The following is a 72,089-nucleotide window of genomic DNA, read 5'->3' on the forward strand; positions in this document are numbered from 1 at the left end:
GTCTCTTCCTTTCCTATTGCTGACATTGGCACCCCAGAATCCATTTTGAAAACAAAATCAGAGTCCAGTCACTCAGAGACTTGTTTTCTTGTGATTTGCTAAGGTACCGGGGATCTGGAGTCTGGTGATCTGACCAAATGCCTCCTCCTTCGAGGGCAGGAAAAGGGTTTTCTGAATGTAGCCTGGTCTTTAGTTCTTTCACATGTGTAGATAGCATGCCGAATGTGTCAATGTCCTTTCTATCGTTTGATCTGGCCCCAGCTTGGCCCCTCTTCTCTAACAGAGCTGCTCTCTGGTCCCAGGCAGATGCATCTCTAATGGCACCTTATTGCCCTGCCCGTTAGCAGTCTGACAAATCTCCTGGGATCTGGAGGGTAAAATGGCAGGACAGTTATAAACTCTGGGTGTTTGAAAGTAGGGGAAAGTGTTGGGCCCCAGAATGCAGGAGAGGGGGGCCTTGGGTGCTTGCCAGATGGATCCAAAGCAGCTCAGAAGATACTGAGTCATCAGCATCTTTCTCCCAGGGCCAGTTCTGGTGTTCACATACAGTCTCTACGATGGCTGGGATGAGGAACACAGGGAGGAAAGGGCAAACAATACTGTAGCTAAGGGAAACTGGAGTTCTGGAGCTAGCCCTGCATCTCTGTTTAAAATCGGGTTGTCCTAGGATTGAGTTACAGTGGAGGAGAAAGACTTAATTTGCACTGACAAATGGCAATTAATGGAGAGGGTGATTACAAGTGAGAGAAGCTACAGAAATGTCAGCATTGGTTCACAAAATTCCTTCATTGCACTTTCCTCTCCCCGTTCTCCCCCTTCTTTTCTTCCCTCCCCGCTTCTGCTCTTTTCCCTTCCTCTCTATTGCCCTCCTCCTGCTTGTTCCATCCACCCCCACCCAAAGGTACTGCTGTGATTTCTCATGATCTATGGTCAAATACCATTAATCCTGACCAGCTCACAAGGGTCCAGCTAAGCCATCCTATGAACCAATCCTGTGAGCAGACAGACCAGGGGAAGCAGCAGGCAGATGCCCCCCCATTCCCTCAGGGTAATGGCAGCTAAACCAATCAACCAGAGTGGCTGCCCCTAAAATAATCACAATAAATCACAGAGGGGCAGAAAACTCCCCAGCAAACGGTACTCAGGATATTTTCCATGACCCTCTGCTTGAATGCCTATGGCACACCAGCCACGAGGGCCAGGACTAACTCTGCTCTCAAGATGCGGCTCCCAGATTCTGCCTGGCCTGTCTCAGTTTCAGAGGGAGGTCATTTATTCCAATGGGATGTGACAGGTGCCATCTTCAGGCACCTGGCAAATCCCCCAAGTGCCATGCTGGTCTGAAGAGAACAAGCCCTGGGGTGGGCATATGACTTTTCAAGAACCCAGGAACCCAAGGTGGGATGGCAGTGTGATGTAATGGACCAAGCCCTGGACCAAGATGTCGGACATCTGGCTTTTAGTCCCTTTTCGGCCACTAACTTGCTAGGTGATGCTGGGTAAGTCACTTTCCCTTTCTGGATTTCACTGCCTCTCCACCCCCTGTGATGTGATGAAGCTGGACTAGATTATCTCTAATGACACTTTCAGCCTTGGTAAGCAAATTTTGAAATTAAAAAAAATCATTTGTCTTCAGAAAATGTCCAGCTGTATTTAGAATTTGTTTGAGAACTCTTCTAGGGCTCCAATTTAGCTGTTTTGTCACCAAACCCTTCATTCTAAACGACTTAGTACATGCAGCCTTTCCCCAGCACCTGACCTCCAGCTACAACACTATGACCACTCATAGATCTAGTCCTGCTGAGCTAGTTCTGGCTTGGCGCTGAGCCTGATGGAGGCCTCAGGTGGAGCCCTGTGGGAAGGGGATGCACCACTGATCCCCAGATTTTAGCGTATGTAGCTGGGGTGGAGGCCTAGGGGGAGATTCCCCTTAATTTTGTATTTTCAGACTTTTAACATACAGTGAAGTTGAAAGAATACCACAATAAATGCTACTATACACTCTTGTAAATAATTGGCCACAACTGTGCGCTTTCCTTCTCTCTTTCTCTTTCATTCATTTCATGATCTCTCTCTCTCTCTCTCTTGCATTCATACACCGTTACTCTCTTTCTCTCTCACTCTTCTCATTCCAAAATATGTTGCAGATATCATGACGCTTCATCCCTGAATACTTCAGAATGCATCTAAGAATAAGGACATTCTTAGCTGGGGTGATTCTCAGGTTTTCTAAGGGCTTTAGAATTCTCAGCAAGGGGAAAGTCTACAGTCCCTGGAGTCCAAAGGGGGTCAGGAGACATATAATGTCTAAAGACAAGATTTTAGTCTGGATATGGGCAGTATGACAGGGAGCTGAGCACAAGAGAAGGAGGCACAAACTGTGGTTCAAGTACAGATCACAAACAAAACCCCAAAAAGCCAGTGATTTGGGGCAAGTAGCTTCCCTTCCATAAACTTCAGTTGTTTCATCTATAAAACGAGGTTGTGCTAATCTCTGTCCTACCAACCTCCCAAAGCTGTATGAGAGTCAGGTGCAAACTAGATATGAGAGCACATGGGGAGCTGCTATGCTCACACATATACGGATAAGTGATATGCAGAGGTGACCTTCAGAGCTAGTAAAGCTCAAGAGCTTTCATAACACAAAAGTGGATGGTCTCCCTGATCAGCCCCCAGACTCTTGTTACTGAAAGCCACAGAATTTTCACCCAGAATAGAAATTTCAGTGGCTTGGAGCTTTTGTAATTTTTCAAAGGCATAAGAACACACCTCAATACTTTCTAGTTCTTTTCTTCAAATAACTATGTTTTCTCTTATTGATTGTGGAACAAAACTAAAATATCACCCTCCACTTTTTCTTCTTTCTGACATTTTTTTCTGTGTCTCCTTAATTCCTACTATTCCTCCCACCCCACCCTGTCGAGACTCCCAGAGTTGGAAAATTCTCTCATCTTGCCTACTCCTAGCTCAAAGAGCAAAATGCTTTACAAAATTAAGTGAGCATTTGGGATTTTTCACTTGATTTTATCTTTTCATTCAACCAGAGGGGTGTGTGTGTGGGAGATGCGCTTGTCAACTAAAAGCAATTTCTCTGCCTCCTTGGGGACTGAAGCGTAACTGTAGCTCTGTCTTTCTGGTGTCAGGATGAAACTTGCATTTTCCTGAGTGGTGTCAGCACACTGACAGACAGCTCCTGGGATCCAGCGAGGAGTACTGGAAAAGAATGGGCAGGGGAGAGATATGGAGGCTGGTCTCAGCTCATGTCTCCTCCCCTGGGTGACTTTGGGCTAGCCGCTTACTTCACCTCACTCTTCTAACTTTAAAAAAGCCGGAATAATTCTTTTTTATTTCTGCTTCACAAAGGTGCTAGGACTTTGCCAGGCTTTGGTGATATGAAAATGTTTGGAAGTAATGGAGCTACAGAAGAACAAAAAAGTGCTATGGAAGCAGTGTATCCTAAGAAGGCTATTTAGTAGCTGGAAAGGAACTTCAGGTTTTCTTTGTACAACCCCATTTGAGAAATAAGGGAACCCTTCTGAGGTTCAAAGAGGTCTCACAAAGGTCCCCCATAATTTCAATGATATGTTCTCCATAAGCCCAGCTAAATGTTTCCCAAAAAGAAAACCAGGGAGGTGGAGTCTTGAGGTCCTGGAGCTTGGAGTTCCCTTTAGAGAGCACGTATGGTCCCTGTGCACTCCATGTGGACCTTCTGATAAGACTTCTCAAAAGGAGATGTTGGGAGGCTGGATTAGTACCTGAAAATTCCCTATGTGCATCAGCCAGTGGAGTACCTTGTTATCTCACTGCTGAAAATGCAGAGACTTTCATAACAACCTGCAGAGGGAGGTGAGCAGAATGACTGAGCTTCCCATTTCATAGAGGAGGAGCCTGAGGTTCTGGCTGGGAAGCAGACATATCACCCAGCCAGTCACTCAGCGAGTCCAGCCTCACCCTTGATATTTTAACTGCTCTTTTCATCGGATTCCAGCTTTCTGTTGCCAATGCAAGGAACCCATCAAGTAGGGAATTCAAATGAATTAATCTAACTAGGAAATACTGTGAAGACATATACACGAGAATTCTTAGAAAGTCCAGATGGATGACCTGTATGGAGTATGCTCATTTTGAATACACCTAGACCCTATCAGGAGTCAAGTTTTAAGGTTTTTTCAATTTTCCATGTTATGTAGAGTGGGGTTGAAGTGATCAGTTTCCTCAGATAACTGCCTCAGTGTTCCCTGTAGTTGGGGTGCAGTGGGAAGAGGTAGTTGATGAGGATTTGCAGACAAACACTTCTTTCCTCTATATTAGAGTTTCTCTAACTTCAGTGGGCATAAGAGCCCCCCTGAAAAGCCTGTTAAAAATGCTATTTTCTGGTATCTATGACCAGAAATTTTTGTTCGGTAGGACTAGAGTGAGAGTAGGGAATCTGGATTGTTACTGGATATTTCAACTAATTTTGATGCATGTGGCTCAATGTATCATATTTTGGGAAACTGATCCATGACAAGATTTAACAGCCTCTGATTCTTAGAGCCCCATTAAATTAACAACCCTTGACCTGGGTGCCAAGCACTTTGGGGCTTTAGTAAAAAAGGTAGGAAACAAGATGGACTCTACCTAACAAATTCAAATATTGTTACCTGGTTGTTTGTCACATTAACCTGAAATTTAAAAAAAGGTAGAAAAATTTAAAGCCTACCTTTTCAAGGTCAACAAGCCCCCAGATTGACTTGATTGTTATGGCTTAAGACCTCTAGGCAGACAATGACCCAAGTTAGGAGCAGGATGCTTGGTTCTTAATTGAAATTACAATGGAAGTCCCTTAAGATGCAGTAAGCTGTCTAGTTCTAGGATTTGGACTGTCTGAGTGAGGATAAAGATGCCCAATGTGCCCTTTGTGAGTACACACCTTGGGATGAGGCTAGCAGGTTCCTGGCTTCTTGATCAGAGCACTAAATACCACCTGCATTCTTGGAAAGGAGTAGCTATAACTGGTTATGAGCCCCTGCATAAGAAAGGAGTTCTCAAAGACCAATTTTCTGACCTTTTTCTGAGTCACCAAAGCCAGATCAAGTGCCCTGTGTCACTAGCACAACCCCAACTTAAAGGCCATACTCATTCCCCTATACAGCCTAGTCTTATTTGGCAGAGGCATGGTTATAGATTTTTTTCTATAAGTAGTATTTTCTAACTCCAGAAAATAATATATGTTTATTAAAGAAAATTAAAACATGTTAAAATATGAAAATAATAAAACAGGGCGGCGCCTGTGGCTCAGTGAGTAGGGCACCGGCCCCATATGCCGAGGGTGGCGGGTTCGGACCCAGCCCCGGCCAAACCGCAACAGAAAAATAGCCGGGCGTTGTGGCGGGCGCCTGTAGTCCCAGCTACTTGGGAGGCTGAGGCAAGAGAATCGCCTACGCCCAAGAGTTAGAGGTTGCTGTGAGCCGTGTGACGCCACGGCACTCTACCCGAGGGCGGTACAGTGAGACTCTGTCTCTACAAAAAAAAAAAAGAAAATAATAAAACAGTTAAAATTACCCACATTTGCATTGCCATGGTAAATCGTGATTAAGATTCCAGTGAGTTTCGTTTTAGCCTTTTTTTCAATATATAGGGTTATTATTTATTTGTACCATTTATATTAATGTGCACACATTTTTCATTCTGCCTTTTTTTGTTTAAAAGTATCATAAGTGCATTTTCAGATTATCATATAAGCTTCCAAATTATACACTTAAAAATAATTGTATAATAATTCATTGAGTGAATCAACATTATTTGCATAGCTCAATATCTGGCACCTAGAGGACATTTGATAAATATTTGTTGAATGAATTAGTGGATTGATGGATGAACATATTCTCCTATTATGTGACATTTGGTTAAGGATAAAGATTTTCAAAGGGAATTTAATACTGAGTAATTAAGTAGCAGAATATGTAAGTCAAAGAAAAAGTAGAGGAGGAACTGCTAACTTGGTTCTAAATAACTTTTCTTTAGAATTCTGATCTGTATTATTTCCCCTTTTCTTTTTTTTCCCAAAAGAGTAGGCTCTTTGGTCTGCCTGCAGCTTCATAACTATTAATATCCCCATTTTACAGATGAGGAAATCAAGCCTAAAAGAGATTAAATAATCCTCCCCAAGATTACACAGGCAGTACACAGCAGAATTTGGCTTCCAATCTAGGTTTGAATGTCCTCAGCTTTGTTAATTTACACATCAAATCTCTTGAGAAAAAGGCAACAAAGAAGGATGGCTGTCATGAGGCTGCCATCAAGGATGGCTGTCATGTTTGTCCTTCAGGTAGAACTACTCTGGAAGCAGAGAAACTTTAGTTACTGAGGACCTTGGGATGGAACCAGGTAGCCTTTGTGATATGATGGAGGAAAAAAAAAAAAAAAAAAAAAAACAGCCACAGCTCATTCAGTGGGGAAAAAAGGAACTCACTGAGGCTATTTCAAAAGTTGGTGCTTTATAAGCTCCTGGGAAGAGGTAAAGCTGAGAATTCAATATCCATAGACTGAAACTGGACGTTTCTAGATGTCAGGCTTGGATGACTAAGTATTTGAAAAGCAGAAATTGGTAAAAGAGCAGGTCTGGTGAATGTTTGTTGTCTTTGATTGCTTTTAGAAAACAGAGGAAATTGGAAATGATTTAGAAATTGGTGCAAAGGCAGAAAGTACCATGTTTCCCAGAAAGGAAGGAAAATGAGTGGAAGGCCTTTAAACTCTCACTACAGCTCTGCTTTACTAAGAATTGCATGGCAAAGTACAGGCTATTTTTCCATTTTATGCACCCCTTTTGCAGCATTAATGCTAATATCAATGGTTAGCAAAGCAAATGTAATAACTGCTCTCCCCAAAGGACTCGTGATTGCCAACAATGTAGCTGTTGGAAGAGAATTTTCCATATTTCTTTCTACCTCCTCACTAGCATTTTGATCGAAAGAGTCCAATTCTCCCAGTGGAGAAAAACAAGGCATGGAGTCACATCTGTATAGCTACCAAAGGAGAAATGGGAGAGAGATTAATCTGGGCCCCTGGGCTTGAAGAGAAAGGGTGATGTTGTTTTATAAGCCCTTACTGCTAATATGGTCCATCACTGGTGGCTGCTTCTACCCAAGGATTTGGAAGGGAACAAGGCCCAAAACACTGTACCTGTTGTGGCACGTGCCTCCATATGTATTTAAAATTAAAAAAATGCAAAGCCATAAAAGAAGTGTAAGAAAATCCAACACAGTACCACCTCCCATTGAAAATACCAAATATCAAATTCTTTCCAAAAATAAATGTTGATTGCCCTGCTATGTCAGTGCCAGAGCAAAAGTATAGGCAAATGGAATCTGTAAGACAGGAGCAATGGGAGGGCACCCCATATTTCTTCGTACTTGACACGGCATTATTTTATCTCAGTTGGTGATCAACCAGCCCAAAACAAGATCCCTAGGAAGGAAAGCATCTCCCTTCTTCTTAAGGGATTCCTAGGGCAGGGGCAGTAAAATTACTCTCAGGTTCTGAGTTTGGGGGAGGTGTGCAAAAATCACTTTTCCTACTCACATTCTTGGTCCTCTAGGATGGAGCAGTCAGTGACTTAAAATCAGACTTGGAGCTACGCAGGGCTGAGGTGATGCCTCCCCTTCAGGTTCAAGGATCTCAGAGAAGACCCCACTTCCGGCTTAGTTTGAGCCTCCTCAGGGCTGAAATAATATCTCAGCTAACACCCTACAATTTTCTAGTGCTGAGATGTACTCTTGCTCTCAGATCTGAGACTCCCCAGGACAGGCGCGCCACCTCGCCTTCCAACTTCTAGGGACAGGCCTGCTTTTATGTGCCCGATTGATTAAGGGCGCCTGGGAGAGGACAGGGACCTTCCCTTCCTCTCAGATTCGGGGCTCACCAGGGCCGAGATGGCATCTCCCCTCATACTCTAGGCTCCCTGGGGTAGGGACGGGGTCCTGCCTTCAGAATCAGTTTCCCGGGACGGGAGCTGTGTCTTGGCCTCTCTCCGCGTGGGGTAAGGGGCTGCGGGGCAAGCGGCCTCTCCTCCAGCGGGAGGGGGGACTCCCCCGAGGCCCTGCCCCCTTCGTGACATGCTCGAGGTGTCCGGTGACCAAGACACTCTTAACTGGGTGCAGGGTGCGGCTCAGGGCGTGGTCACCGGGGGCTACTTAGGGCGGCCTGGGAGGGGGACGACACGGAGGTTAGTGGCGAGCTGCAGGGCACTGAGCGCGGGTCATGGCGTGGATCCTGGACTGCCTTTTCGCGTCGGCCTTTGAGCCCCGCCCCCGCCATGGTGAGTGGGGCCCACCGAGTCGGGGGGCTGGGGTGCTCGCCTGGGGGGCGGCAGGTGGCTGCAGCCCTGGTTGGGCGCCCTGAGCTTGGCTCGCTGCCCCCTCGCCTCCTTTCCCGCTGGCTTTTAGCTAATTGTTCCTGGCTCAAGGGAATGCCCCGTCGAGGCCCCGCATAAATCACCAGCTTTGCCGGGAATGGTGAGCAATCGCGCTAATGGCTCCGCGGGACGCAGGGCTAGCGCGGGGGCGGAGTCCCTGGCTCAGCCGCCCTCTGGGACAGCCAAATCCTTGAGGCCAGACACGCAGGAGCGGCATCCTGCAACCCAAGGGCCCTAAAAGCCTAAGGATGAACGTACCTGGCAGGACAGTCAGGTCCTTGGGACCCCGAAGAGAGAGGTGGGGGATTCCTCATGCTTTGAAACTTGTCTCCCTGTCCCAATCTCAACCACAGGTTAACTGCCCAGGCTCTGTAGAGTCGTCGAACTGAACCCTTTCATTTAAGAGATGGTGACATTGAAGCCCAGAGATGGGAAAGGCCTACCCAAGGTCACCCAGAAAGTTGGCAGCATATCTGGGTCTGCTTAGGCTCTGCCAACTGCCCACGACCCCAACGGTCCTTTGGCATAGGCTTGGAGTCTTTAGTCTGGGTCTTTCCTTGGTTCTTGAGATCAGTACTTGATTCCCCCATTCCTGCAGAATTGTGGACATAGGTGTTCAGCGATCACAACATGGGTCACATTTCACCGCTTTCTTGGAACTGCTTATACAAAGTACATTTTAGAAACCGATTATTTTTTCTCAAAATTTCAGGAGACTCTTATTTTCTGAGATTCCTCAGGACTCCCACCCATACTGTCCTTCACTCCCCCTTGATAAGTCCCACCCCTTCCAGCCTTCCACCTGCCCCCACAGCCACCTGTTTTTCCATAGTCTCCACCTCCAAAATCTATATTAGTGAGAGTGCGTCATTGGTCACTAGCCATAGACCAAACCTGGGGTTGTCTCCTCTTTCCTCTGCCCCCTCACAGGCAGGGGAGGGGAGGAAGAGAAAGGAGGGGCCCCAGTAACTTAATTCAGCAGAGACCTGTTTTTAGTCCTTGCCAGCCCCAATGCCCTGCTGAGAACCATCCTAGGAGTGTGACCTCCTGCTAAGAAACTACACATGCTTAGCCAGTTCAAGTACAGTCCTTAGCCAACCACAAAGTCTTTGAGAAGGAAAGAGATCTGTATACACAGAGAGAGTTTAATTTTCTCTTTTGTATATTTTTAAAGTTTATGTGATCCTGGTGAGTCAAAACAAATTAGGGAGATTTATTAGATACCTTATAAGGCCTCACTGCTCTAACACCCTACATTTGAAAAAAGGGAGGGGGAACCATTTTATTCCTGCCTGAACTAGAAGGTTGTCATGTGCCTCCAATGATATTAAGGATATGAAGCTCCTTTATGAATAATTGTATGGGAGGCTGTCTGTGTTACACTAGGAAGCTCACTCCCCATCTATAAATAGTAATGTCAATTAGAATTAGAAGGCTTTTCCTTAAACTGAACCCTAATCTATGTTCCGGGGCTTCCAGCTACTGGCCCTGGTGCTGACCTTCTTGATCCTTCTAACTAGGGCACAATGTCAGCCCTCCCCATTCCACCATCCTCCACTTAAACCTGTTCTTATCCAGGCCAGTCCTCTGGTTAACATGCGACATGGTTGCAAAGCCCCTGCCCACGTCTAGCCGCTCTCCTTTGAACATGCTCCAAGTTATAAATGCCCAGTGACCTGGCCAAAAGAAGAGTTCCAGCTGTGCCCCTATAAATATCATCCTGGATGTCTGACCTTCCCTCTTTTGGAAGCCCACACCGTACCCAAGGTACATACTACATAGTCATAAACACATCCATACAGACGCATTAGCACACTCATGCCTGCCTAAATACCAAACCATGAACACACACACACTTTACATGCATTACATTTTTTTCCACACACAACACAGTATGTTCACATTGTATATGTGTGTACCACTCACAAATCCCATGCACAGGCCTCACCGTTCACACAAAGACTTTATTTACGTTGAAATTACTTTCAAATAAAGCTATTCTTTTTTTTTGTTGTTGTTGTTGTTAAAAAAAAAAGGCAAACCAAAGTTCGTTTCAGAATGTCCATTCTATATTTAGTTGGTGTTTGAACTTGAGTGCAAAACCTTATATTCACTGTGGCATTTCCAGTCTGGTGAGACCTGTCTCCCAACATAACCCTGCAGTACACCCTTGCCCACACCAGCTCTATTACTCATACAATAACAGCTAATTTACGTAAAGTACTTCCCAGATGCTGGGCCCTTAGGCTCAGTTCTGTACATTTATGATCTTCCTTAAGTCAACCAACAACACTTTGTAATAAATAATTAAACTTTGGGTATAATTTTTTGACAGGTAAGAGCCCACTTCAATGTACTCCCCCTGAGAAACACTGTATAATGTAAAGGGTGAATTTGTGGGTAACCTTCGATATTCTGTGCATCTATAATTGTCCTTGGTGCCTCTCTTCAAATTTCTTTCAGAAATCCTTAGGGGTCAGAGGTGGGTGGGTGGGGGGTAGCTAGACACTGACTAGGCAAAATGGAGGTGGTATTCTAATTGTTCTTTCACCCTCGTTCCCCTTGCCCAAGAGATAGGATGTCAGAGCAACTTTTGAGAAAGACAGTAGATAGTGGGCAACCATATAAAGGCATTTAAGAGAGGCATCATTGAGGTCTGGAGGAATGGGGGCTCAGAAAGGCCTACTTTCCCAGGGAAAGAGCACGATTGACTCACTTGAAATTCTCTCCCCAGTTCGCTCTTGGCATTGGATTTGGCGTCAAACAATAGGACTTCTGTAAAGCAGCTAAAACTAAAGTTGAAGGGACCCTGGGGCCCACTTTACATACAAATTTGATCTTTTCTTGGAGATGGGACCCAATCGATTTGCTGAGGCCAGGCCTGGTTGTGCTGCAGCAGAATCGTTTTCCAGAGCTGGGGAGAGATTGCCAATGAGACATCTTATTACCCTGGTCAGAGCGTCAGACAAACAACTTCATTCACCAATGGCAGGACTTCCCAAAGATCCTTTGTGAATTACTTGTTTTCACCTCAAAAGATATTTCTCCCTAGCAAAATAATGTGATGTTCCAGAGCTTAGTTTCCCAGGTTAGTCCACATTTTACCACCATGAGGATGAAATGCAGAATCTGTGTGATGAAAGCTGTCAGAAAATAATAATCTTGCAAATGTACCACCAGCAGTAGAGCAGACACTCATCAAGCTTAAATATTAAATGACTGAAAGCATATTGAGATTGATAGAGCAGGACACCAGGTTCCTGAGGGTGATGGTGGCAATGGTAAAAGCAGCATCATTCTTTTTTTTCACACCTACTAAGTGGAATGGTTAAATAAGCTCATGACATATGAGCATACATATGTGTACAACCATAAAAATGGTGCTTATGAAGAGTATGAAGAATATGGAAAATGGTATGATTTTAACTGCAATAGGATTTTTTTTAAAGAAACTAGCAGACAATTCAGCAATGAGATAAAGTTCAAGATCCTATTAAAATGGTGAGATAATAGTTATTTCCCTCTGTTTTCTAAAGTCTGTATGAAACTTGTTCTTAAATATTCTACAATTTGAAAAGGTTTAAAAAAAGGAAATTGAGGACCTAGGATATGCAAATAACCTATACAATGATGTAGATTCCCGCTCAACATAGTTTAATCCAAGTACTTTTTTCTTCAAATTTTAGTTTAAATGTTATGACTAGATCAGGTCAGCCAAACACGATCTTCCCAATGATTGTGAAATGTCCACTAATGCTGGGTGGGAAGAGACACAACTGGTTTCAATCCCAGGGCTGCTCTTATAGTGTTATTGTGAGAAAGTTACTTGACTTCTCTTAAAATGATATATTTTATGCTTATATATTTTGGTTTATAAATAATAATAATTGTTGTTGTATATGTTATATTAAATGTCTTCTGTGGCTCAGGTATCAAAAGATGTGTTTTATTTTTTATTCAAATGTTTGCTATTTGCAAATACCAATCACCCAACATGAAGTATATCATTTACCCATAACAATTCTCTGGGGTAAGTATTGTTATCTCTATTTTAAAGACAAAAGCTCAGAGAAGTTTAGTAACTTGCTTACTGTCACACAGTGGCTAATCAAGGATTGCAATTCCTTTGAGTCTGACTTTAAGGCTTGAGTGAGATTAAAAGATAAACACTTGCAAAGCCCCTGGCACTATGCTGACATACAGCAGACGTTTACTACTTGGTCAGTATGATGTTGTGAGTGATCCCTTGCCCCAGGCCCAAATTCTGGTCTTTGATCTATTTGATTACCTATAGATGCCTTTCTGTGAAAAGGTGCACATTTCAACAGGAAGATGCAATGCAAACACCACCTGTGTCCTCAGAGCTGGGGCTCTGAGTCATTAGGGAACGATTTCTGTTTCCTTCTGGCAGTTATCATTTGTTCTCACATGTATCAGAAGAAGTAGGTAGATGGCACATTTGATGAGTCTTGGCAGCTACTGTCACATCTCAGATACACTTTTTCAGAAACCATGCAGCTTCCTCAGGATGGGCACCCAATAAACATGCAGCAGCCAGTAGGTGCCTGCTTACCCCATTTTCCCCAAAATAAGACATCCTCCGAAAATAAGACCTACTTACAGGAAAGATAAGACGTCCCCTAAAAATAAGACCTAGCACATCTTTGGGAGTACACCTTAAAATAAGACACTCTTATTTTCAGGGAAACAGGGTATTAAGGAAACTTAAGTGGTATGGAGTTATCCTGACCCTCTGCTTTACCTTTTCTCATATGATTCGGCAGACCCTTAATTGTTACTCTTCCCATTTTCCTTCTCAAAGTGGGGGCTCCAGGAGCTACTCAGAAGCAGACAGGGGTAGGAGCTGGAGAAGTTTTTCTAAATTCTTAAATCCTCAGTGGGACTCACTATAGATTATTTTGCAGGGAGGAATCTAGGGTCGGCGAGAGTAGCATGCAGGAGGAACAGAAGGGGTGAAGGAGAGGGAGGAGTTGAAGGCACCTTCCAAAGACTGAAAACATCTGAAGGCCAGCTTCTCAAGAGCTTTTTCTGCCATGAATCTCAATACTCCTCTACTCTGTAGTCTCTTTATCCCTCCCTGGGATTATATCCACCACCCCACCCCCAGCTTCTTAACCATCCCTTACCACTCCCTGCTTAAATGCAGCTTTAGCTTGTAGTAACTGGCTTTTGTCTCTAGAGGGAGGCAACAGCATCAGGGAGAAAGGGGCTCAGATTGGGGTCTTCTTCCTTTTACCAGTTTTAGCAAAGGGTAGATTTAATTTTTCTTTAACTGGGACAACCAAATAAGAACTAATCGAAGATGTATTTTAGATGCTGCATAACATAGCTCAGAGAATCACCATCTCTCTCCCTATGGTGCTATCTAGGTGCTGCTAGAAATGCGGTGGCCTTCAGAACTTAATTTCTAGAGTAGAGGTGAAGGGAAACAACCCAAAAGTTATAGGGCAGTCTTACCTAGGAAATAGTCATTTTCTCATTTTCTTGAGCACAAAGGCACATATTTAGGAGACAGAGTTGGGGCTGGGTTTGCAGTTGAGGTAGAGGGAAGTCTGGACACAGCAGACAGTTTGAAACTTTCCCATGTGGAGTATTACATCTGAAACCTTGGTCTCATTAGCACTGTGAGAAGAAAATGCAGAGTGGGAATTGGACTTAAGGGCCAGTTTTTTCAGGGCTGCATTAGGCTGATCAAAACACCATCCTAAAAGAAGAGGGACTATTTCAAGAGTGTCAGACAAACCAGAAATGAGGGAAATTGGTAGCTTAGTCAATCTGCTCCACTCCCTGGACACCCTGGTTGAGACATTGGGCTACATGTAAAGGAAACAAAAAACAACAACAAAAACATGGAAGGGAATTAACTAACCTCTTTTTATACATTTACTATATATGTTAGGCACTTGGTTGACATTTTCCATGGTTTACCTCCTTCAGTTATCTAAGCAATTTTACAGATGAGGAAACAGAGGCTCAGAGAGGTGAAATAACCTTCCCAAGGTCACACAGTAAGTAAGTGATCAAGCTGGGATACCAAGTCAAACCTATCTCACTCCAAAGCCTATGCTCTTTCTCTGCCCCTGTGGAAAAGATGAAAGACTTGGTCTTCAAGGGTTTTACTTTCATGGCAAAACCAAGATCTCTGTCAATAAAATTCATATTTTGGTTCCTTGCCCCCTACAGATTCTTATTTTCAGGGTGGAAACAAGAAATTTTCTCTTTATATTGGACAGTAATGGAAGTTATTAAAGTATTTTACACCTTTACAATTCCTCATATTATCTTCATGTTATGGGGACACATTCCCTGAACTCCAGACAGAGAGAGACTTAAGGTGGTGATTTTAAGCTCCAAGGAAGAAAGTGTGTGTGTGTGTGTGTGTGTGTGTGTGTGTGTGTGTGTGTGTTCATCCCATAGTGATGGTGTTGATAGGGGTCTGGTATCCCTTCCTATTCCATCATTTATATAGATGGCGAAGGGTAGCAGAGTAAGGTGGGCTTTCTATTATGTTAATTGCCTCTGGCCCAGGACTGCATCTTTGGAGCCATAGCCTGGAGCTTTTGGCTTCTTCAGAGTTAAACCTTTCCCTCATTTTTGCATGCAGGACATTGAGCTGGAGTGAACCAGACAGTGTTCATGAATCCAAGTGGAAATTATGCAACATAATTTAGACAGGAAGTCTAGAGGTGTGTGTGTATGAGTGTGTGCTGTGGGTGAGAGGTAAGGAGAGAACCTTCCAGGAAGAGAGGGCTCACAAGAGTGGCTGTGAGGAAGGAGAAGTGAAGCTAGTGTATTCAAAGGAGAGTGAGAAGATATGGGACCAGCCCCACAGCAGAAGAAAAGCTGAGTGCCTGAACCCAGATGCTGGGAGAAACTAAAGTTTGCATGAGCTCAATGTGTAGACTTAAGTGTGATAAAAACCAAGGGGCTTCAACTGGTTTGTGCCCTGCATGACTTACACTGGCCTCTCTAGCTCCTGCCATTGCCCCCTCAAAAAAGACTTTCTGACTACATAATACTTTAGGCAATGCTTTTCCTGCCCACCCAGGATGAGGTGCTGACCCAGGCCCAGCTGGGGGGAAGCTTTATAGATGTTCCAACTGCTTTTCATCCACACACCAGGCTCGTTTGTGCCAGCTGAAAGGGCACAATAATAACAGTGGCAATTTAAATTGTGCTTCTCGCTTCCCCCCCTTGAAAAGTGGCATAGTGACTCACTGCTGTTGAATTATCCCTCTCTATGCACCCCACTGACCTCTTTGCAGCAGTCTAGGCTGGTTCCCTGGAGCTGAGCTGGGAGCCAGTGCTTCCAGAGGCCCTTTAGCTGAGATTGGGCTGACACCATGCCTCCCATAAATGTGTTCCCCAAAATGCAATGTATTGTTTTAATTTGGATTTCTCAGATGAGGCTGCTTGGAAGGCATTAGAGCAGCATGAGCCCCATTAAACAAGCACAGTGCCCTCCCCTCACTCGTGAATAATATGAAATAGGGCCCACTCAGTAGTCTTTTCTGAGGGGGTGCTCTGTATGTTTTTGTACATAAAGTTTGATATGGAGGTGACTGGTGTGCTTGAAATTCACCAAATACCAACTTCTGGGAGTGATGCTATAAAGATGGATTTAGTGGGAGCTATGAAATCATACCCTTACTCCATGCTGATCCCATCCCCCTGCAAACCAGATTCCCCTGACCCTATGGCTACAAAATGCTCATTTTCAGCTCTTTCCTTCAGCACCAGCATAAGGAGAGCTCCCAGAACCGGAGCTGGTGAGGCGCTCATGTGCCTAGAGTAATTAAAGTCTTTGAGGCAGTCAGAAAAGCGGGTAATTGGGTGGAGAAGGTATCAGCTGTCCGGGAGACAAAGAAAGTAATTATGCTGCATGCTCTTGGTGCTGTCAGTAAACTCAAAAGAAAGCTTTGTCAAGAAACGATACTGTTTTATAAAGACTTCAACATCCAGCAGAAATTAGGGGATTCAGGATCAGCCTCTTTCTTAGTGAGGCTACCTGGTATAGAAGAAAGGTTAAGGGAGCATGGCAGACCTGAGTTAAAATACCAACTCCGAATCCTACACTCTGTGTGACCTTCGGGAAATTACTTAACTACTCTGAGCCTGATGTGAGAAGTGTAAAATAGCAATATTCACAGTTCTATCTACCCCACAAGATAATTGTGAGGAGTTAATGCGTGTTATAGCACTTAGCACAGTGCCTGGTACACAGTAAGTACTTGATAAATGATAACATTATTATGATTAGAATTATTGTTTGCACTATATACCAGGCATTCTCTACAGCACCTCAGAGTTTAAAAGGAAAGACAAATAATTGCAGTTATTTATGATCACGTCATTAGAAGTATGAAGAATGTAATTGTGGTGGCTTAAAGAGGGAGCCCTTAGTTGGGAGGGAAAGGTACAGAAAAGCAGAGAAAGTTTTGCGATTCTTAAGTTAGGTCTTAAAAAAATAAGTAGGAGTTTGTTACAAGGCTCAAGGGGAAAGGGCTTCCAGGCAATTGAATCTGCCCACACAAAGACAAAAAGGTGTGAAACAGCAGGCCCTGAGCAAATAGCTGGGCTCAGCTGGGCACCAACTGGTAATCTCCTGTAGGGTGTCAAGTCAGGCAACAAGAATCTTTGCAATTTACTCCCACCAGCCCCTACACCGCGCCCTAGGCGCCCTACCTGGCCAATCATGTGCGGTGCCCTCCTCTTCTTTCCTCTAAGCAGCCAGGTAAGTTCACACCCTGCCCCAGCAGGTCTTGGAGGCACAGAGATGGACAGGCAGACAGACCCCCATTGGGGAAGTCAGGTCAGCGGGCACCACTGCCGCTGTCTGTCCCTACTTCCTTGTTCCAGTCCTGACCCAATGTCCCTTCCTCCCAAATCCCCAACCACACACGTTCACCTGGGTTCTTTTAGACACCCCTGTACTCACACACAACACCCGTACACTCACGCGGCGATCCTCCTTCAAGATACACGCTGTCTCTAGCCCTCCATCCAAGCACATCGCTGGCCATATGCGTCCACACCACACACATGAACACTTTACACCAAAAGACACACTGAACCCTCACATGCATAAACCTTTGAACACACACACCTTACTTATAGACACACCTTGCTAAAGAATGCACACATTACACATCTCAACAAACACCACCTGTAAATCTACCTTCACACCCTGCATCTAAGGATAAACACACACCAGACACACATATGCACCTCCAGCTTTAACGAGAGCTACACATACACCCACTGCCCATTCACCACATATATACACTCATCATAGACCGACCACAAACCCGGCAAAAACAGCAAACACACCCACATCCAGACCTCACCCACATAGTCACACTATAATTCGGCAGAAACATCCAACCTACAAGCATGCACACACAAACACATGTTCCATGTCAGAGTACAAACCAAATACACACCACACCAAGCACTCGGGCTAAAACATGACCCGTGCACACACACCCCCACACCCAGCCACACACTGATCGCATACAAAACGTGCCGCACTCTTTCTCTCGCGCGCGCGCACACACGCTTACATTCATACATACATACACACGGCCCGCCCCCCGCCTTGCCTCTGGGCGGAAGAGAGGGGGGCGAGAAGAGGAGGGGGAATCAGGCAGGGGGGATGGGCGGACGAGGCAGGGCGTGCACAGATGCTCTCTTTCCTTTGACCTGGGGTGTTGCCCTCATGTTCCCCATTCCCAGTCAAGGGGAGGGAATGAGTTGGGTCTAGGCAGAATCCAGTTGGAACCCGGGAAAACCTGAAGCTCCGCGAGTTAGCAGGCGGGCGCGAGGGCTCTGCGGGGACCCTGATTCAGCTGGCGGTCTACTGACCCGGCTGGAGGCTCCTCCTCCCTGCACCTTCCCTCGGGCCCCTTCACCCCGCCACTGACTTGACCTCTGACCCCTCCCTCCCAGCCATTTGCTAGTTGCTCCTGTACGGGAGGGAGAGCGGGCGACTGTTAGGTATGGAAGGCTTTATTGGTTCAAGAAGTAAGGAGTTGAAAACAGCAGACAAGCTTTTTGCGAAACCTGTTCTAATCTAGCTTGAAGATATCTTTTAACGGAGAGCTCACTATTTTGCAAAGCAATACATTTTCTACATAAAAGAAACTGACCCCTGTCTGGACACACAGTAGGGGGCTATAAATGATCTTCCCTCCCGCGATGTCACCAAATCTGGCGAGGTTATCTGCAGCCTGGCACTGGCCCAGGACATCTCCTGAGCAGTTGGTGAGCATTTTTCTTAGCGCAAAAACCCTCCGGAGAATAGTGGCCCCGGACTGGGCGCCACCAGCAGCAGGTGGCGTTATAGTCGCTAATGGCATTTTGCACTTTGGGCGGCAGAGTCCCGCGGGAAATTCTGACCAGGCTACAGGTTGCCGGTGGCCAGATGACCTTCTGTTTCCTGTTCTCCCCTTGCCTCCTTTCTGGAGGATCTGAAGGGAAAGTGAGGCGAAGGCAAAGGAGCCCTACCCTCTTCCACTACTTCCTGGCATTGCTTAAAGTGCTGCACAAAACACACAAACTTCGGAGTTGTTCTAGGTTCGAATCCCTGCTCTGCCACTTGGTCACTGTTTACCTTGGCAAAACGCTGGCTTAGGCTGTGAGGTAGTTGTGAGTTTTAGGGGAGGTAACATGTGAGGCATTTGTCACAGTTAAGATACTGACGATGTCCATTCTTTCCCCCTTTCCTCCACACTTATGAAAACGATTAAGATATAGAAGTTTGGGGTAAGGGGAATCAGAGGCTTGTAGGGGGTCATGGCTGCCAGCTGATGCCCCCTAAACCAAGCCAGAAAGGCAGAGAGGATGGGCAGGGATTCAGTTAACTTGTAATGTATTGTGTTTAAGGGAAGTATTTGAACTAATGATTTAGTGATGTCACTTATTAGCAACAAGAAAGTCCAGGTGACAATTCTGAGCCCTGGGGTTGGGTTGAAGTCTTTCTTCCCATCATCTCCCTTCCTCATGGGACTTCCTAATTTACACCTTTGCATTAATTTACCCCCTTACCAAGGTATTATATTTATATTTTTGAACTTGTAGGGAGCACTCATCAGGTGCTAGGGATGTCCCCTGCTACCTTATGCCCTGCCAGTGCCTAGCACAGTGCCAGACACACAGCACAGTCTCTAAACACACAGCAAAGAGGTGTCAGGGTGAAATCCCCCGGAAATACTGAGTCTCGAGAGTATGTGAGGAGTTATCATAAGGAGCCTTAGAGAGAAGACTCCCTCCAATGTGGCACACCATTGGGATAGAGGGCAGTGGCTTTGGATAAGGGGCTGTTCCATTACTCCTCAGTCAGTTAAAAAGAAAGCCTCTTTCCTGAAGGGCAGAGGCCCTAGACAGGCAGAGGGTGAGTCATTGTGTCAGGATTGGGCAGCAGAGGTAGTGCTAAAGTAGTAATGGATCAGTCTGAGATGGCATAGGAATAGTTCCTGAGTGATGATGAGAAGGCAGATGAGGCAGGAGCCTGAGCCCTGGAGGCTGATAGTAAAGGATAGACTTTCTACATTCACATGCAGAGAGTGAGTTCCTAACCCACCTCCTCACTTTCACCCCCACAAAGTCCCCACAGATAGCACTGGCAAAGAAGGAAGTAGAGTGGAAAGCATCCTTCCTGAGGAGGGTGTTTGAAAGAACTGGGTTCTAATCGTGACTCTACTACTTGTGACCTTAGGCAAGCTACTTTACCCACTGGGCTTCAGTAGCAAGGTCAGTGTTAAGTACTTTACCTATGTTATTTTACATACTCTTCTTCACAGTGCTATGAGGTAAATATTTATTCCCCTATTTTTTTCAGTGGAGAAAACTGAGGCTAAACTATATTTAGTTACTTACCTTCTCTCTATATATCATGAGGTCTTTGTGTATTTATGTTACCAAGGCAATTGCTGTAATCCAAGTAAATAACCTGCCAGTCCTCTGCCTAAATTGGATCCCTATGCAGTCATGTTCAAGTCATGTCTCCCAGCTGGCCCCAACACCAACGCATGTTACTGGCACCTTGGATAGATTTTTCTTTCATCTCCTGTGACTCACCCCCCAACTTCAAGTCTTTTCCTGGAAAATCAGTCTAAAATCCTACATTAAAAGCAAAGAATGCCAGAAAGATACACCTCAATATCAGCTCCTTATCACTGGGCAGGGTGGGGTGATTGGCTGCAGGATGGTGCAGAACTGCCAGGGCCAGAAGGAGGGGCTGCAGAAAAATCCAGTGGGGCGTGGGAGGGAGGAAAGAAAAATAGGAAAGAGGGAATATGAATATGAATATGAATATGAGTGCCATGGATAAGTTGGACCAACTTAAAATGGCTGCTCCCTCCCTTTCTCCCCCTCTCCTGATCTGATGCTCTAGAATGTATAAAGGGGAGGCACCTGCCCATTTCCAACAGGAGGGAAGGGAGAGATCCTTTTCTGTAATGGAAAAGGAAATTGTACTGAACATTCAAGTTAGTCTCTTCTGTTGGGTAAGACTTATTTAATTCCAAGAGGGAGGAGGTCAAGGGCATTGTGGTGGTAATGATGATGGTGAGGTGGCACATAAATTGAAAAGGGCATCACCAATGCTGTTGCCAGAGCCAAAGCTCTCTGTCTTTACTGGGAGATAAGAAAAATTTGCTTTTGCACTTGTGGATCTCATTTCCCATCCAGGCCCCCAAGAGCCACATCTCCAAACCTTTGGGGGAATAAGTCCAGATATTTCTGGGCTTCCGAGCAGCTATGCATGGAGCCAGAAGCTGTGCTCTACCCTTTCCCCTCCTTGTCTTCCTTCTTTCCCTAGGGGCTGGCTCTGCTTCCCCCTTCTTAACTCTTTCTGTACTGGCCCATAGTTTCTGACCTTCTTGACTCTTCTCTCCTTTTTTCCCCCCATTTCTTTTGTTCTTTGTTAACAACCCTCTCTCTTTGTCCATTTACTTGGCCCAACAGAGGAGAAAAATTCAACTGGGAAGGGGTGTAATTACACATCTGAAATGTCCTTCGCTTGAGATTTGTCATTTATAACCCCATATTGCCCTTGGTTCATCAGACAAGAACATTTAGCTCTTGTAAATAATATATTTTTGCTATTTTTTGCTTGAATGGTGATTTTTCTATATGGATAGTGGGTGCAGATTAGAAGAGGATATTTTTGGAAGAGGTATTAAAAGATAAGAAGGTTTGGGCAGATGTGAATGGCCTGCTGACTTCCTTAGGGGCCTAGATATGCAAAGAAGACAGAACAAGAAAACTGAAGACTGCGTTAGGGGAGGGCTGTGGGGGGTGGGGAGGTGACTGAGAGACCATTTCCATCAGGTGGGTGGAGAACTTTGTGAAGTCACCTTCTGTTTGCTCTTGTTGTTCATTGAATTTTGAAGGAAATGGATTTTTTTCTCTGAGTTTGGAAGAGCAAAGGCCCTGCATATGACTGGGAAGCAAGGGACAGAATGAGTTAGGCAAGGAGGGGAAGGGGTTGTTGCTTGTGCAATCCTTGTGTACAAAGGCTGTTTCTGCCCTGAAATGCTACAAAAGTCAGCGCAGAAGGGAGGCAAAAAGTAAACCAAGCTGGGATGTAGGAGCTCTGGACCTTCATCTTGGCTCTATCGCTAATTAGCTGTGTCCTTGCATAAGTTCCTTAGCCATCTGAACCTCCACTTCTGCTTTTCTTCACCTGTACTGTGAGATTGTGCGGCATGACCAGGGGAGGGGAAATTCAGTGCACTTAGCAGAAAGGGAGCCTTGAGCTGAATCTTAAAAGGAGAGATTAGCTTTGAAAGAGAGGAAGAGAAGATCTTAGGGTACTTAGGGTACTGTGAATAACAGTGGGTGTGGCCCAGGGAATTCAGCAAACAGTATGGCACTGAGCTGGTTGCTCTGTAGAAAATTGCTGTGAATCAGCCCCCTCCCCATTGCAAAAAGGTTTACAGAGAACTGGGAGAATCATAGGGACAGAGCCAAGCGCTGGCGGTGTCTGTAGCTTGTCTTGGGACTAGCAGTGGCTGGGATGCCGCTTTTCCCATCATGCAGGCTCCTTTTCCCTGGCCACAACATGAGGGTTGCCAAGAGGTAGTGCAAGGGAAGAGCTGAAAGAGCCTGAGTGCAGCCCACTGAGGGTCGAGAGAGGGGAAGGGGAGGACATTCCCTTGGAGAAGGGAAAGGGAGGGAGGGAGAGAAGGTCTGAGTGTACTGAACAAATTGCCTAGGCTTTTGCATTTGATGGCTGAAACATAAAGCTCCCAAGAAAGATTTCATTTTTTGAATTCTCAGCGGGGCAGGCAGCGGAGAGTGGTTTGTGCTGGAGAGTGGTTTCTGAGTGCTCGCCACAGGGCTTGGATTAACTTTGTAGGTTCTGTACTCCCTCGAGTTACATAAGGGGCAGGATAAGCATGTGGTGCAACCAACCCAGCTCGAAGGCTGCACACTGCTGCTGTGGCAGCCAGAGGCCAAAGACAAGCCCACTAGGAGGAGGGTGCACAGTCCACAGCCCCTCCACCCCCACTTCTATCTCTTGCTCTGGGCAAAGAGAGTGCAGTGGGCGAGTACTCAGGTAGGGAAGAGGGAGATCAGCTCAGACACTAAGCATCCTGGCACCTAGAGGCCTGGTCAGAGAGTTTGGGCAGCTCTGCAACTATGGAGCCCTGTGGCCCTGTGGCCTGGAGTTGGCTAAGTCCCTTAAAAGAATCAAGGACTCTGTAGAGAAGAGGGATATGTCTCTGTAGTTCTTATAGATAAAGCGGATATTAATAAATTATGCCAGTTGTATTTCAGGCTTGGAGATGCTCTGTGACTTGCCGAAGGTCACTCGGCTGCTTAGTGACTGAGCAGACCTCCTGAATCTCTAGCCTAGGACTTCTTGTTTTCACCACATAGCCAAAACAGGGGTCTACTTTTGAAAGGGGATAGCTAGACAGACTGACAGACTGACTGACGATATTTTTAAAATGCGGTTATTTTAGTGTAGTTTTAAAGTACCATTCTAGCATGAAAATTCCAGGGGAAACGTCTCTCATAGCCCCAATTCCACTATGACAGCCACTCAGACAGGATTTTGAAAAAGGAAACAGGCAGAAAATTGGATGCTTGTTGGGGAAGATACAATCAAAGGAGATGAGAAGCTGGTAGAGGTTGGGGGGAAAGGCAGAGGAGAAGGAGCTCTCAACACAGATTCTTAGAACTTCTTTATTCTGAAGGTGGGGATGCATTTGTCCAGATGGATGTCTATGTGCAGTACTGTGTGTGTGTCTAAAAGGGCGTGTGTCTCAAAGAGGCAAGCTTGGGGGAGGGGTGTAGGGGGAGGTGTGAAGATGGGAAGAATGAACTGGAATTTACTCCGTGCACACTAAAAACCTACAGCTGAGTAAGAGTCTGCCCAGCGCTGGTGGATCTGGGGAAAAAGTCAATTCTTAATATTTCTTAAAGGAACAAAAAGAGGAAATATGTTAAAATTAGTGCAGAAAAGGATCATGTTAGACCTGTAAGACTTTCTTGATAGTCCTTCAGATACTTGATATTTATGTGACCTTCAACTAGACAGCATGATCCTAAGGGCAGGAATTGGGGCTTTCCACTCCAGATGACTTTCCCTGTCCCTTTGCCATCCCCAGCATGGATGACATGCTTACTTTGCTGAGGAAGCCAAAAGTAGGGACTAAATCCCTTTTTGTGGGCCTGGCTAGCTTTTTTCTCAGACTACACTTAATCCCGCCATGCCCTACACTCAGCTGCCTTGTATCTCTCATCATGAAAGACCCAGTGAAGAAACAGTTCATCTTATCCCATCTGAAAGTGTGCTTCCTGCTGGCAGTGAGGGAGCAGCCATTTTCACCTTCAAAGGATGGTGCAGGGGCATTCTTCATGGAGGGGGCGATTACTGTCTGTCTCATTCTGGATAGTAGCACTCAGTCTTCCTCTCAAATTTCACTCCCTGGTATTTTGGAGGCACAATTCCTCACCTTGGTACCCTTTGGAGGATTCTTTCATTCCACTCTGTCTTTTATTTAATCTTCACCACCGCCACACCTAGTAGGTATCATGATTTTTATTTTGTAAGGACATAGATCTGAGGCTCAGAGAAGTGAGATCATTTAGTTCAAATCACATAGTTTGGTTCACATAGTGAACTTTTGGGTAATGAGGCTGGGATTTGAACCCTGGTTCCAGGCCAGGATCAGGAGCTTTCCAGAATACGAGGCTATCAGGTTGGGGGTAGGCTGGGGTAAAAGAAGTGAAGAGATGAATACATAGGGCCTTTGGTGCCCTTATCCCCTATCCACTTTCTCCTCTATCTTACCTTTCATGATAGTCTGTTTTGAAGCTATATGTATATATATCTCCATCTGCATGAATTCCTATTTCCCCCAAATCCAGCCACTTCCTTAGGAAAGAATTTAGTCTTGTTTTGGACTTTCCTAGTTCTAGAAAGCAGATGGTAGTGATGAATACCAATGGTTTGGTGGGAAGGGCAAGTCCTGGCCCAGGGATAGGAAGGGATAGCTTGTTCCCAGCTCATATTCCTCCATGGCATTTTTGTGAAACTTTAGGTAAGTCAAAACTTCTCCAGAGCCCTAGTCTGTTGTCTGTAAAATGGAGGAAAATAATCTCCAACTTACTTTCTTCCTAGGGGTTGTTGTGAGAATAAAATGGCATGATTCATTTATCGTGAATCATGAGTAGCTGTTTTAATTACAAGAGCTTTATGTTCTTTCAAACCCTCAGGGTTTATTAATCCTATGATTCACCCGATGAACACTTATTGAACACCTACTGTGTGCTAGCATCTGGAGATAATGGGCATATGGAAAGCTTTTGAGAAAATGAAAAACATTTTAGGACAAATTAGGCATTAAAACATTTTACCTCCTATTGATAGAACATCTTATTTTTTACTTCTTCCACAACAATTTAGTAGAAGAAGCATTTAAAAGGGAAAAAAGATATACATGACACAGCTTGTGATGCCAGCACTATTATGCACCCTGACACATACTGCCGATAATAGTGACAATATCTGTATCTTGTTGTATTTGATGTCACGCTGCCTTATTCATGCTATGCTCTGGGATGTTTATAGCATAAAATTGCCTTTCATGATCCTGAACTTGAGTTGCTTCTTTAGTCAATAAAATTAAACAAGGGCATCCCACGTTCAATGGAATGACGACTGTACTTATTTTACAAAGATGTTGTGGTGGCTGCCTGCCTTCGGATATGACCTCCTCTAGCTTGTGGAATTAGGCTTTGATTATGTGTGCATTCTTTTGATTTAATTATTTAGTGATGCAGAATCTTGCAGCTTCTGAGAAACTCTGAGAGCAAAGGTGGATGGGACAATGGAAAGAGCCCTGGAACTGAGGAGAACTGGATATATGGCCTTGGGAAAACCCTTCTCTCTCTCTCTCAGCCTCAGTTTTCTGAACTGTCAACAGAGGTTATGGAACTCAGTGATGGCAAAGGTCCCTTCTATTTCTGAACCATTCTAATATTCTAAGTAGTTCCTAAAACATGCTTTTTTGTTGTTGTCGTTGAAGCCAAGGCTTTTCTCAATCTGTTCTAATAGTACTATCTCTAGTTTATGAGCTTCTTCTATGACATGATGGGCTGACTTCATGCATTGAAGAACACTGTCCCCAGATTTAACTATCTTGAGATATCACCACCCACTATATTGCCAAAAATGAGCTATTTTTCTCACAGCCTCTGTAGTCTTTGCAGAAATGGAGGTTATGGGATGACAAAATTTAAGGCTGATTTTTAATGCTCAGGAATGAATGAGGTAATGTGTCAGCAGACCAAATTGGTGACCAAATGTTTTAATATTAAGACCCATATCTCGTTCCCATGTTGTGATATATTAATGAGGATTACCTACTGTCACTGCCAGTAGACATTTGAATAATGTAGATGCAATATATTTTGGGTATTCAGCCCCATTGCCTATCAATTTCCTAACCTCTGTGGAGCAGAGGCTTGGAGCAAAATTCTTATTGTGCCATAAAGTGCCTAATTTATGAAGATACAAGTGAGCACTGCACTGTTCCTAACTATTTTATTAAGGCAATGGGGTAAATTAGTCCTCTACATTGTGAAGACTGGATTTGTGCCTAGCTGAAAACATCTCTGTCCATGCAATGTCAAAACGGGTGACCTTTCTGATGTTTACTGGTTTCTCCATCTGAGCTCTGTATTTTGGGAAGACCCAAAGTGCAGGCTTGCTGTCACCTAAATGTTTTCCTTTTTTGTATTGCTGGGGACTTTCTTTGGGTGTCTCTCTACTCTTTGTTCAAATTCTCCCTCTTGATAGCTGCTAATATTCTAGTCCTTGTATTGATCCAAATGATTAGTAAATGATCACATTGCTAGTGACAATGTAAAACTGGATGGTTTGAAAGTGAAATAAATTTGGGGACATACAGACATTTTACTAAACTGAAGGATAACCTTTGAAATACTGACCTCTGAAGTTAGTTTTTTTTTTCTAAATTTTATAAGCTGAATTTTTTTTTTTTGATACTTGACCTTGATGAAGCTGGAGAGTGAAGAAGAACAATTTCTTCACAATAGTCTTGTGAGATCTCTTTACTCTGTATTAATTTAATTCAAATTTAGATGAGATCAAACAGAGTAGGTTCATCGATGAAAAGACCTAGTAAACTCAGGTCCACTGCAAAGAACCTTTAATGTTATATTTTTATTAAAAAATGCTAAATATCACATATACATTATTCAGTTCTAACACAAACACTGAAATGAGTACCGCATCATTTCCCATTTTGTAAGGAAGCCAGAGAATTCAGTTAACTTACCTAAGGCCACACAGCTCAGAGAATTCTCAGAGAATTCAGTTAACTTACCTAAGGCCACACAGTTCAGAAGTTATAAAGCTTGGCTTTGAAATGAGTTCTCTTTGCCTCTAACTCCAGTATCTTGTACAGATATTTGTCTCAAGACACTGTTTTTGCAAATGTCTTGACTTCTAGACTGAAACTGTGCCAAGTTGCTTTCATCTTCCTTCTTATCTTTCTCATCTCATGGTCACTTAGGCTAGTGCCATGGCATGCTGAAAAGGAAGGGAAAGACACTTTGAAGCAAGAGAGGTCCCTTGGCACCTTATTCTTTGTGTGAAGCCTCCATTTGTGTTCAGCCTGGAAAGTCAGGCCCTAGAATGAATATTCAAACCTCAAGAACCTGTTATGTGCCTCTCTCATAGTGTTGAAGCCAGCCTATTCATCTCCCCTCTCCACTCTACCCATCTGCTTCTTGTCTGGGCACACTGGTCTTCCTAACTCTGCTTCTGTCTTATAACCTACTGGTACCTTGGAGAGGGTTGAAAGCAAGGAAGACAGTGAAGGTTTTACTGGTAGAACTGTGGCATATAATTGCTCTTAAGTTTAGCCCTGTATGTTGGAGCAGGAAGGCAATGACAAACGGTTTATTCTAAGGCCTTTGATTTCCTTTGTAATCATAAGCTTCTAGACTGACTCATCTCTCAAAGGGTTTTCTCTTTGTGCCTCTCTCTCTCCTTATTGGGCTGTTGTTGATTTGGGGTTCTTACTTTATTTTGGGGGAAAAGGAGGGATTGATTTTTATTCTGGTTTTAGATGAAAGAACCAGCTATGCTCTTTGGATGACCAGTTCTGGCAAGCCTAGATAAGATGAAATAACGAAAACCTCAAGACTGGTACAAGAAATTTCCAGATTGAGGCAAGGGAAGAGATGTCAGAAAAATTAAGCCAAAAGAAGGGTGTGTGTCAGGTTGAGACCCTTATAATAGACTCTGCACCTATTATCTCCAGTGGAGAATTGCTGGAGGCTTAGTCTGGGACCATGGTTAGATGCATGGGCCTTTGATTAAAATGGCCATTTTGTGGTTGCAGTTTGGTTCTTGGACTTAAGTGTTAACTTTGGGTCCAGAGGATGGGGCTTTGCAGTTGAAGGAGCTTTAAAATATGTGCTAGAGTTTTCCTCTTAGCTTAGTTCAAAAGTCATAGAAAGACCCTTCATTTTTTCTTATAGTATGCTTATTTCTGACACCTGTGACTTTGGCCATTAAGGAAAGTGAGCAAAAAAGAATTTTGGGAAAAAAAAATCATGGTATGATTTATTTTTTGACAGAAGACAGCTCATTTATTAAGGTGATTGCATCACAAGCCCTTACCTAGCTTTTCTCTGCACTTTCATGATAAGCTTCCCCCATAATATATCGAAGATTACTGGAAAACTTCATGGGAAAAGGAAGCACAGAAAAGTGGCATATAACTACGATCCTTCTTGTCAAAAGGTTTCATTCCCCATAGCCCGAATTATCTTCTCTAACAGGAACGAGCATGCACACATTCACCCAAAACAAACTTGGGAGTTATCCTAAATTATTTCTTTTTCGTTACAACTGAAGTTTTCTCTAAGTCCTGTCAACACCATCTGTAAAATCCATCCCCTACTTCAGCCCCAGTGACACTGACTTGTGTCAGTATCCCTTGCCTCTTGGCTGATACCTACTTCAGGTTCTCTACCTAAACTGGGCTTTTTCATGGCTCTCTGTGGTTTTTCCAAGGTTACTCTGTCACTCTCTGCCTAAAACTCTGCAGTAGATCCCTATGGCCTTCAGTAGAAAATCCAACTCCTTACATGGCTTACAGGGCCACTCATGATCTCATCCCTGCCTATCGAGATTTATCTCCTTCCAATCCCTTTATACAGCTTCAAGAATATGACAACCTCTCTCCCACCTCTTTGCCTTTGCACAAGCTGTTCTCTCTCTCTGGACACTCCCCCCTCCCTGTCTCCAGGCAGACTTAGACGTTTTCTCCTTCCTGATCTCACAGTACTTTGTTTGTATCTTGGCAGACTGACTTATCACAAGGTTTTGTAAATTGTTGCTAACCTATGTATCTCCTTCACTGCGCTGCTAAATCTTTTATAAAAGAAGTAGAATTATCTTGCTCATCCTTTGAGTCAGTAAAACCTGGCACGAAGGCAGGCAATTAATAGAGGTTTTTTTTTTCTTTTAATGAATGAATGAAAAAACAAATAAGTAATAATGTGCGGAAAAGCATTCCATGTGGGGTAAAAGGAGATGTCCAGTGGGAGACGCTATGCAGCCTGGAAGTGGTATGGGATAGTGGGCACCATGGGGAAGGCTTATCATATGAAACAGGTTCACCATTACACTAAGACAAACTCCACTCTTATCACTGATTCTGCATAGGGAGTCTCACTAGAAGTTATGTTTGTTTTGGTAAAAATTGATATTTTTCATGAAAAATAACATAATCAAGTTGTACAATTCCAGGTAAATAGAGAAAAGGCAAAAGGCAAACAAAATTTCCCCACTTAATACAGATGCTGCTTGGCATTTGTGAGCATTTCCTTCAGTCTGGTATTTTTATGTACGTTTTTCTTCACATAGTTGTAATGCTAATTAACAAAATTCTACATTTTTGTATTTATTGTTAGAAAGCTATTTGTAAACATCTCTTTAATGATTACATAATTTTCCATACTGTGGTCATTACATAATTTGCATAACTAGTCTCATTGCTATGATAGCTTTTCTTCCCTTATTTATTTATTTTACTGTTATGGATCATGTGCATATGGTTTCTCCCATCTGTAGGATGATTTCATTAGGATAGATTCCTAGAAGAGGAATTACTGGATCACAAGGGCCTGGGGATGATTTTTGGCTCCAGATCCATGTGTCCAGTTTGTTTTCTGGATGAGTTGTATAACTTTGCAGTGCTCCTAACCTAGATGAAAGTTCCCTTCTTACTCAATAGCACTGAGTATCATCGTGAAAAAGTAAAAATAAACTCTATCGAGGCTCTAATTAATTAATGGGAAATACTATGTTTCTCTTGTCTTAAAAGTACCTTTTAAAAGAAGTTGTTTTTCTTTTCCTTTTTTTTTTGTTTCTACTTTTTTTGATAATTATGTTTTCTCTTTTCTAGACTATCTGTGCAGGGCTGATTTTTTTTTGAGTTGGATTTTTTTTTTTAATAAGCAACCAGAAGCTGCTCTGCTTGAGGGTGAAGCCGCCTCCCAGTTTTCCCTCCCCCTTCACCCCCCCATCATTCCCTCCTAGTTTCCTCCACCAGGTCCAGTGACAATTGGATGATGCAGCTTTGATAATGATCTGAGTCTAGAATGGGTGGCTGCATCCCTTTTCGGAAGGCAGCAAGGGCATTATGCCCCACAATTATGCCCCTTTTGCTGTTGTTGTCCACCTTGATTATTTTAGTGAATGTCCTGGGAGGATCCCCGGGACACAACCCGGACTACAGGATGAAGATGGTATCAATACACAGCCTCTCAGAGTTGGAGCGTCTGAAGCTGCAAGAGACTGCTTATCATGAACTCGTGGCCAGACATTTCCTCTCTGAATTCAAACCTGACAGAGGTAAGCTGTACCCCGGAGTGTGGCATCCTCACCTTTGGGTGAGTGGACCCTCTGGGCAGGGCGGGACGGATCAGGGGTCCAGGAGGGTGGGAGGGGCTCGCGTTTGGTTTCGGACCTGGTGGGTTCTCCTGGCCCCTGGGGAACCTAGGAAGTGGGAGTTGAAGGCTGTTTGTTGAATTGTAGAAGAGATATAGTTGAGTTAGGTCGAAGCCTGAGAGTTGAGAAGCAGTAAAACAGACAGGCAGATGTCAGAGACAGACACGTGGACAGAGGACAGGTGAAGAGAGTCAAACACACCAGGTGTGGTGGGAGAATCCGAGCAATACCGAGGCTCTGAGGGACTCTCAAAGAGACAAGTGAGGTAAGACAGAGACAACGCGGTTGAGAGACGGAGAGTAGAGGGAGATAGGGAGATGGTGAGAGGTAGAAACAGAGAGACACGCACCAAGCCGGGAGATGAGTCGGAGGATGGTGTGGACGCGGCTTAGGGGGGTGCGGGCACCGGTTGGGGGTGCGGAGGAAGTGGCGGGAGGGAGGTGCGCTTTGAGCGCGGCCCTCCTCAGCTGGCTGCCGGGGAGCGAGCAGGATGCAACGCAGGATGTAGTTCGAGAGCGCCCGGGGATCTCAAGGGTACAAGCGCGGATCTGGCTGCTGAGCCTTCGGGAGCAGAAAGGGGGTGGCGCGGGCCGGGGGGCGTCCCAGCAAGATGGGAAAGTGCAAGGGGCGTCAGGTTCGTTAGGCGCGCTCAGCGCACACAGCTAGAACCGGGTGAAGAGAGGGGCGAGGAGACCCTGCGGGCAGCCACCCCGGCCGGTTTCAGCCAGGTGTAGCCACTTCACAGGCTGCAGAGCGGAGAGCCGACGGCAATCGCAGTGAGAGCGCGCCCACAGGAACTTGGCGACCCCTACCCGCGGTGGCCCTGCGGGCATAGCCCCTCCCCTCTTCTGTTGCATGATCCGGGCGCCGCAGAGCTCTTGAATTTATGTTTTAAGTGTTGTGATGCGCGACTACTGGTGCGTAGCAAGAGGTGCGGTGCGCGCCTGGTGCCTTAGATGGTCTGGTTTGGTTAAATTCTTGGAGTCTCATATGTGTTACATAGGCTCGGTTCTGTCGTCAGGTGGGGAAACTGAGGCTGAGAGAAAGCAAAACAATTTTCGCGGGCTGGGCGGGGCTCCCCCAACCACCACCGTCCCTCTCTCTGCTGCAGATCAATGCATTGCGATGTTTTAATCATTTGCCAAGTCCTATTTGCCCATATGTGTGTGTCTTTTTTTCTCTTCCTATAGCTCTACCTAATGACCGTCCAAACACCCTGGAGAAATTGTTTCTGATTCTGAGAGGACAACAGAGGGGTGAGGGCCTTTTGTATTTTCTTTTGGAAAAAAGTATGACCCCTCTGTAGTACGACCCTGGCCACTGGAGACTAGGCAGTGCCCACGGCTCCAGGAGGCACTCCTCCCGCCCCCCCCCAAACCTCATAAAGGGTGATATTAGGAAATTGCGCAATAGCTGCAGGCGCAGGGGGCGGTCCTCCCAGACCTGCTTTCCTGGTGGACCCAACTCGGACAGATCAACTTAAAGAAATCGACCACTTTGCTTTACAGTGCTCACCTCCTGGTAGGACTCATGGCAGGGACCTTGAACCCCCTTTTGGTAGTTGAGTGGAGCTGAGTCCTTTTGCCAAACCACTGCAGGGTCTTTTTGGCTCGCTCCCCAGGGAGGGGCGCTGCGGGTCTGAAGGGGTGGGGTTGACTGTGGGTGGTTGCTTGGAGGAGGGCAACAGCCTCTGCAGTTCCTCCGGATTTAAGCGCTGCAGGGCTTTGACGTTTCTCATTCTTTCTCTGCCTGATTCCCCAGTTGTGTCACTCAAGACATTTGGCGTTCGCCTGGAAGAGGTGCTGATAAATGAGCTTATCCGCCGCAAGCATCTTGAACTAACAACAGCCGCGATGCAGATTGAAGAAGCCACCGGTCCAGCTACTGGCCAGCGTCGTCGGGGAAACGTGGTGCAGAGGCTGTTTGGCCGCATCCGGCGCTTTTTCAGTCGCAGAAGGAATGAACCCACCTTGCCCCGGGAGTTCACTCGCCGTGGGCGTCGAGTAAGTCAAATCCTCCCGGTTTCAGGCAGGAACTCTTCCTGAGGTGTGCAGGAATGTGGGGCTGGAGAGTCAAGGCCAGCGTCCTCATGGGGAGGGGGAACTTAACACATGTTGGAGTTGTGTATTTGGTCTTCCACAGGAAGAATGCCTCCAGTTCTGAAGGGCAGGCAGTGCTCAGGAAGGTGGGAATTGACCCTCCGCCTCCATTTTAAGATGATGTGGGTTTCTCCACAGGGTGCTATATGCGTCGATTCTCTGGCCGAACTGGAAGATGGGGCTTTTTTGATGCGGGCTCTGCAACTTTCAAAAGTTTCCTTCCAGATCGGCCGGAGACTTCTGGGATCCAAGAGGAAGATGAGCCTCGATCCGGTCGCTAAGCAGATCCCACAGGTTGTTGAGACTTGCTGCAGCTTCATTGAGAAGCACGGTAAGGGAGGTGCAAATGGGTAAAATCATGGAGGGGGGTCCTGGGATGAAGGGTTTGGACAACATTCCCATGACACCAGGGGAGGTCTGGATGCAGTGGGGGAGGAGAAGAGAAATGCCATGGTGGTGGGAAGGGGGTCAGAAATGGTTAGTATCCCCTGGTCTTTTCCTTCAGGCTTACGCACAGTGGGGATTTTCACTGTTGAACACTCTGTGCAGAGAGTGCGTAAGGTAAATTGACTGTGTTTACCTGTTTGTTCCTCAGGTGAGAAAAAGTGGGAGGGGGAGGAGGGCTCCCCGGTAAACCTGAGATGAGTGTTATGCCTGGTGGGGGGAGCATGTTCTCCTGAATGGCCCCCCAGGCACACAACATTGCCAGCTATGTCCACTGAAGCCTGGAACTTACAATGCCAAGGGGGAGCCTGTCATGTCTTCTCTCCTTTTCTCTAGCTCCGTGAAGAATTTGATAAAGGGGTGGACGTAGTGCTGGATGACAATCAGAACGTGCATGATGTGGCTGCACTCCTCAAGGAGTTTTTCCGTGACATGAGGGACTCTTTGCTGCCAGATGATCTGTACATGTCCTTCTTGCTGACAGCAAGTGAGTCTTTTGCCCTCTCTTGTTGGGCAAGGAAAGGAAATATCACAGGGGCCTGGAGCGGGGGGAGTTCTAAGGACAGAGCTCAGACTATGAGACCTCAAGGAACTAAAGCAGAATGAACATAAGAAGATGAAAAAAAAATCTCTCCAGAATATAATTATTATTTGTCAATTATAAATAAAAATTACAATAAAAAACCCTCTCCAGATTATTTTCTTGGTATCTCTTAATTTTCCATTATAAATCTGTTGCTTTGAAATTTCTTTAGGGGTTTTGAAGCTGTGTGTACCCTCTTAGGGCAAAGAAACCTCAGGCTCTATAGAGGAGGTCTGATTTCTTTCTTTTCTTTTTCTTTTTTTCATCATACACTAGTTTTATATTCCATTTGACAAATTTTCATCACACTGGTTAACATAGCCTTCCTGGCTTTTTCTAGGAGGTCTGATTTCAATGAGAGTACTTCTTGCTTTCAGGGCTCCTGAACTCACATGCTTTGGAAATGATCAATGGCAATTTTCCTGAGTACTTACTTTCTAGGTGTCAGCAATTTTCTACCACAATCTCATTCTCTTTGGTATCAGGCTGCTGCCAATGCTAGCCCCCTTAGTCAGCCCCTGATTTCCTTCCTCTAGCTCTGAAGCCCCAGGATCAGCTTTCTGCCCTGCAGTTGCTGGTCTACCTGCTGCCACCCAGCCACAGTGACACCCTGGAGCGTCTGCTGAAGGCCCTGCATAAAATCACTGAGTACTGTGAGGACTCCATTGGCGATGATGGACAGTTGGTAAACAGATCAGGGAAAGGGTGGTGAGGACTATAAGATGGGATATGTGTGGGTGTATATAGGCAAGTGGGGAGGAGTGGGAAGGGGAAAGAGTTAGACAAATCTATTTGTACAACTTCCAGTACTAGGTCAGTGTATAGGTCACATTCTGTATTCCCTTACTTAGGTTTCAGGCAACCGTATGACTTCTAATAATTTGGCCTTGGCATTTGGATCTACTCTTCTGAAGAGGGGACGGTTTGGAAAGAGGGAGTCCAGGAAAACAAAGCTGGGGATTAACCACTATGTTGCTTCTGTCAATGTGGTCCGTGCAATGATTGATAACTGGGATGTCCTCTTCCAGGTAGGTGGAAGTTTTGGATACACTTATTATCCATACCCCTCTCCTGTACCCCAAACTCGAGACAGTTGTGCTTGCATCCTTGTAGGTAGACATAGCAGGCAGCCACAACAACTTCCAGTCTAGACATTCTTCCAGCATTAGCTGGTCATGGTGCATTTAGTCCTGAGTACTCCATAGAGATGTATATAAATGAAAAGGTGCTGTGCAATAAAGGCTAATGTTACTAATGTTACCCTCAGGTGCCTCCCGATATTCAGAGGCAAGTTGATAAGCGTGTGTGGAAATCCAGCCCAGAAGCCCTTGATTTTATCCGACGCAGGAACCTGAGGAAGATCCAGTGAGTATTTTTTGGAGTTTGTTTATGCTTAGCTTGAAGCACATTCTCCTATGGAGTCTTTCAACTCTGGATCATCTTTATATTAATTAATGCAAGTCCACAAACTAACTGACATTTTCAAATTTCTTCCCATCCAGGAGTGCACGCATAAAGATGGAAGAGGATGCTTTACTTTCTGATCCAGCGGAAACTTCTGCTGAAGTCCAGGCTGCTATCCTTGCTCAAAGCAGGCCCTTTGATGAAGGTCAGTTCCCTGCTGGAGGTCAGGCCTTTACAGAAGGTCAGTCCCTTGCTGAAGGTCAGGCCCTTCGTGAAGGCCAGGCCCTTCCTGAAGGCCAGGTCCTTGCTGAAGATGAGTCCTCTGAGGAAGATGTGTCAGTCAGTGAAGAGCTAGTGTTTGAATATCTCAATCAAGGAGTAGCCTTTGGAGAAGTTCAAGGTCTTGAGATCCCAAATGACCTTGATATTCAAAGCCCACATCTTGAAGGCATACCAGAGCTTGATGAGGAAGAAGAAGAAGATGATACTCTGAATTTTGATGATCTTCCTCCCCTTGAAGATATTCTAGAACCTGATGATGAAATTCCAGAACTTATTGAGCTCCAAAACTTTGAAGAAACACCATATTTTGATATGGTCCCAGGCCCTGAAGGAGCCCCAGATGTTCAAGAAATTCTGAACCCTGTAGAAAACCCAAACCATAACCTTGAAGAAGGACAAGATTTTGAAGATCACCAAAACCTTGAACTTGCAGAAGTTCCCTATCTTGATGTAATTCCAAACAGTCAAGAAGCCTCAGATACTGATGAAAACCCAAATAATGAAGAAGCCCCAGAAACCATTGAAATCCCAGACCATGCAGAGGCCTCAGAAAATGAAGATAATGAAGAAACCCAAGATTCTGAAGAATATCCAAGTCTTGAAGAGGTCCCAGCTATTGATGAAGTTCCAAATGATGAAGCCTCAGCTGATGAAGAGATCCCAGACCATGAAGCTCCAGAGGTAAATGGGATTTCAGACTCTGAAGAAGACCTTGATTTTGAAGAAGTCCCAGCTCTTCATGTGGTACCAAGCCCTGAAGAAGCCCCGGGTGGACATGAAATCCTGAATCATGAAGAACCACAAGAGGTTAATGGATTCTCAGACTCTGATGAAGACACCAGTCTTGAAGAGGTCCCAGCTTTCGAAGGAATCTCAAATGATGAAGAAGTCTCAGATACTGAAGAAATCCCAGATCATGAGGAAGCTCCAGAGATCAATGGAATTGCAGGCTCAGATGAAGACTCCAACCCTGAAGAGGCCCCAGCTCTTCATGTGGTTACAAGTCCTGAGGATGTCTCTGATTATGATGAAATTCAAGGCCAGGGAGAATCCTCAGATGTGAGTGCAGTTCCAAACAACGAAGAAGCCTCAGATGATGAAGAAATTCCAGGACACGAAGAAGCCCCTGATGTCAATGGTAACCAAGACTCTGAAGAAAATCCCAATCTTCAAGAGGACTCAGTTCTCAGCGTGGTCCCAGAGCATGAGGATGCCCAAATTCGCAGTGAAATTCCAGATTCTCAGAGAGACCAAGAAGGTGAGTTCCAGGATGATGCTCCCAGTGTGGCTCCAGAGACCGAAGATGTCTCCATCCTCAATACAATTCCAGACCCTGTACAAGACCTGGCGGTCAATCTTAAAGAAGTCATAAATGTGGAAGAAGTTCCAGTGCCTAAAGATCTCGACCCTAAAGAAGTTCAGAATCAAAAAACAATCCAGTTTCATAAAGAAGGTGCAGATGATGCATTTCCCGTAGATAACCCTGATCTTCAAAACAAGTCTCAGCCTGACCCAGTGATGGACTACAGGTCCTCCCCAGAGTCATCGAAGAGCAACACTTACTTTCTCCCTGCCATACCATATTGTAAGCTTTCGGCTCCAGCTTTGTTACTCATTTGTTTGGTGAAATTAGTCAGGCTACTTATAGGGTGGTGGTGGTTATTAGGAGGTCGCCCTCTTCCCCAACCCCCTGTTGATATTGTCCATTTGCTATGAGCACAGAGCACCTGTCTTATTCTTTCTCTTCCTTAACTGAACTCTTCACTCAGCTTTCACAGTGGGACCAGATTTAGAGATCCGTGTGCTACTGTTAGGCTGCAGTTTTCTTACATGTCAAATGGAGATAATCATTCCTGCCCTACCTTCTTGCCTCAAACTCAAAATTAGGTCTTAGTGCCTTGGGTGCTGTGCAAAGGATGAAGTCTAGAAACATAAGGAGTTAACATTGTTACTATTTTCCAGGTTCCTCTGAGGAGCCAGATGTGCCTCCCGGCACTGCCCGTTCCCATGACGATGAGGAAGGAGCGGGTAACCCCCCCATTCCGGAGCAAGACCGCCCATTGCTCCGTGTGCCCCGGGAGAAGGAAGTCAAAACTGGCACCAGCTACTTCTTTCCTTAGATGTTTTTCCTTCTATAAGGTGCCGGACAGGGGAAAAGGGTGGGGTAGATCTGGGATGTCACATGAAACATTAAAGAGAGTCTCGAAGGTAAAGATTTGAGGGTGAGGAGTTCCACCTGATGCTCGGGTCAGGAGGGAAATTCCAAACACACTGCCAGCCCCTTCACTGGGGATGCTTGTTCTTTTCAGCTAGTAAAAGCAGAGATGTTTCTGTGTCATGCCCAGGCTCCCTGGTGCTACCTTGCCTTTCTCTTTTACCCCTGATCCTGGCTTTCTCTTACTACAGCCTGTCCTTTAATTGATGTGACATTTGTGGTAAACACCTGTCCCAGAGAAGCTCACAAATCTCGAGGTGCTTTCCCTCCCTCAAAGGGGATTGCATGTTTTTCCTGACTTTCCTGCCCTCCTCTCAAGAGCTCAATTGGAAAGGCCCTCAAGAGGCATGCTAGAACGTTAGGTCAGCCTACTGACAGCTGACAAACAATTAATGCTTAAACCATGTCACACCAACTCATAGCCGTGTCCCCGCAGCAACTCCACCACCTCAGGATTTTTTCCCCCAAAATTATTTAGACCTGTTAGACCATCAAACAGCCACCCCCAAAATTCTGTGCAGTTTTGCTCAGGTCATGTCAACAGGGAAACCTCAAGTGTAAGTCTAACTAGCTTTTCTGGGGTCAAAAGTTAGAGGAAAAATTAGATTTTATTACCTGCATCTGTTTTAAAGACAGCTGGCGTTCATACCCTGTTGCCAGCAAAACAACTAGTTAGGGAAGGACACATAGTTCCAAGTAGTTAAAGTTACCTGATTACAAATGTTCTTCTCTATCGTCTCTGTAGTTCCTTTATGCAGGACGGTACAAATTTGCGGGACATGCTCTGGTAACACACAGATATGGGTTATGTATGACATCCAAAATTATAGCTGATATTGATGGGTAACAACTGCTAAGGTCCACAGAATGAAGTATGTATTGTATTGAGGGATAGAAACTGATCACACAATGGATAACAACCGCAGAGCTCGAAGATTTGTGATTGTTAAAACTTCTCTGGCGTTTCACTATCAATAAACATCTGTGTCGTGACAGCAGCATATTCATGGCTTACTGTGTCTTGTTTCTTAATTTGAGGGGGGAGTTAGGAGGCTCTGACTGGAGAGCTGAAGAGGAAAAGGAAATGGGGAAGAGAAAGAAAAGGTGGGGTGATATAGAATAAGAAGAAGGGGTGACAAATGGGATAAAGGGGAAGGAGTGACATGGAATGAAGGAGAGTGAGGTGGAATGATGGGGAGGGGACAAAAAAGAAAGGGGAGGGGAAAAGTGGAATAAAGGGAGGGGTGATAAAGACCTAGGAGGGGATGAGGTAGAATAAGGAAGGGGAGGGATGATAAGGATTAAAAGGAAAAGAGGTAAGGTGGAATATGGGGGAAGGGGTGATAAGGATTAAAGGGGAGGGGTGAGGTGGGGTAAGGAGAAAGAATGTTGAGAAAAAAGGGAGAGGGGTTGCTGGGAAATAAAGGGAGGGATATAGGGCTGAGGGTACCGTGGTATAAAGAGAAGGGGTGATAGAGAATAAAGGGGAGGGGTGTGGTGGAATAAAGGGAAATAAAAGGGAACAAAGGAGAAGGGTTAAAGTGGAAGAGAAGATTAAGGGGGATGAAGAAAAGTATTAATAGAAGAAAGGAAGGGAGCTTAAGAGGAGGGCTTATACGGGGGAGGGGAGCGAATTGGCAAAAAAACAGAAACCTGAGCACATCTGAGGACATATGACTTCTGAGGTAAGAGGAAGAATGTACTGCTGTTTGATTGATGGGACCTCCGACCTTTCTTGAAAGTTTACGGCTTCATGACATACCTAGAAATCTCCCATGTCAAGTATAGGGCCCCAGAACATGGGATGGTGTGTGTTATTTATTTTTACACAGTTTACTGTGAGATATTTCTTTGTATAGAGATTTCAGACAGCAGACATGTAGCACTGGGTCCATCTTATAATAATGTATTTATTATCATAATAATTATAATGATAGCCGACATATATTGAGTTCTTCTAAAGTGTCTGGCACTGTGTTAAAAACTTTACATTCATTGGGCAGTGCCTGTGGCTCTGCCGGCCCCATATACCGAGGGTGGTGGGTTCAAACCCAGCCCCGGCCAAACTGCAACCAAAAAATAGCCGGGCGTTGTGGCGGGCGCCTGTAGTCCCAGCTACTTGGGAGGCTGAGGCAAGAGAATCGCTTAAGCCCAGGAGTTGGAGGTTGCTGTGAGCCGTGTGACACCACGGCACTCTACCGAGGGCAGTAAAGTGAAACTCTGTCTCTACAAAAAGACAAACAAACAAACAAAAACTTTACATTCATCATTTAATTTAATATTCACAATAATCATGTGAGATACATGCTACTGTCATCCTCATTTTATTCTTGAGGAAAATGAGAAACAGGTGAAATAACCTGCTTGAATTACACACAACGTTAGTAAAAAAACAGCCAGTTTCCAAAGGTGAATTGTTTAAATATTAGATTATACTGGCCCATTCATCTTGGGATTCTGTCTCTGACACAAAGATGTGATGTAATGTCTGCAGTAATCTTTTTGGACTGGGGTTTGCACTTTCAACAGCCAAGCTGCAGGTGTCTTCTTAAAGGCCCTTTCTTTCCAGATAGGACAAGTTGTTGGACATTAACTGTGATACTTCAGGAGGACCCTGGCAGATGTATCTGGGGCCTACATACATGACAGCCAGAGGAAAACTTAGATTTTTCTTTTTTTTTTTGCAGTTTTTGGCTGGGGCTGGGTTTTTGAACCTGCCACCTCCGGCATATGGGGCCGGCGCCCTACTCCTTTGAGCCACAGGCACCGCCTGAAAACATAGACCTTATCCATTGCAATCCTCTTGTTACATTAATACTAGGACTCAAGTTGGAAAAAACATACCTGATGTCAGAGATTTGGGAGTAAGATTAAGATAGGCTTCTCACTGCAATTCTAGGGTTTCATGGGGTCAAAATAATGAAATATGTCCTATGTAGAGATGATCTGCGCTTTTCCCACTCAGCTTAAAAAGCAACAAACAAACCTAATAACAAACAGGAAACTAGTTTTAGAAGGTTCCCTTCACTTTCTGGCTTTCCCTGAAACCAGGTTTCCTCCTGATCTTACTTATATTCCTTCCCAATGCTGACTACTAACCAAAGGACTGGGGCTGAGAGTGTGCCTAGATGAGAATTATCCTCAGTCATCCCAGCTCACAGGTTTCCTTCACACTCTGAGCTCTATCCTCTTCCTGGGTGCCTCAACTATATCCACATGGAAGAGTCACCCATGCCCTCTGGCTTTACACCAGTATGACCTTTAACTACCTGGCCAGCTACTTGGAGCCCCTGGGGACAGTTTCACCCCTAAAGGGCTCAGTGCCAGGATCCCACTGGGATCAAATCTAGCAAAGGCTGGGTCCCCTGTCATCTGCTTTTTGGCCTCACAGAGGAGTCCAGCCTCGCAAGCCCTTCCTTTTCTCTTTCTTTCTTTCCTCCCCCAGCCAGGATCATGGACATATTGCTTCAGTACTGACTGCATCCTCATCCCCTTGCCCTCCAAATAGTTCTGCGTCTCTCCAAGGAACTGACTTTTCCAATCACATAGTAAGAAAGGAGCAACACCCCGAACATGGGTGCCTCTGTCAGAATTGCCAACCTCACCTGGGCCCTCAGGCCACTCAGCAATCCTTTCAACATGTCCCAGGTCATTTCTTTCCCAATTTTCCTTCCACCTGTGTTCCAAGATTCGTCATCACTCCCTCAATTAATGGCCCCTTTCACTTTACCTTTACCCTACCCCGTACAATGCCTTAGATCAGTGGTTCTCAACCTTCCCAATGCCGCAATGTATTTTCATTGTTAAAAAGGGGTTGCGACCCACAGGTTGAGAACCGTTGCCTTAGATTCTCACTTCCTAAAGGAAACTGAGGCAAGCTCCAACTCCTTGTTCCATACCTACAAAGTCTCCTTGGGTTCACTAGCTCTCACTTCACATTGCTAACATTCCCAGTCTCAGAAGTTCCTATTAGAGTTCCTCTATCCCTGCTCTGCCTCCTCTCCCTTTTGTTTCCCCTGCCCACCTCCCCTAAAACTCTGCTTGCGCTATTTTCAGTTCTCTTGCCTGAATCTTCAGTGTCGCCATCTGCACTAGTTCCCTTACCTCGGGTTATTCATGTGGTCTGTTGTCTCCCATCTTTAGAAACTACTTCTCCTTCACCACCCTGTACCAAGTGCTGTATTTCTCTCTTTGCTAAGCTCATTGATAGACGTCTACTCTGCATATTCTATCTCCCATTTATTCTTCAGGCCATACTACTCATGCTTCTGTTTCCACCACCACAGTAAATTAATGGTGGCAAAGTTCACTACCAATGACCTATTAATACATTCAATAATCTTTGGTGATACTACTTACTCTCTTTTATCTCAGTGACTGGTATAAAGCCAAAGATCTCCTGATCTTTCATTAAAAAAATTTTAAAATGAAGAGAATTGTACATTCACATTGCAGTTTTAAGAAGCAAGGCAAAGAGGTCTTGCGTGCCCTCTACCCCATTTCCTCAATTGTCTCATCTTGCAAAAATATAGCTTAATATCATAACTAAGATATTGAAATTGATACAGTCCAGATACAGTAAAATTCTGTCACCATCAGAATTTTTCCTGTTGCCATTTTATAGTAAAATAGACAAATAGACAAACCTGCCTTTTACCCCCCATAACCCCCTCTTTTTAATTAACTCTGGTGATGAATCTGTTCTCTATTTGTATAATTTTCTCATTTCAAGAATGTTATGTAAATGGAAACATACCTATGTGACTTTTTGGGATTGACTTTTCCTATTCGGCATGATTAGGGATTCACCCAGATTGTTGTGTATAACAATACTTCATCTCTTTTTATTCATTATATAGATGTCCCACAGTTCACTTAATCATTCATTTACTTAAGGAAATTTTGGTTGTTTCCAGTCTAGGGCTATAAAAATAAGACTGCCATGAACATTCATGTACAGATTTTGAGTGGACATATATTTTCATTTCTCTGAAATAAATGCCCAGCTGTGCAATTGCTGAGTCCTAGATAAGCGCATGTGTAGTTTTTATAAGAAATTGACAAACGATTTTCTAGAGAAGTTATAAAACTGTATACGCCCACAAGCAACGCATGAGTGATCCAGTTGCTCTGCACGCTTGCCAACTTTTGGTATTGTCACTAGTTTTTATCTTACCTATCATGATAATTGTGCCGTGATATCTCATTGTGCTTTAAATTTGGGTTTCCCTCATGCTTAATGAAGTCAAACATCTTTTTATTTTTTTCTGCCATCTGTATACTCTTAAGTGGAATTCTGTTCATATGGATGTCAAATTGCTTCCACATTATTTGTTGAAAAGACCATCTTTTCGCCATCGAATTGCCTTTTTGCCACTCACTTCTTGTGGGATTTCTGTGCAGAAGTCCCCAGTAATTCTAATTCTTATTCCTCTACAGGCAAAATGTTTCCCCTCTGGCTTCTTTCATGATTTTCTAATTACCCTTGGTTTTCTGAAGCAGCTTGAATATGGTACCCTTAAGTATGGTATTTGGATATTTATCCTGCAAAGTGTGACCTGAGCTTCTTGCTCAGGAAGGCTTAGTGTCTACCGTTAATTTTGGAAAGTTAGCTGCTATTATTTCAAATATTTCCTCTGCTCCATTTTCTCTTTCTTCTCCTTCTGATAATCCATTTGTACATGTTACATCAAGTGAAAAATGTCTCATAGTCCTTGGATGATCTTTTCTTTTTTCATTCTTTTTTATCTTTGCATTTCGATTTGAGAAGTTTCTATAACCTATCTTCAGGATGACTTATTCTTTCTTCAGTTGTGCTCAGTCTACCGATGGGCCCATTAAAAGCATTCTTCATTTCTGTGATTTTTTTTTTTTCTTTCTGGCATTTTAAAATTTTTACTTAGAATTCCGTTCTCTTTGCCTGCATTACTCATCAGTTCTTGCATATTGTCTACTTTTTTCATTAAAGCCCTTAATACATTAACCATAGTTATTTTAAAATTCCTGTCTTATGATCTCAACATTTATAATATTTCTGAGTCTTGTTCTGATGCTTGCTTTGTCTCTTCGGGCTATGATTTTTCTTGTGTTTTGGTGTGCCTTGTAATTTTTGTTGAAAGCTGAACATACTGTATCTTATAAATTAAGGTAAATAAGCTGCTAGTGTGGGGATTTATGTTAATCTGGCAAGAATTGGGTTTTATTTAATCTTTTCCCTAGCAATAGGGGCCTCGGGCTTAAAATTTGCTAGTGTTCCTGTTTTTGTCTCCCAAACTAACACTGGGCTCTCTTAAGCACTCTTCTGAGATAGAGTCTGTGTCTTGCAGCTCTTTCAGCTGGAGTCCTGTCCGTGTGTTCTGAAGGTGTAGAGCAGGGGTGCATTTTATAATCTTTGATTAAATCTGTCTTTTAATGGGCCTATGCCTTTGGGCTGTGACATTAACAAGTGTTTCTCCAGTGATACAGCTTTTCTCCTTTGTCCTCTGTTCTTTTCCTTGGCTGCAATATTTCCCACCTATTTTCTTCTAAGTCTGACCCTTGTTGACTATTTTCCTTTTATAAGAGACAGGAAGGCTGGAGGGTACTGGAGTGAAGAGGGGTTCTCTTCTCTCAGCTGGGGTAAAGTTTCAGAATTATGCTACTAGCAAAAGAGAAACCCAGACAGTTAGTCTTTGTTATTTATGGTGAAGACTCCAGAAGTATGGTTACTTTTCTACCCTCCCTTCCAGATCCATAAGGAGATTTTTCTTGGTTCCTTCCTGTATCCTTGGTAGTGAGAACCTGCTGGGGTTCCTGGAGGGAAAGCAGATCAAAATGTGGAGACCCTCCTAAAACTGTGGTTTCCTTGAGTTTCTGACTCTCACACTAGCCCACACTCTGCCTCTGGAAAATTTTCCAAATTACCACTTGATATTTCTCCCTCCCCTTGGCTCTGGTAGCTTCTGTTCTTCTGCAGATTTCAGTTGCTGTATATTTTTTTAACATGTCTGTCTCTCCAGCTTTTGGGATGGTAGTTTTCCCCGTGACCTCAGTCCTCTGATGGGTCCAAAACAAGTTGTTAATTTTTAGTTTTTGTAGCTTTTTCTTATTGTAGGACATTAGTGACAACTTCCAAGGTCTTTAGATGTTGGAGCTGAAACCAGATGTCTAGTATTGTATTATTTATATCAATATAAATTAACAATATAAATTAACAATTTATATTGTTAATATTTAGAAATGGGACTGATTTTTTGGTGTTGATCTTATTTTCTGTGACTTTGATGAGCTTCCTTATTAGCTCTAAGAAGGTATTTTTTAAATAGATTACTTGAGATTTTCTATGTAGATAACGATGTCAACTGCAAATAGTGACAATTTTGTATCTTCCTTTCCAATTCATATGCACTTTATTTCTTTTGCTTTTGAAAATGCAGAGACTACATTTTCCAATGTTATGTTGGATAAGATTGATAAGAGAAGACATCCTCACATTTTTCTTAATCTTTGAAGAAAAAAGTATTTAGTATTTCATCATTAATTATGATGTTAGGTGTAGGTCTTTTGTAGATGCATTTTATTCATTTGAGGCTGTGTCTCTCTGTCATTTCTTTTTGTGTGAATGAATGCAGAATTTTTTCAAAAGCTTTTTCTGCATCTGTTGATATGATCATATGATGTTTATTTTAACCTGTTGATATTATGGATTACATTGATTGATTTATGAAAATTAAACCAGCTTACATATCTGAAATAAATTTTTCTTGGTCATGGTATTTAAGTTTTTTTTTCTTTTACATTGATAGATGCACTATGCTAATTTTTTTGAGGATATTGTGCTTAGATCAATGACCTGTAATTGATCTGTATTTTTCATTTTTTATCTAGTTGTGTTTTAATCTGGTTTTGATATCAAAATAATATTGGCTTCATAAATGCATTGGAAGTTGTTAACTCTTCCTTTGTTTTCTGGAGAAATTGTGTTGGGTTGGTGCTAGTTCTTTGTTCTTTAAATATCACGTAGAATTCTTCAGTGCAACCATGTTGAGACCAGAGACTTCTTTTGGGGGAAGTTTTAAATTATGAATTTAACTTCTTTAATGGATATGAAACTATTAAATTCAGATTATCTGTTTAATTTTAGTTGAGTTTTGGTGTTTTCAAAGATTAGGTTCATTTCTTTTAGATCGTAGAATTTATGGGCAAAAATTTGTTCTTAGTATTACATTATTATTCTTTCAATATCTGCAGGGTATATGGTGATATAATCTGTTTTATTCCTGATATTAATAAAACGTGTCTTTTCTCTTTTTCTGGTTGTCAATATTGTTGGAGAGTTTTCAATTTTATTGGTTTTCTTTTTTGAAAAAACAGGTTTTTGTTTCGTTGATTTTTTCTTTATTTTATTTCAATTTAATTTAGTTCTGCTGGTATCTTTATTATTGTTTTCTTTCTGCTTGAATCTGATTTATTTGGTCTTTTTACTTTTTTTTTTTAGGTAGGAATTTAGATTATTGTTTTTTTCTTTTATAATGTAAGTATTCAGTGCTATTATGTGTATTAATTTTTAGCTCTGCTTAAACAGTATACCACAAGTTTTGATACATTGAATATTCTCTTTCATTCAGTTTTGTGCATTTTTTATTTCTCTTAAGACATTCTCATTGATCCATGGTTTATTAAGAAGTTTGGTTTAGTTTCCAAGTGTTTTAAGATTTTTCTGTTATCTGTTATTGATTTGCATTGCCACCTGATTCAACTGTTGTGGGTGTTACTTCTATTTGAATCTCAGGAACAATGAGCATATGTGGGCCACCGTCTGTTGCTAAAATAGTAGTGAGGAAATGACAGTCCTGGGTCACCTATTTCTGTGGATGATAAGTCATAAGATCCCCTGCTTTTGTGTTTCTACATTCCTCAGGTCCCATTGTCCTCTTCCACCTTTCAGAGCTCTCCCTTGGTTATCTTTGTATTTATTTCTAGGTTTATAGTTAGGGCACAGGAGCTTGGAATGAATGGTCTATGTGATCTGTGGTGAGAAGTCTCTTGACTATTTAAAAAAAATAGATATGATTTCTATATACAATTTGACATTTAGCGTGTACAGTTTAATGTTTTTATTATACTCACAGAGTTGTGCAACCATTGCCACAATTTAAATTAACAATATTTTCATCACTTGAAAAATAAATGATGTACCCAGTAACAGTCACTCTCTATCCTTCCCATTCCCCAATTCTAGGAAACCACCAAACAATTTTCTATCTTTATTGATTTGCCTATTCTGGATTTTCATATAAGTAGAATCATGCAATATATGATCTTTTGTGATTGGCTTCTTTCATGTAGCATCAGAAGTTCATTCCTTTTTAATGTGGAATAATATTTCATTGCATGACTATACCATGTGTAGTTTGCTTTTACCTAGTAAATGACGATGTAGAGAATTTTTCATATTTTTCCTTACTTTTTGCTTATATATCTGTCCAAGTTCTCTGCCCATTTTTAACTGAGATTTTTGACTGAGTGATGACAATTCTTTATACAATTTGGCTTTTCCCCCCCAGTTTGTGACTTGACTTTCATTCTCTTAATTGTGCCTTTTAAAGAGCAGAATTTTTAAATTTTAATGAAGTTCAGTTTATCGTTTTAATTTTATGAATCTTGATTTTCATGTTATTGTTAAGAAATGTTTGCCAAGCTCAAAATCACAAGGTGTCTCTCTAAGGTCCACATTAGAGTGAAAAGATGAGGGGCCTAGGGCACAAAATTTAGGAAGGAATTCACTCTCAGGATTGTGTAAATCATTCATTTTGTGTGTATTTCTGTATTCTTTCTCTGCTTAAAGGATCTTTTTGTCTATTTTTATGTCAGTAAAATATTGTATTATTATAAATTTATAATATATCTTTAAATTGAGTAATGCTGGACACCAAATCTATTCTTATTTTTCACAGTTGTTTGGGGTATTATTGGTTCTTTGAATTTCAATATGAATTTTGGAGTCAGTTTATCAATTTATGCAAAAAAGACTCAAGGTGTTTTTATTGTCATTGCATTGTATCTGTATATCAATTTTGAGTCTTTTGACCCACTATCAAGGCAAGTCACCATTTATTTAGGTTTCCTTTATTTTCAATTAGAAACATAGTTTCAGTAGTCTTGCAGCTCTTTTGTCAGGTTTATCTATTATAAGTATTTCACATTTTTGGTGCCTTTGTCAATGATTTTTTAAAATTTAACTTCTGATCATTCATTGTTAGTATATAGAAATAAAATTAATTTATGTAAGTTGAACTTGCATGTACTTATTTATAGTAGTTTTGTTTTGTAAAATCCACTTGATTTTCTATATTGATGATTATAGTATCTGTGAATAAACTCTTCTTTATTCCTTTGAAGACTGGAATGAAGAGTTATCTCTATTTTTCTTGTTCATTGCATTATCTGCAACCTCCAGGGAGACAGATTAAACAACACACGTTTATTATCTCCCAGTTTCCACAGGTCAGGAACCTGGGAATTGCTTAGTGAGATCCTCTGCTCTGGGTTTCACCAGTTTGCAACCAGGTTTTGGTTGAATGTATTTCCATCTGAAGAATCAACAAGGGAAGAATATACTTCCCAGATCATTGAGTTTGTTGGCATAATTCATCTCCTTGCAACTGTATGACTAAGGGCCTTTGTTTCTTAGTGGTTGTCAATTGGAGGTGGCCCCCAGATCCTACAGGCCACCTGCAGTTCTTACCATGTGACCATCTCTCTAGGCAGTTGGTAACATGTCTTTCTGCTTCCTCAAGGCTAGTAGGACCATCTCTCACCCATCTGGTAAGACAGAGACTTTTATGGCACAACATAATAACAGCAGTGGCAGCCCATCTGCTTTGCCATATAACATGACCTGATCAAAGGAGCAATATCCCATTACCCTTGTCATATTCCATTGGCTAGAAGTATATCATGTATCCCACCCATACTCAAGGGGAGATTATAAAGTACATAAAAATAAGAAGTAGAGATCATGGGAACTGTATTAAAATTTTCTCTGCCACATAAAAATCCTAAAATACTGTATTACCTACCATTTTCCCCTTCTGATCTTCCTGCAAATGTCTTGAATTTTGCTTTTTGTATGGTATAAATATCATGCTACATCATAATTATTTTTGTTTAAAGAGTCTACTTTTAGAAATAAACTAATAAGAAACATCTATGTACCCACACAATTACTGTGTTTTTCATTCTTTTGTATATATCCATATTTACACACACACACACACACTCAAAGGATGTCCTTTAAAATGTGTTTAGTGCAGGTCTGATGATTAATTCTTTGAGCTTTCTTGCATTTTAAAATGTTATTTATCTTTCCTTTTTGAAACATATTCACTGGGTATAGAATTCTGGATTAACTTTGTTTTTCTTTCAACACTTTAAAGGTGTTGGGTTACTGTCTTCTAGATTTCCTGGTTTCTGATGGGAAATTATTTATATCATCCTTACCTATCTTCCTCTACATAATGTGTTTTTTCTCTATGGCTTATTTTGAAAGTTTATTTCTGTCATTTGCTTTGATTGATTTTATTATGTGCTCTAGTGTATTTTTTTCATATTCCATATGTAGCGTGTGTTGGAGGTTCTTGGACCTGTGGGTTTATAGTTTCACCAATTATGGAAGGATTTCCACCATTATTTCTTCAAATATTTTGGTTTTTTTCTCTCTCCTCCTCTTTAGCAACTCCAGGCATATGTATGCAGGCTGCTTTAAATTATCCTACAACTCAATGATATTGCTCATTTTATTTTCATCTTTTTTCTCTCTGCATTTCATTTTGGAAAATTTCAATTTCTGTAGTTTATGTTCATTTATCTTTTATTTTGAAATGTCTAATCTGCTGTTAGTTCCATTCACTGAATTTTTTCTTACAACAGATATTGTAGTTTACATCGCCAGAAGTTAGACTTGTGTTCTTTTTATATCTCCCATTTCTCTAGCTTACATGTTCAGTCTTTTATCTTTTTGAACATATGGAATACAGGAATATGGTTTTAATTTTCTTATCTATGAATTTTACCACATGTGTCAGTTTTATGTCAGTTCTGTTTGGCTGAATTTTCTCCTTGTTATGGGTAGTACTTTCCCACTACACTTTTTTCGTGTTATTTTTTGATTGGATGCCAAATGTGAATTTTGAGCTGTAGGTGCTGTATATTTGGTATTCCTATAAACATTCTCAAGCTTTATTCTAGGATGCAGATAAATTACTTGGACAAAAGGCTGGTACTTACATGTTTTGCTTTTAAACATTGTTAGGTGGGCCAGAGCAACATTTAGTATAGGGCTCCTTTTCTTCACTACTGAGGCAAGCCCCTTCTGATTTCCCGTGAATTATGAGGTTTTTCACTCTAGCTGGTAGATCCTATTTTCTATAATCCCTTCAGTTCCTTGCATACACAAATCCATCAGCCCTGAGCTGAACAATGGATAAGGACTTTCTATAGAGTTCAGTTTTTTATCTGTACAAGTCTCTCCTGGAAGGTACTCTGCCCTGTGAACTTTAGCTATCTTGGCTTCTTAAGGCTTCCAGCTCAACTCATGAAGGATGCTTGGATTCTTGGCAACGCCTAGATTTCCATCCCCAGTAATTGTCTCCAGTACCTTTTCTGGGCAACAAGGGGGACCAATTGTTGGGCTCATCTCATTTGTTTTTCATCTTTCAAGGATCAGTATCCTTGGCTATATGACATCAGTTTTGAGAACAATTTCTTACACTTTGATGGTTTTTAAAGTTGTGTCAAGTGGGATTATAAACTTGGTCTTTGTTACTCTTTCCTGTTCAAAAGGAAAATCAGAAGTAATTTCACACTGTTTAGGGAGTTTCTAGATATCTTTCAGTTATTTATTTCTCATTTAATTCTGCTTGGTCATAGAGCATGCTTTGCTTTATCCAAATCTCAAATTTGTTGAAATTTGTTCTATGACACAGAAATGAGGTAGCATATCTTGGTAAATGTTGCATGTGTTCTTGAGAATATTTATTCTGCTGTTTAACAAATGTGGTTTGTGTATTTCATTTTAAGTTTTGCATTTGCTTCCGCCATTTTGAATCTCTGTTGTTGTATACATACACATTTATAATTATTGCTTCTTTGGTCAATTGACCCTTTTGTAATTATGTAATAGCCCTTTTCATCCTTGTTAATATTGCTTGTTTTACAGTTTACATCATTTGATATTAATATAGCCATTCCTGTTTCCTTGTTTCATTTTTGAAAACAACTTTTTTTTTTTTTTTATTGTTGGGGATTCATTGAGGGTACAATAAGCCAGGTTACACTGATTGCAATTGTTAGGTAAAGTCCCTCTTGCAATCATGTCTTGCCCGCATAAAGTGTGACACACACCAAGGCCCCACCCCCCTCCCTCCTTTCCTCTTTCTGCTTCCCCCCCATAACCATAATTGTCATTAATTGTCCTCATATCAAAATTGAGTACATAGGATTCATGCTTCTCCATTCTTGTGATGCTTTACTAAGAATAATGTCTTCCACGTCCATCCAGGTTAATACGAAGGATGTAAAGTCTCCATTTTTTTAATGGCTGAATAGTATTCCATGGTATACATATACCACAGCTTGTTAATCCATTCCTGGGTTGGTGGGCATTTAGGCTGTTTCCACATTTTGGCGATTGTAAATTGAGCTGCAATAAACAGTCTAGTACAAGTGTCTTTATGATAAAAGAAAACAACTTTTTAAAGGTATGATTGACATACCACAAAATATATCCAAAGTGTATAATCCAGTGATTTAGTATTACATAAATTGAGTTGTATAGCCATCACCAATACCTAATTTTAGAACATTTACCTCTCTCTTAAAAGTCACACATCTTAATAGTCATTCCCCATTCCTTCCTTTCCCTAGGCAAACACTAAGCTAAGTTTTGTCTTTATAAATTAGCCTATTGCGACATTTCCTTTAAAGGGAATCTTAAAATATATAGCTTTTATGAATGGGTTCTTTTACTATCATAATGTTTTCAACATTCATCTATATTGTACTATGTGTAAGTACTAGATTCACATTTTTTGGCAATAAATATTTTATTTTATGGACATGTCATATTTTATTTATCCCATTATTAGTTTACTGAGATTTGGCTTGTTTCCACCTTGGGATATTGTGAATAGACCTATTATGAACATTTGTGTACAGATTTTTGTGCAGTTGTATATTTGATTTCTCTTGGGTAGATAACTGAGAGGAATTTCTAGGTCAAACAGAAACTCTGTGGTTAATATTTCAGAATGTCACATTGTTTTCCAAAGTAGCTGCATCATTTTCCAATCCCACTGGTGCTATATGAGGGACTCAATTTCTTCATATCCTTGCCAATATTCATTATTTTCTGTCTCTTTGATTATAACCATTCTGGTGGGTGTTAAGTGGTGTCTCATCTGTTCTTAAATGAGTCATGGTATTGAGATATTTTCATGTGTTTATGGACATTTGTGCATCTTCTTTAGGAAAATGTCTATTTATTGCCTTTGTTCATTTTTATATTACATTTGTATCTCCATTATTGAGACATGTGTTCTTTATGAATATTGGATACAAGTCTTTGATCATATATAATTTTCAAATATTTTGTCCTATTCTGTATGCTGTCTTTTAACTTCCTTAATGATGTCTTCACAGTTTTTTAATTTTGGTGAAGTTCAATTTATCTGTTTTCTTTCGTCATTTGTACTTGGTTTCATATTAAAGAAACTACCTGTTAATGACAAAGTTATGATTTACTCTTAAACTTTCTGCTCAGAGTTTTAACTCTTATATTTATGTCTATGATCCATTTTGAGTCATTTTTTGTGTATGGTGTGAGGTAAAGATCCAATTTCATTGTTTTGCATGTGAATAATCAGTTGTTCCAGCACTATTTGTTGAAGAGACTAGTCTATGCCCATTACCTTGTCATGGCACTCTTGTTAAAATAAATTGACCCGGTCTCTCTCACCTTTTTTCCTCCATGAGAAGGACCCGCTTCCAATTCTCTGTAGAAGTGCTCTAAACTTTCCCTCTGTTTTTCCTAAATAAAATCTTTCTTTGTTACCCTGAAAAAAATTAATTGATCATGCATGTAGGGTTTATTCCTTGATTCCCAATTCTATTTAGTTGATTTTTATGTTCATCCACATACAAGAACCAAACTCAAGGTCATAAATATATCCATCACTTCTCAAAATTTCCTGCTGCTTCTTTTATTATTAATTTTTGGGTAAAAACACTTAACATAAGATCTACCTTCTTAGTAAATGTTAAATATACAATATAGTATTATTAGCTATAGGAACTATGCTGCATACTAGATCCTCAGACATATTTATTTTGCTAACTGTAATTTTATATCTTTTCATCTGTATCTTTTGATCCCACCACCTCTACTTCCTTTAGCCCCTGGCAATCACCATCCTACTTTGTGATTCTGTGAATTTTACTATTTTAGAGTCCATGTATAAGTGAGATCATACAGTATAAGTCTTTCTGTGTTTGGCTTATTTCTTTTTCTTTTCTTTATTATTTTTCTTTTTTGAGATAGAGTCTCACTGTGTCACTCTCGGTAGAGTACAATGGTGTCACAGCTCACAGCAACCTCAAACTCTTGGGCTTAAGTGGTTCTTTTGCCTAAGCCTCCCAAGTAGCTGCGACTACAGTCGCCTACCACAACACCCAGCTATTTTTTTGTTTTAGTTGTCATTGTTGTTTAGCAGGCCTGGACCAGGTTCCAACCCCCGATCCCCGGTGTATGTGGCTGGCTCCCTACCCACTGAGCAACAGGCACCGAACCTGTCTGGCTTATTTCATTTAACACAACTCCCTCCAAATCTACCTGTGCTCTTATAAGTGACAGGATTTCCTTCATTCTTAAGGCTGAATAGTATTCCATTGTATGCATACATCACAATTTCTTTATTCATTTATCCATTGTTGAATACTTAGATCTGGTTCAAAATCTTGGTTATTGTAAACAATGCTACAATGAATGTAGGAGTACAGATATGTCCTTGATATCCTGATTTCAATACTTTTGGATATATACCCAGATGTAGGGTTGCTAGATCCTATGGTACTTCTATTTTTAACTTTTTGATGAGCTTCCATACTGTTTTTCTTAACAATTCTACATGTCCACCAACAGTGTTTAAGAGTTCCCTTTTCTCCACATCCTCACCAACACTTATTAACTATTAAAAAAATAATAATCATTCAAATAGGTATGAGATGATATCTCCTTGTGGTTTTGATTTATACTTACCTGATGATTAGATTTCCCTGATGCTTAGTGAAGTAAAGAACCTTTTCATACACTTGTTGGCCATTCGTATGTCTTCTTTTTATTTGTTTATTTATTTATTTATTTTATTTAATATTTTTTTGTTGTTGTTGAGACAGAGTCTTACTATATCACTCTTGGTAGAGTGCTGTGGTGTCACAGCTCACAGCAACCTCAAACTCTTGGGCTCAATTCATTCTATTGCCTCAGCCTCCCAAGTAGCTGGGACTACAGGCACCTGCCACAATGACCAGCTATTTTTTTTGTCGCAGTTGTCATTGCTGTTTAGCTGACCCAGGCTGGGTTCAAACCCACCACCCTCAGTGTATGTGGTTGGCACCTTAACCACTGTGCTATGGGTGCTGAGCCTGCATGTCTTCTTTTAAGAAATGTCTTAATCCAGGGAGGTGCCTGTGGCTCAAAGGAGTAGGGCACCGACCCCATATGCCGGAGGTGGTGGGTTCAAAAACCCAGCCCTGTCCAAAAAGTGCAAAAAAAAAAAAAAAAAGTCTCAACACAGGAATGGATTGGCAAGCTGTGGTATATGTGTACCATGGAATATTATTCAGCCATTAAAAAATGGAGATTTTGCAGCATTTGTACTAACCTGGAATGAGGTGGAACACATTATTCTTAGTGAAGCATCACAGGAATGGAGAAGCATGAATCTTATGTATTCAACTTTGATATGAAGACAATTAATGACAATTAATGCCATGGTGGAGCATGGGGGAAGGGGAGACCAGACAGAGAAGGAGGGAGGGGGTGAAGGAAAGGAAAATAAAAAAAAGAAAGAAAAGAAAATAGTGACCAATTTTCACATAAATTGAATTTAATTTTGATGAAAGTATTTTACTTAAACATTAATTTTTAATTCAACTTGTTAATATATTGTTTAGGATATTGCATACTCATTTATAAGTGAAATATGTTTGTAATCTCTCTTTTATAATAATATATTTTCTCCAATTTTAATATCAGGTGTATCCAGATTAAGTAGAATGATTTTGAAGTATTTCTTCTTTTTCTATTATCTATAAGATTTGTCATGATCTGTTTTTTGAAACTATCTTTTACTTTCATTTACAAATATTAGTTTTATATTTTTTGAAACTTTGGAAAAAAATAATAAGAAGTTAACTGATGACTCCATACTGAACCTCAGAGTCAAAGCATTCTGTAATAGACATACTCTTATTTGACAATGTGAATGTTACTTTCTATGCATTGTTATTATCATTATTGCTTAATAGTTCAATGCAGCAATCATCTCATTTCTTTTCTGAATGTATTTATCTTCATTCTTTATGAGGTTTTTGTTTCTAGTCCTTATTTTAAACATTGTTATTGTTATTAAATTTTAAGCCTTTTTAATTTTGTGACGACAAAAAGTAGAAACCTAATAAACACATGTATATGTAAAAAAAAAAAAAGAAATGTCTCAGAAGGTTCCTTGTCCATTTAAAAATCAGGTTATTATCAGTTTTATTATTCACATTTCAGTTATATGAGTTCCTTGCATATTTTTAATATTAATCTCTTATGAGATAAATGGTTTGCAAATATGTTCTCCCATTTTGCAGGTTGCTTTTTCATTTTGCTAATTTTCTTTCAGGGTTTGTTTGTTTTTACTGTGTGCAGAGGATTTTAGTTGGATATAATCCAGCTTGTTTATTTTTACTTTTGTTGTCTGTAGTCTTGGTATCATATTCAAAAAATATTACCAAGACAAATGTTAAGGAGCTTCTTTTCTTATTTTTTCTTTTAATAATTTTGTATATTTTTATCTTATGTTTAGGTCTTTAATCCATTTTGAGTTGATTTTTGTGTATGGTACAGTATATGCATCCAATTTAATTCTTTTGCATGTGGATATTCAGTTTTTCCAATGTCATTTGCTGAAGAGATTATCTTTTCCCCATTTTGTATTTTGGGAATCTTTTCTAAAAATTAGTTGATCATACATGTGTAGGTTTATTTCTGAGACTTCTATTTTGTACCACCCTGGTCTATATATCTGTTTTTTATGCCAGTACCATATTGTTTTACTTTTATTTATTTATTTATTAAATCATAGCTGTGTTCATTAATGCAATCATGGGGTACAATGTGCTGGTTTTATATACAATTTGAAAGGTTTTCATCAAACTGGTTAACATAGCCTTCACAGCATTTTCTTAATTATTGTGTTAAGACATTTATATTCTACACCAAGTAAATTTCACATGTACCCTTGTAAGATGCACCGTGGGTGTGGTTCCACCAATTACTCTCCCTCCGCCCATCCTCCCCCCTCCTCTCCCCTCCTTCTTCCCTTTTCTCTTCTTCTTGGGCTATAATTGGGTTATAGCTTTCATATAACCCAATTTATGCCTATATATTTCATTTATAGCTTTCATAAGAAAGCTCTTTAGTGGACTTTAGTGGACTTTTCATAAGAAAGCTATAAATTGGTTTCATAGTAAGACTGAGTACATTGAATACTTTTTCTTCCATTCTTGAGATACTTTGCTAAGAAGAATATGTTCCAGCTCCCTCCATGTAAACATGTTAAGAGCTAACTTACTAATATAATTTGAAATCAGGAGGTGTGATGCTTCTAACTTTGTTCTTCTTATTCAGGATTGCTTTGGCTATTTGGGATCTTTTGCGGTCCAAATGAGTTTTACGATTTTTTCTAGTATGTTTTGTAAGTGACACTGGAATTTTGATTGTACTGAATCTGCAGATTATTCTGAGAAGCATGCACATTGAAACAATTGTAATCCAGTAACACAGGATGTCTTCCATTTAACTTTGCCTACTTTAATTTCTTTCATAAACGTTTTATAACTATCATTGTAGAGCTCTTTCACACATTTGGTTAAATTTATACATAAGTATTTTATTATTTTTGATGCTATCATAAATCAGATTCTTTTCTTTTTTTTTTTTTTTGCAGTTTTTGGCCAGGGCTGGATTTGAACCTGGCACCTCTGGCATATTGGGTTGGTGCCCTACTCCAATGAACCACAGGTGCAGCCCAGGTTCTTTTCTTAATTTCTTATTTGAATAGTTCATTGTTAGTGTATAGAAACACAATTGATTTTTATATGTTTTTTATTCTGCAACTTTACAAAGTTTGTTTATTAGTTCTAAGAATATTTCAATGATATCTTAAGAATTTTCTATATATAGGATCATGTCATCTGCAAATAGAGAAAATTTTACTTCTTCCTTTCTGACGTGGATAATTTTTATTTATTTATTTCTTGCTTAATTATTCCACCTAGAACTTCCAGTACTTTGTTAAATGCAAATGGCTTCATTGTCTTGTTCCTGATCTTAGAGGGAAAGCCTTCAGCTTTTCATGTGGAGTATGCTATTATTTGTGGGCTTGTTATATATGGCCTTTATTATGTTGAGGTACATTTCTTCTGCACTTAATATTTTGAAAATTTTTATCAAGAAAGGCTGTTGAATTTTGCCAAATGTTTTATCTGCATCTGTTGAGATGGTCATATTATTTCTTCCCCTTCGTTTTGTTAATTTGGCATATCATGTTAGTTTGTGTATGCTGAACCATCCTTGCATCCCAGGGATAAATCCCACTTGATTTGTGGTGTACAATTCTTTTAATGTGTTGTTGAGTTTGGTTTGCTGGCATTTGGTTGAGAATATTCACATTTACGTTCATCAAGATATTGGCCTATAACTTTTCTTATAGTGCCCTTGTCTACCTTTGGTAATATGGTAATGCTGGCCTTGCAGAGTGGGATTGGAAATATTCCCTCTTCTTTATTTTTTAAAATTTTTTGCAGTTTTTGGCCGGGGCTGGGTTTGAACCCGCCACCTCCAGCATATGGAGACAGCCCCCTACTCTTTTGAGCCACAGGTGCCACTCCCCTCTTCTTTATTTTCTTGGGAGAATTTGAGAAGGAATGACATTAATTATTTAAATGTTTGATAGAATTTACCATTGAAATCATGAGGTCCTGAGCTTTTCTTTGTTATTGATTCAATCTCCTTGTTTGTTATTGGTCTGTTCAGATTTTCTATTTCTTCATGGTTCAGTCTTTATAGGTTGTATGTTTTTAGGGATTTATCCATTTCTTTTAGGTTATACAGTTTGTTGGTATGAATTGTTCATAGTAGTCTCCTAACTCCTTTGTATTTCTTTGGTATCAATTGTAATGTCTCCTTTTTCATTCATAAGTTTTTTAGTGATATCTTTTTATTCTTAGTCTAGTTCAAGGTTTGTTAATTTCATTTTCTTTCTTTTTTTCCTTTTTTTGCATTTTTTTTCTTTTGGCCGGGGCTGGGTTTGAACTCACCACCTCCGGTATATGGGGCTGGCGCCCTACTCCTTTGAGCCACAGGCGCTGCCCTTTCATTTTCTTTTTTAAAAAGCAACTTTTCATTTTTCAATATTTCTATGGTTTTGTTAGTTTCTATTTCATTTAATTCTGCTCTAATCTTTATTATTTCCTTCCTTCTACTAACTTTGCTTAAGAAGATTGAAATTATATTAAGTATCTTTTCTGACCACAATGGGATGTTTTTCAAAGATTCTTATGGACATCTCATCCTACAACTTTTACTTTTAAGTTACAGTTGGCCCTCTGTTTCTTTGGGTTCCATATCTGTTGATGCAACCAACTGCAGATTGAAAATATTAGGGGAAATAGTTTCACAAAGTTTCTAAAAGCAAAATTTGAATTTGCCATGCATCAATATTACATTAAATCCATGGCAATGAAGTAATATGTAGACATTGTATTAGTTATTGTAAGTAATCTGGGGATGATTTAGAGTATATGGGAGGATGTTCATAGGTTATATTCAAATATTCTGCTATTGTATATAAGAGACTTGAACTTCTACAGATTTTGATATGAGCGGGGGTCTGATCCCCTATGGATATGAGGGACAATTGTATTTGGTCTGCTTCTTGTTTGCTCTGTTCACTACCACCATGTCAGGAAGCTGTGATGATAAACAATTGTAACTGATTGCTTTTGAGAAATGCCCCTCAGGGAAATCTTTTTGCACTAGGTGAGCCCTGAGTTAGGCAGGTCACATGAGGACAAGAACTGTGAGTACAGATTCCAGGGAGCTACCAGACAGGTGAAACGATGACAATTCTCTGCCATCTTGGAGGGTTCTGCCAACTTCCAAGTATTTCCAAGTAGTTGATAGCTTGGTTTTTATCTTGTTTTGTAGGGCCGTTGGTTTGCAGAATTACTGCATAGCTGGAGAGAGAGGAATGGGATTAGGTTAAATTAACTCCCCCTCAAAACTTGCTGTTTCCTTTTTTTTTTTTTTTTTGAGACAGAGCCTCAAGCTGTTGCCCTTGGTAGAGTGCTGTGGCATCGCAGTTCACAGCAACCTCCAACTCCTGGGCTTATTCGATTCTCTTGCCTCAGCCTCTTAAGTAGCTGGGACCACAGGCACCCACCACAACGCCTGGCTATTTTTTGGTTATAGTTGTCATTGTTGTTTGGCAGGCCTGGGCTGGATTCGAACCCACCATCTCTGGTGTATGTGGCTAGCACCTTAGCCGCTTGAGCTACAGATTCTGAGCCACTCAGTGTTCTTAAATAAATGTTTTTTGAATTGTTGTAAGCATTAGGTTCATTTTCCAAATTGTCAATTCTGAATTCAACATTAATTCTGAATTTGGAAAATTTTGATTCACATTATTTTTGCTTGTGTTCTTGTTGTTTTTATGAAGGACTGGATGTTTAAAGGCCCTAACTCCACCACTTTTTGTGACCCATAGTATTGGATTTTACATTTTGGACATTGCTCCTTTCTGAGTTAATTTTTGTGTATGGTGTGAGGCAAGAATCTTTTTTTTTTCGTTCGTTCACATTGCTGTTTAGTTCACGCACACACATGCACGCACACACGCGGTACCAAAAAGTGTATACACATTTTAAGAGATGTTATCTATGTATGACTGTTCAAAATTGAATTGAATTATGGTAGCAATGTGTAGTATGATGTACCTTCAAAAGATGGCATTAAGCAAGTGAATGTGAGCATTATCATGTGACAGGCATGAATAGGATAGCCTTTTCTCTTAAAATGTGTATTTATTTTTTGGCACCCTCTGTGTGTGTATGTGTATTCTTTAAAAAATCATCTTTATTTAAGAATAAGTGATATAGAAGCAATGATCCCACTTTACATGTCCAGGTGATGGTATAATCTATTTATTTAACAACTATCATACAGAGGGTTTCCATCATCCCCCAAAGTTCCGTATGTCCTTTTCAGTGAATACTTTTGCACTTCCAGTTATAGGTAGCCACTGATCTGTTTTCTCTCATGATTGATTCATTTTTTTTTTTTTTGTTCTGGAATTTCATGCAAATGGAATCAGACAGTATATACTTCCTTTGTGCGAGTACAGCTTTCATTCAGCATACATTTTGAAATTTATTCTTCATTGTTGAGTGTATCAGTAAACAATTCCTCCTTATTGTTTAGTGATATTTATTGTATAAAAATACCACAATTTGTGTAGTAATTTACCGGTTGGTTGACTTTTGAGTTGCTTCCAGTTTTTATGTACAGGTCTTTCTGTGGTCATTAGCATTCATTTATTTAGTGTAAATACTTAGTAAAAGAATTTTTGGCTCATATGATAAGTAGTGTGGCTAACCATGCTGGTCTGCTGGGGATGTTCCCAGATTTAGCATTTGAAAGTCTCATGTCCCAGGGAACCTTGCATTTCTACTGGGACAGTTGATGACAGTAAATAAATGTATTTTGACTTTACCAGAAACTGCCAAAGTCTTTTCCCAAGTAGCAGTACCATTCTGCATTTTTATAAGGAATGGGTGAGAGTTCCAGTTATTCTGTAATCCTGGAAAACACAGTGTTTGTTCCAAGTTTTTGTTTTGCTTTGTTTTGTTTTGTTTTTAAATTAAAGCCATTCTACAGGTATGCAGCGGAAGTCATTACAGTTTTAACTTGTATTTCATTGAGAAGTAATGATTTTGAGAATCTCTGCTTATTATTTGCATACATTCTCTTGTGAAGCATTTGTTAAAATGTTTTGCCTATTTTAATGCCATCTACTTTTTCTGATACTTACAGATCCAACCCAGGTTTTTTATGCATCACTTGTGATGGTATCTTTTTTCACCTTTTGACTTTAACCTATGTCTTCATATAATTCTAATTTTTGTAGACAGTATAAAATTGAGTTGTAATTGTTGTTCAGCCTGATAATGTCTGGCCTTTAACTGATGTGTTAAGTGTATTGATATTTAGTGCAACTATTAATATGGTTGAGTTTAATTCTAGCATCTTATTTTTTGTTTTCTCTTTTCTTATATTTTTGTCTTCTTTTTCCTTCTTTTCAGGCTTCCTTTTTTGGAGTTGAATATCCGTTAGGGTTGAATAATTTGGTCACCACTGTTGGCTTGTCAACTTAAAAAAACTATTTTTATGTGGTGACCTAGGATTTAGAATAGTACCTTTAATTTATCACAGTCTACTTCAAATAATTCTTTATCATTCTATGTATAATGCAAAGACCTTAGAGCAATGTGCTACTATTGTCCTCTCCATTCGTTATGCTATTATTGCCATAAAATTTATTTTTATATATGCAACAAACTTTATGAGATGCTATTATTAATGTTAAGCTATACAGGTAATTATCTTTATTAAAGACAAACAAGATAAAAATATTTTGTGTATATCACATACTTACCCTTTCCAGTGCTCCTCATTTTTTTTTAATGTAGATTTTAGTTTCACTAACGTTTCAGAAGGTGGTTTTACTTTCTTTTAGTCTAAAGAACTTCATTTGTTGTGTCCTATAGTGTAGGTGTACTGGTTATAAATGTTCTCACATTTGTTTTGTGTGAAAATGTCTTGGTTTTGTACTCATTATTGGATGACATTTTCATTGTATATTGAATTTTGCTTTGAAAGTGTTTTTTCTTTTAGCACCTTATTCCACTCTGGTTTCCATTGTTTTTCACTATATTTCAAAAATCATTTTTCTTTTTCCTTCCATGGATATGTTATCTTTTTCCATGGCAGAATTTAAAATTTACTCTTCATTATTGCTTTTCAGCAATTGATTTTTGTTTTTCTTGGTTTGGTTTTATTTATTATTTTCTCTTTCTTGACAGGTTTCTATTTTCAACACATTTGGAACACTTTGGGCCATCATTTACTCAATATTTTTCGAACCTATCCTCCCTTTTTGCAACTCAAATTTCACAGAGGGTATATTGCTTGATACTTTCTTACAAGCCAGTGAGATTTTTAGCATTCTTTAAGAATCACCTCACCAGATTCTCCATTCTCTGAAATTACAATTCATCATTGACTATTGTACTATATCTGAAGAGTTCCTTTATATATTTTATCTAGTTTCCTTATTTTTCGTGGTGGGCGTACTAGTCTTCTATAACTTACTCCTCATAGCTGGAACAGACATCACATTTTATTTTCCTTTTCCTAATGGTGTGCTTTCATGAGCAGAAATATTTCATTTTGATTGGGTCTCATGTCATTTTGGAAATGTTCTTATTACTCTTTTTTAATATCCTGTCTATATAACATAATTTTTTCCTACTTAATGTTTATGAAGGTATTTTCCTATACTTTTGTTTACAAGATTTTTACTTTTACCTTTCTATAATATATTTAGGTCTCTACTTCATCTTGAATTAATTTTTTGTTTGGTGTGGTATTGGGTAGTGGTACATTTTTGTCCCTGTGCAGATGTCCACATTCATTTGTTGAAAACTTTGTTTTTCTTATTGAATTGCCTTTGTGCCATTTTGAAAAATCAATTGCATGTATATATATATATATATTATGCGTTTATGTATGTGCTTTTTATTCTATTTTGATGATATACTTGTTTATTCTTAGGCCTATACCACACTCTCTTATTTCCTGTAACTTTGTAGTTAGACTTGAGATCGGGTGGATGGAATCCTTCAAATTTCAGAGTTTTGACTATTTTAGTTTCTTTACTTTTCCATATAAATTTAAAATCAGTTCATCGCTTTATGCAATGAAATCTGATGGGATTTTGATTGTAATCATATCTATAGAGCAATTTGAAATGAATTACAATCTTAATAATTTGAGACATACAATGAATGGCAAGGGTTTTTCTTTTCACTTGTTTTCATTTTTTTTTAATTCTTTCATCAATGTGTTGTAACTTTTAACTGTAATAAAGGTCTTGAAGGTTTTTTATTGAACTTATTCCTAATAATTACATGATTTAAAAAAAAAGCATGGTACATTGCGATTTAAATTTCCTTTTTCTAATATTTGGAAAAATCTGTTTTATGGCTTATAAGTAGAAATGCAATTGATTTACATATATTAATCTTATATCCCACGCCTTTATAAATTCAATTAATAGTTCTAGGGAGTTTTTTTCTAGGTTATTTTTGTGGATTCCTTGGGATTTTCTGTATATGCAATCATCTGTTAATAATGACAGCTTTACTATTTCCTCTCTGATCTTTAGGATTTCTGCTAATTTTTCTTGCCATCTTTAACTGGTTAGGACCTCCAGTATGATTTTGAACATAAGTGGTGAGAATTGATTTCATTATGTTTTTTTCTCAAACCTAGTTAAGAAAGCAATGACGATACCATCATTAATGTGATGTTAACTACAAATGTTTGATAGATGACCTTTATCACATTGAGGAAGTTCCCTTCTACATTCATGCGTCACTTAGCAACAGGGATACATTCTGAGAAATGACTCAGAGGGCAATTTTGTTGTGTGAACATCACAGAATGTACTTAGACAAACCTAGGTGGCACAGCCTAATATAGACATAGGCTATGTGGTACAGCCTAGTGCTCTTAGGCCACAAACCTATACAACATGCTACTGTACTGAATACTGGAGGCAATTATAATGCTAGGCATTTTTGCATTTAAACATAAAAATTTACAATAAAAATACAGAGTAAAAATAATTTAAAAAGGTATACACATATAGGATGTTTACTATAAGTGGAGCTTGCAGTATTGGAATTTGCTCTGGGTGAGACAGCAAGTGAGTGGTTAGTGAAAGTGAGGGCCTAGGACATTACTGTACACCACTGTAGACTTTATAAACACAGTACAGTTAGGCTACACTAAATTTATTAAAAAGTTTCCTTCTTAAATAATAAATTAACAGTAGTTTATCATAATACTTTTACTTTATAAACTTTAATTTTTTAAACTTTTAGACTCTTTTGTAGTAACACTTAGCATAAAACACAAACATTGTGTACCTGTACAAAAATATTTTTAAATCCTTAGTCTATAAGGTTTTTACTATATTTAAATTCATTATTTTTTACTTTTTCAACTTTTTGGTTAAAAACTAAGGCACGAACACAAGCTTAGACCTATACAGGGCCAGGATCATCAATATCACTGTCTTCCACCTCCAAATCTTATCTCATTGGAAAAGACAATAACACACATGGAGCTGTAATATCTTCTATTATAACAATGTCTTCTTCTAGAATGTTTTCTAAAGAACCTGCCTGAGGTTGTTTTACAGTTAATTTTTTAAACAATTAGGGCCACATTCTAAAATTTCAATAAAAAGTATAGTATGGTAAATACACAAACCAGTAACATAGTCTTTTATTATCAATATCAAATATTGTATACTGTATATTACTGTATGTGCTATGCTTTCATAGGACTGGCAAAGCAGTGGGTTTATTTACATCAGCATCACCACAAACATGAGTAATGTTGTGCAACATCACAACTGCTATGATATCACTAGATAGTAGGAATTTTTCAGCTCCATTATAAGCTTATGGGATCGCTGTAATCCATTGTTGACCAAAGCATCATTATGTGGCACATGACTGTATTTACTAGTTTTTTTGACTTTATATTCAGGATATTTGAAATTTTGTAAAATGCTTTTTTTTCCCGCAGCTTTTATACATTTTTTCCTTTGTTTTCTATTAATGTAGTGAATTGAGACTGACATTGATATAATCCACTGATCTTACTCAGATTTCCCCAGTATTATTTACAGTCACTTACACGTGTATATTTAGTTCCATACAGTTGTATCATGTGTGCATCACGTGTGTTTGGTATCTTGGCTCAATCTTGTAATGGAGTCAAGATGCATAACAGTTTCATCCATAAGGCTATATTCTATTATAGTCACAGCTGTCTTCTTCCCGCTAGTCCCCTTGTCCCTAACCACCAGCAACCACTAATATAGTCTTCATTTCAAAAATGTTTTATAAATGGCATAATATGTACGTAACCTCATAGGACTGACAAGTTGTATGTATCAATAGTCTGTGCCTTTTTATTGCTGAGAATAGTACGGCATAATTTGTTGAGCCATTCACCTGTTGAAGAACATCTGGGTTGTTTCTAATTGTTGGCTGTTATGAATAGAACTGCTTTGAATATTATGTCCTGAATTTTGAACAGGCATATGTTTTCATTTCTCTGAGTTAAATGCCCAGAAGTGTGATTACTGGGTTGTATAGTAGTTGCATGTTTAGTTTTATAAGAAACTGCCAAACAATTGTCCAGAGTGGCTGTTACTGGTTGAATGGTGTCCTCCTAAAATTTACATGTTGAAGTCTTCACTCCCAGTACCACAAAATGTGACCTTACAGAGACATAAAGTCTTTAATGAAGACATAAAGTCATTAAATGAAGTCTTTAAGATGGGACCTCATCCAATATGTCTGGTGTGCTTATGGAAAAGGGAAATTTGAACACAGAGACATGCATAGAGGGAAGATGATGTGAAAGAGACACAGGGAGATAATGACAGCCTATAAGCTGAAGAGAGGGAGTCATGGATAGATTCTTCCCTCAACACCCCCGAGAAGGAATTAATCATTCTGACACCTTGATTTTGGACTTATAGCTTCCAGAACTGTGAGATAATACATTTTTGTATTTAAGTTATTTCTGTATTAACATTTAACATTTTAAGCCACCTAGTTTGTGGCACTTTATTACAGCAGCCTAGCAAACTTAACAGAAGCTGTGCCAGTTTACATTTTCACTAGAAGTATATGAGTGACCTGGTTATGGCACATCCTCACCAGAATTTGGTGTTGTCACTCTATCTTCATTTTTGTCATTCTGATAGTTGTGTAGTGATAGATATCACACTATAATTTTAAGTTGCATTTCGCTGATGGCCAATGATAGTGAATAGCTTTTAATGTGCTTATTTGCCATCTGTATATTCTCTGCAGTGAAATGCTAGTTTATGTCCTCTGCCAATTTTCTCATTCTAATGCTGAGTTTTGAAAGTTCTTTGTATATTCTAGGTATTGATCCCTTGTCAGATACCCGGTTTGCAAATATGTTTTCCAAATCCATGCCACATATATATACACACCTTGTATATATATTTTATTGTTGGGGATTCATTGCGGGTACACCGATTGCCTTTGTTAGGTAAAGTCCCGAAGACCCTCCACCCCCCCCATCTTCCCTTTCTCTGCTCTCCTCTTCCCCATGCCCCACCATGTACTAGGTCATTAATTGTCCTTATATCAGAATTGGGTACATAGAATTCTTTTTTTTTTTTTTTTGTAGAGACAGTTTCACTTTATTGCCCTCGGTAGAGTGCCGTGGCATCACACAGCTCACAGCAACCTCCGACTCCTGGGCTTAGGCGATTCTCCTGCCTCAGCCTCCCGAGTAGCTGGGACTACAGGCGCCCGCCACAATGCCCGGCTATTTTTTTGTTGCAGTTTGGCCGGGGCTGGGTTTGAACCCACCACCCTTGGCATATGGGGCCAGCGCCCTGCTCACTGAGCCACAGGCGCCGCCCCGGGTACATAGAATTCTTGCTTCTCCCATTCTTGTGATGCTTTACTAAGAAGAATGTGTTCCACTTCCATCCAGGTTAATACAAATGATGTAAAGTCTCCATCTTTTTTAATGGTATTCCATGGTATACACATACCACAGCTTGTTAATCCATCCTGGGTTGGTGGGCATTTGGGCTGTTTTCACATTTTGGTGATTGTAAATTGAGCTGTGATAAATAGTCTAGTGCAAGTGTCCTTATGGTAAAATAATTTTTTTTCTTCTGGGTAGGTGCCCAGTAACAGGATTGCAGGATCAAATGGAAGGTCTAGTTTGAGTTCTTTGAGGGTTCTCCATACTTCCTTCCAAAAAGTTTGTATTAGTTTGCAGTCCCACCAGCAGTTTACGTGCCTTATATTTCATCCTCTTCACCTGAACTATTTACAAAACAGTAGTTTTAAATTTTGATGATGTTTATTTAGCTTATTGATTTATTATTTCATGGATAATACTTTTGGTATTACATCTAAGGATTCATTCCCTGGCTTTAGGTTTTGAAGTTATAGTTGTATCTTATGATTATTTTCCAAAAATTTTATAGTTTTATTTTTTACATTTAAGTTAATGTTTGAATTAATTTTTGTACAAGGTATGAGGCGTAAGTCTTCATTTGAGGTTTGGGGTGTGTGTGTGTGTATTTCTAGTTGCTTCAACGCTATTTGCTAGGACTATCCTTGCTTCATTGAATTGCTTTTGCATCTCTATAAAAAAAATCAGTTGAGCATATTTGTGTGGATATATTTGAGTTTTTTGTTTTGTTCCATTAACCTGGAGCCCTGCCCCAAGCAAATCCTATGGTATGCTATTATACCTATAGGAGACATAATTTAGACTCAAATATTCAAAAAGGTTACAGTAAAAGGATTTACAATAATATACCTACAAATAGCAATCATAAAAGAGCCAGAGCGCTGATAATAGCACCAGAATTTAAATAGACTTCACAACAAAAAAATGTCTCTAGAAATAAAGAGGAATGTTTTGTAACAATAAAATGGCCAATTCGTGAGACAGATGTAACAATTATAAATGTATATGTATCTGAAAAAACAGCCCCAAAATAGACAGAAGAAAAAAAACAGAATTGAAGAAATAGACAATTCATCAATAATGGTGGAAGACTTCAATAATGACTAGACTAATTAGACCAGAGACATACATCTATGAAAAATTCTACTCTAAAACAGCAGATGCTTATTTTTCTCCAGTGCACGTGAAACATTCTCCAGAATAGATCATGTACTAGCCTTCTTAACTGCATATAAAACATGCCTCTATAAATTTAAAATGACTGAAACCATACAAAATATAATCAATGACCAAAATAAAATGAAATTAAAAATCTGTAACGGAATTAAATTTGGTAAATTTACACATTTGTACTTCTAGAAGGTCTACCAAATAGACTTCATAGCCAAAAGATTTTGGAGCTACCAGCCTTCTCTCTCTCTTTCTTTTTTTTAGAGACAGAGTCTCACTTTGTTGCTCTTGGTAGAGTGCTGTGGCGTCACAGCTCACAGCAACCTCCAGCTCTTGGGCTTAGGCGATTCTCTTGCCTCAGCCTCCCAAGTAGCTGGGACTACAGGCTACCAGCCTTCTCTTAATTGATTACAACTATGATTTGGATTGTTTTCAACAATGCCTTAGGCTTGAAATTCCCCACGCACTTTTCAAAATAAAACCAAGTCCCCTTAGCCTGAGCTGTTGAGCTTTGCTCTTACGTCATGCCTTTTACCATGGGCAGTTTCTGTGCTAACTGCAAGGGAGCAGGCAGGGGAGGTATCCTCAATGAGTGACACTCCTGTTCTAAGAGCAAAGCTCTGGGTACAAAGGTAGCTCTTGGTCTTCTATGCTTGGTCCTCTACGTGTGCTATCTCTGCTTTTCTAGAGACCTGAGTCAGGTGTGTTTGAGGCAGCTTATACTATGCCTGCTATGCCTGGAGTCAATCTTCCATCTTATGAGTAGGCATTGAATCAGGAAAGGAAGACTGGTCCACACGTCACTGCCTAGAATAAAACTTCTGCAATATGGAACTTGGGCTGGTGGGCTGGCTTACGCAGGCTAAAACTATAACTCTAGAGTAGGAGGCTAGATTGAGAGAGAACTCACCTTCTTAATGGCATATGGCTGTAGTAGAATTTCCATTGCAGTGAGCTAGTAGTGGTGGGGGTAGAAACATGGTAAGGCTCAAATGCCACAAACTCTTATTTTTCTTACTGAGATGTAGATGATTTTCTTGATTAAATGTTTTTCCATTTCCTTTAGACTCTCAGAACAATTTCCAGATACTTTAAATATTTTCTGAAAAATGGTTTCCAGCAGTTAATAGGTTGTTTTGTTGGGGAAGAATGTTCATCATGCTCTCAAAATACCCTTCTAGAAGTTCATCTAAAGTTGATTACTTTCTGTATGACTATACCAAATATTCGCTTGACCCAGAACTATTTACTGAGCAAACAATTCTTTTTCCAAAGTACCATAGTGTCTTCTTGTCATAAATCAGATGACAATATATATGTGGGTTTGATTCTGGAGTCTAGATTTTGTTTTATTAGTTTGTTTACCCTTTGGCCAATACTATACCCTCTTAATTACTATCTCTTTATAATAGAGATTCTTACTTGGTACTAAATTCCTTCTGTTTGCTCCTCTTCTATAAAATACCTAGTATTCCTGGACTTTTCCATTCCCTTATATATTTTAGATTCATCTAGCAAATTCTCCAAAAATATACTTTAATTTTCATTGGGATTGTGTTGAATCTGTATTAAGGGAGATTTTACATCTATCTTTTTGGCGCTGTAGCAATATTTAGTCTTCTGATACATATTATAACCTCTCCTTCCATTTACTTATGTCTTTAATTTTTCTCAAAATGTGATAATTCTCAGTGTAAAGCTCTTTCACATATCATCAAATCTATCTCTAGGGATTTGACTTATTATGCAGTTGTTAATAATTCCTGTATCAGTCAGGATTCCACCATATAAATGGAACCAGTTGTATGTGTGTGTGTGTACACGCATGTGCGCGCACACACACACATATATATGTTTAGGTACACTTGACCAGTAATGGTACCTTCAATTCGACTTTGAAAAGTAATACATGGATAACATCTCTTAAAATGTGTATATATTTCTGGCAGCCTTTGTACACACACACACACACACACATGTATATATACTGTCTATATTTTTATTTATGGATATATCATCTATCTATCTGTATCTATTATCGATTGAGAGAGTTTGGCTTATGTGTGAATGTGGAGGGTAAGCAAGTCTGAAAACCATAGAGCAGGCTGATAGGCTAAAAATCTTGAGCACCAGCTAAATTTGCAGACCATATGCAGAATATCTTCCTACAGGAAACCTCTCTTTTGCTCTTAATGTTTTTTAACTGACTCAGTTAGCCCACTCATGTTATCTAGGATATGGATCCATGTGTCTCAGATATTCTGCTTTACTTAAAGCCAGCTGATTATAGGTGTTAATCACATCTGCAAAATACACTCACAGCAACACTTAGATCTGTGTTTGTTTGCATAATTGGAAGCTATAGCTTAGTTGTGGTGGACACATAGAAATGGCCATCACAATGTCATTAATTTTTTTTTATTTATCATCAGAAAAATGCAAGTCAAAACTACTTTGAGATATCATCTTACTCCAGTAAGATTAGCCCATATCACAAAATCCTAAGACCAGAGATGTTGGCGTGGATGTGGAGAAAAGGGAACACTTCTACACTGCTGGTGAGAATGCAAACTAATACATTCCTTTTGGAAAGATGTTTGGAGAACACTTACAGATCTAAAAATAGACCTGCCATTCCATCCTATAATTCCTCTACTGCGTATATACCCAGACGACCAAAAATCACATTATAACAAAGATATTTGTACCAGAATGTTTGTTGCAGCCCAATTCATAATTTATAAGTCATGGAAAAAGCCCAAGTGCCCATTGACCCACGAATGGATTAATAAACTGTGGTATATGTACACCATGGAATATTATGCAGCCTTAAAGAAAGATGGAGACTTTACCTCTTTCATGTTTACATGGATGGAGCTGGAACATATTCTTCTTAGTAAAGTATGTCAAGAATGGAAGAAAAAGCATCCAATGTACTCAACCTTACTATGAAACTAATTTATGGCTTTCATATGAAATCTATAGTCCAGTTATAACCTAAGAATATGGGGAAAGGGGAAAGGGAGGGGAGGGGAGTGGATAGGTGGAGGGAGGCTAATTGGTGGGACCACACCTATGGTGCATCTTATAAGGGTACATGTGAAACTTACTAAATGTAGAATATAAATATCTTAACACAATAACTAAGAAAATGCCAGGAAGGCTATGTTAACCAGTGTGATGAAAATATGTCAAATGGTCTATAAAACCAGTGTATGGTGCCCCATGATTGCATTAATATACACAGCTATGATTTAATAATAAAAAAATTAAAAAATATTTTTAGTTAAACTTTTGCTGCTCAAATAAATAAAATTGATTTTTATATCTTGACATTATAAATCCACTTCTTAATTCCAATGGTTTGGCTATAAATTCACGGAGCTCATTAGATATTCAATCTTGTTGTCTACAAATAATGAAAACTTTATTTCAATCTTCCTAATAGTTATGCCTTAATTCCTTTTTTTTTTTATTGCACTTGTTTGGACCTGCAGTATAAAATTGATTAAAAGTGGTAATAGACATTATCTTTGATTTTTTAAACTAGCTATAGTAAAATAGTTCATTGAATGTGATGTTTGCTTAAGTTTTCTGGTAATTTATTTTATTACAATGAGCAAGTTCCCTTCTATTCATAGTTTGCTAAAAGATTTATTATGATTAGATTTTGAATTTTTTCAAATGTAATTTCTGCTTCTATTGAGATTCTCACATAATTCTTCTCTTTTATATTTTGGTAATATTATGAATTACATCGAATGATTTTTGA

General features: G+C 40.5%; 1 protein-coding gene across 6 annotated transcripts; it reads left to right on the plus strand.

Annotated features, from left to right (window-relative positions):
• Positions 1-8,121: 8,121 nt before the first annotated feature.
• ARHGAP36 (Rho GTPase activating protein 36) lies at positions 8,122-38,953 on the plus strand. 6 transcript variants are annotated; one of them, XM_053579673.1, is made up of 12 exons: positions 8,122-8,299; positions 30,669-30,827; positions 32,114-32,179; positions 32,685-32,926; positions 33,161-33,353; positions 33,528-33,583; positions 33,803-33,953; positions 34,586-34,734; positions 34,901-35,077; positions 35,317-35,414; positions 35,552-35,658; positions 37,698-38,953. In XM_053579673.1, the coding sequence occupies exons 1-12, from the start codon at positions 8,242-8,244 to the stop codon at positions 37,853-37,855; spliced, it is 1,614 nt and encodes a 537-aa protein (XP_053435648.1). In that variant the 5' UTR covers positions 8,122-8,241; the 3' UTR covers positions 37,856-38,953. The 6 variants fall into 6 exon arrangements, with proteins under 6 accessions (XP_053435648.1, XP_053435647.1, XP_053435649.1 ...); XM_053579672.1 differs by lacking the exon at positions 8,122-8,299 and having other exon boundaries at positions 30,432-30,827; XM_053579674.1 differs by lacking the exon at positions 8,122-8,299 and having other exon boundaries at positions 30,546-30,827; positions 33,248-33,353.
• The last annotated feature ends 33,136 nt before the right edge of the window (positions 38,954-72,089 follow it).

This window comes from Nycticebus coucang, chromosome X (genome assembly GCF_027406575.1).
Source record: "Nycticebus coucang isolate mNycCou1 chromosome X, mNycCou1.pri, whole genome shotgun sequence".
In the NCBI taxonomy this organism is placed as follows: domain Eukaryota; kingdom Metazoa; phylum Chordata; class Mammalia; order Primates; family Lorisidae; genus Nycticebus; species Nycticebus coucang.

Excerpts from the sequence above, each read along its gene's own strand:
- ARHGAP36 (XM_053579672.1), top strand. The coding sequence starts at position 30,575 with ATGGGTGGCTGCATCCCTTTTCGGAAGGCAGCAAGGGCATTATGCCCC. Across the intron at positions 32,180-32,684 it reads TCTGAGAGGACAACAGAGGG|TTGTGTCACTCAAGACATTT; the intron begins GTGAGGGCCTTT and ends CTGATTCCCCAG. Across the intron at positions 34,735-34,900 it reads TTGGCGATGATGGACAGTTG|GTTTCAGGCAACCGTATGAC; the intron begins GTAAACAGATCA and ends TCCCTTACTTAG.